Source organism: Nymphaea colorata, chromosome 7, assembly GCF_008831285.2.
Source record: "Nymphaea colorata isolate Beijing-Zhang1983 chromosome 7, ASM883128v2, whole genome shotgun sequence".
Classification (NCBI taxonomy): domain Eukaryota; kingdom Viridiplantae; phylum Streptophyta; class Magnoliopsida; order Nymphaeales; family Nymphaeaceae; genus Nymphaea; species Nymphaea colorata.
Window position 1 is genome coordinate 22897676 of NC_045144.1, and position 72089 is coordinate 22969764.

At 36.8% G+C, this 72089-nt stretch overlaps 2 protein-coding genes, 2 long non-coding RNA genes and 1 pseudogene across 4 annotated transcripts in view; 1 reads left to right on the forward strand and 4 right to left on the reverse strand.

Moving 5' to 3' along the window:
- The window catches only part of LOC116257844 (TMV resistance protein N-like), a 4397-nt gene extending 2939 nt beyond the window's left edge, over window positions 1–1458 (reverse strand). Inside the window, exon 1 of the mRNA XM_031634840.2 lies at window positions 674–1458. Coding sequence (XP_031490700.1) covers window positions 674–1179 — 506 coding nt within the window. The 5' untranslated portion in view covers window positions 1180–1458. The remainder of the gene's footprint in view (window positions 1–673) is intronic.
- Window positions 1459–20518: 19060 nt separating this feature from the next.
- LOC116257071 (uncharacterized) lies at window positions 20519–25511 on the reverse strand. Its single transcript, XR_004173316.1, has 3 exons — window positions 25422–25511; window positions 25111–25145; window positions 20519–20635 (listed from the first exon to the last, which is right to left on the reverse strand). It is a non-coding gene; the product is annotated as an uncharacterized LOC116257071 (long non-coding RNA).
- Window positions 25512–32453: 6942 nt separating this feature from the next.
- LOC116257226 (L-type lectin-domain containing receptor kinase SIT2-like) lies at window positions 32454–42261 on the reverse strand (annotated as a pseudogene).
- A 2975-nt stretch (window positions 42262–45236) lies between these two features.
- On the forward strand, window positions 45237–46457 carry LOC126410271 (uncharacterized). Its single transcript, XR_007573969.1, has 3 exons — window positions 45237–45396; window positions 45528–45658; window positions 46191–46457. It is a non-coding gene; the product is annotated as an uncharacterized LOC126410271 (long non-coding RNA).
- Window positions 46458–53769: 7312 nt separating this feature from the next.
- LOC116257317 (L-type lectin-domain containing receptor kinase SIT2-like) lies at window positions 53770–56189 on the reverse strand. The gene has a single exon (XM_031633934.2). The coding sequence runs from the start codon at window positions 56180–56182 to the stop codon at window positions 54122–54124; it is 2061 nt and encodes a 686-aa protein (XP_031489794.1). The 5' UTR covers window positions 56183–56189; the 3' UTR covers window positions 53770–54121.
- Window positions 56190–72089: the final 15900 nt, after the last annotated feature.

Genomic DNA, 72089 nt, shown 5'->3' on the forward strand with positions numbered 1-72089 from the left:
TCATGATTTTGCATATTTCAGATGTGAAAAGAAAATAAAAAATACGATTTTCAAAACTTATTTTTTTACAAGAACGATCTTTTTGTCTAAAAGAAAATCAATTTGATGCAATACCCTAAATATTTTCATTTATAAAACATGCATGTTTGAAGTACATTATAAATTCAAGCAGTTATTTGAAAATCTGAAATGTCAAATAGTAATCTAAAAATAGGTAATTTTTTTTTTACAAGAACGATGCAATACCCTAAATATTTTCATTTGTAAAACCTTTTTTGGCGAAGTACATTATAAATTCAAGCAGTTATTTGAAAATCTGAAATGTCAAATGGTAATCTAAAAATAGGTAAAAAAAATTTCTACAAGAACGATGCAATACCCTAAATGTTTTCATTTATAAAACCTTTTTTGGTGAAGTACATTATAAATTCAAGCAGTTATTAGAAAATCTGAAATGTCAAATGGTAATCTAAAAATAGGTAGCCGCTATTTATAAGTTTCCATTCCTATTTATTCAGGATGCATTTGGTAAGTTACAATTGTGATTGGAGAAGTTAGAATGTTGATGTAAACCCTAGTTTGATCATGAAAACATAACTTTCCTTCGAGGAGACACGATTTTGTGTGGATGTTATATATACATATATATATATATAGAGAGAGAGAGAGGTACCCCTGGGTCTCTGTCTTCAGATCGTATCCAGAAACCTCCCCTGCTCTCCTCAGGGCTTGCCTCCATTCCTTCGTCTTCGCCTTCAACTCTTCATCCTCATCGTGCTTCCTGAACGCAGCTTCGAATGGACCCTTGACATTCCTCACCTCCCGAGGCTCCACGTCGTAGAAGATGGGGAGCACCAACCTCCCGCACTCCACGATCTTGGCGATCTCCATCAGACACCATTTTGATTCAGCGTTGCCCTTGGAGAAGATGGGTATGAAGATCTCAGAGCCTTGAATGAATCTGAACAGCTCCTCCACCTTTTTGCCCTTCTCCAAGCCCTGACTGTCTATGAAGACATTTACGCCTCGCTGCTTCAGTGCTTCGTAGAGGTGGCCGGAGAAGCCCTTCCGAGTGTCCTCCCCCCTGAAGCTCATGAACACGTCGAAATCGAACCGGGGACGCTTTGAAGACGACGGATTCAGAGGCTGTGGTTCGTCGGCAGTCTTCCTCTTCGTCATTCTCTCCCCTCGACCGAATTGCTTCTTTTCAGAAGATTGGTTTTCCTGATATCCAGTGACCAAGCAATTGCCGTCGACTTTCGACTTTCTTGCTCGTCAACACCTTGAAAGATGAAAAACCATTAGTTTCTCTTCTCTTCTCCAAATTTATTAGCGGTATCAAAATTCACTGCGGGCTTCGGGCCCTTGATTTTTTGTTATAATTGCACTGACGAATGAGCAGGCACGATCTAATTGGGAGATGTGAAGCTGTAAGGTAGTTGGTGAGAGATTATTTAAATGAAGAACAATCTTGTTGACCTTTTCACATGCATGAACAGGCAACACATCTGAATTTGATTACCTATTGCATTTAGGAAACTATTCTTTACGCTGTCGGAAAAGTTTTAATAATGCTCTTTGACCTGATCACCTTGATCCAAAGTCCACTGTTCTGTCTTTGTAGAACTTGAAAATGATGCCTACATTAAGATTTTCTTTTACATGTTAGCTTTATCAGTTCTATAAGTGAATCATTTTGTTTAATTGTGCAAAGGTATCAGGTTACTATAACCATATATTTGTAAATTTGAAATTCTTTAATTAATCTGCAAATAATTAAATAATTCAGAACTCATTAAGAATATGGGTTGGTACTGTTAAAATGCAAATATATTCTACCACTAGTAAAAAAATAACATTCTGCCAATTGATATCACTAACTGAAATTTGGGTTAATGCTCATCATAAGAGGACTAAGAACACCTAACCTTAGGCAAGTTTGAAGTTTATTAGTCGAACCTCTTCAATTTCTGCATATATATGAATATTTGTCCATAATAGTTAGTTTTTCTGAGATCTAAATTACCTAGGCGAACTATTTCTGTTTGTTAGTGCGAGAAAAGTTATCCAACTGGAGTCCAGAAGCATCGTCGTAGTTGGTTATGGTTTTGTTCATTTATTAGGGGCAAAACTATCATTTTTCTGATTCAATAATTAATTCAACAAAAATAGTCTTATGGATGTTTTGGATTAACTCTGAAAACTGCAGTAGGTTGCTACGATATTGGAAAATTCATGCATGTTTAATGTCTATCACCAAATCTTTCGGCCCAATTTAAAAATTCCCTTGAAAACAAAAGCTTGTATAGATTTGCCCAAGCTTGACCAGCCTATGTCACAACACATATCCGTACTGGAGCAAACACAATAGGTGTTGGCAGATTCAATTAGAAGTTATGCAAATTAATTTTAACGCCCAATTCAAACAAAAATTCTACCCACTGCACTAGTTACGTTATGACTTATGAGAAATAAGCTTAAATAACGCTACTGCATTTCATCCACTGATCTGGATTGAAGCTGACAAAGGTGATCTCATGATCAATAAGTAGATGATAAATTGACAATTAAATGGATTTAGATTATCTTTCAAATATTTGAAACCAAAAGATCATTTTACTTTTAATTTAAAGGGGCGTTCAGATGGCACCTTTTCAGTACTTGGTTATGAGGAAATCAGGTAATGTGAGACCCTAGTTTAATTTTTGACCAGTTTTTAGAAGCCAGTTTGTGCGTATGGACGAAAAGAAATGGGTTTTTGAAGTGCCTCTAGGAATCAGTGTCAGCTCAATATTGCATGGTTGCAATCACATTGACAAATTACACTACATCATAAATCCGTAATTGGTAACGGAAAAGGTTGCACTACAAAAAAAGCGGATTCATGGACGCGTGGAAAGCCTCCACTTCAGATAACTTGTTTCTTCTTGCTCTTTCTTAGGGAAACCTGAGTCTTAAACTATAGGAAAATAGAACAAATGAGTAAATTTGAATAAAAGATTTATGATAATGAAAGAAAGTCCCACTCCCCAACAATGTATAAAACTTTATTGGAGATAAACACATTCCAGAATCGATATAAATCAAAACAAGGTTAACCTTGCCAGCAAATTACAATAAACAATCACATAGGCACAAAGAAACTGGATATATATGCTCTTATCAGCCATCAAGACAAACATTGTCATTTATTTGCTATGGTTTGCTCCGCTAACTGGCTAAAATGGTTGGCAACAACCAGTGCTATATGTGAATGGCATGGTGTATGAACCATAGAAACCTTAATAGGGCAATGACTTGATCGATCACAGTTTGTGAGTTGAAATTGCAGACAGTTGACCCAGTACTGCCCGATGAATTCATATCCAACATCCATTCATGCCATGCATATCGAGATCAGCGCCTACCCAGTAGCCACAGGAGAAGAGGTAACAAAAGCATAGGTTCGATTGAAAGGAGACCGTAATCAGTTCCACAGTGTGTGGCAACAAACTCTTTCAATTCCACGAGCAGACACTTCTCGAAAGAGTCTTCCTTTCTATCGGCGTGCTTGCTCTTTTGAAAGTGTTGTGAAACATTGGATGGGAAACGAAACAGGATGTATCAGACTTTTTGCACGTACAACCATCAAACCTACGCTAAGCATGCATCTAGGAGCTTGGGGATTTCTAGGTCGATGTTGTAGTACCAAAAATTCTTTATAATTTTTAAAATTTGTGAAATTTTAGGTTAATACTCATATTTTAGTTCATTCAGGTTCTCTTTTTAGCGTGCCTATGGATCGCACAACTATTTTACTATTTATTCTGTTCCTTTAGCATGTAGGTGGGAATTTTCTTTTATTATAATTTGATTTTGTGGACAAAATAAGTGATTTTGTTGTTAAATGAAATTGAGATTCCTACTATATATATATATATATATATATATATATATATATATATATATATATATATATATATATATATATATATATATTTCTCCTTCCATTATGATGTCGTCAAATGTCACTCGTTAAAACGATCCAAATCCATCCGTGATAAGATGCTGTGGAAACGGTGGAACCTATGTCACCTAGGTGTGGGTACAGGTGCTGGTACGGGCATGGGAAAACGGGTATGGGTACGGCTTTTTTGCAAATCTTGATATGGCGGTACGGTGATAATATTATTTTTTAATGAAAAAACTGAAAATTTTGAGAAAAACAACTGATATGATTACATCATTAAGATAATGTTCCTTTCATAGTTTCTACTATAATCTCATAAAGAAAACATAAAATGTTCCTCTCATAGTTCCTACATATAATCTCATGAAAAAAAAACATGAATAAACTGAGATCATTCTTTCGATTCTTCTTCCTCTTCCATGTCCACCTCCGCAACGTCCTCCTTATCCACCTCTACCTCTTGTAGTGTACATGGTTCATTTAACCCCAAATTAAGATGGTCTACATCCTTGTCTCCTTTGAAGTTAAATTCCTCACCATTCACATCCCAATTTTTACTGCTTCCTTCCTTATAAAAAGATAAGAATTAAGAATATAATTATCAAGTAATCAACAACATAGATACAAAAAATTTACAAGACAATAACTGTTGATTTACTCTTATTCGTTACTGTTTCGTAAAAGTAACCAAAGGTTAGAATGCACATAAACTAAATTTTTTGCATGCTTGCTTGTAAGTTTGTTTCTCTTAATGTTGTGAATATGTGAATAGGTGCTCTAATTCCTTTCAAAGCATGAAGATGTAGCCGGCTGAACTAACAACCTCAAAGGAAGGTATTGAAGTGTGGGATAAGCATGTCCATGTTTGACCACCAAGGAATAGGTAGATATGTGTCTCTATCTACCATTGCAGCCATAATTTCATTTCCTATAGAAAAGCTTGTAAACTCATTATGAGCTCGTTCATTTTGATATGAATCTATAAAAATTTTATTAAGACATGTCAACCTATATATTTATAATTTAGGATCCATATGTTGTTCACATGATAAAAAAAAATCTGAATCTTCAAGTGCAAAGTCCTCCTTCTCATGATTGAAAATGACACCCGTAATTTGCAAATCATATTGTCCCATATCTCATAAACTCAATGAAGCATTGGCTTATCACAATCAAGAGTCCTTAACATCTCCCAAATAGGCTCTGTGAATGCAAGAAAATAAGAGATTTTATCTCAAAATGCATCACCAACAAGCAATCGTTTGATGGTTTGAGCTTTGTCATCATCAAGAGCACGATAGAAGTTCCAATCATCATCTGCCACCATATTGATTAATGCACTTTTAACCTTCTTGATTCTCTTCATCATAACAATGATATAAGCAAAACGTGTGTCTGCAACTCTTAACAACTTCAAATCAGTATATCTATTATAAATGGAAAGTGCATGCTGATGATTAATTATGAAGTTTCTAATGTTTTTAACGTCTCTCTCGAAGTCTTCAGTCCACAAACACAATTTATAAGCATGAAGATCTTGTTCTTTACTTGGTGGATTGCATATACTTTTCAATGCCAAATTTAAACTACGGACTGCACAAGGTGTCCAAAAAATGTGAGGATATTCATGTTCCACTAGAAGACGACAGCTCTACATGCAGGTGCATTATAATTATCTGGACAACCTTATTATTTCCAACTTCTTCAATCAACTCTACAAATAACCCTTTCAAACACTCAGCATTTTTAAATTCACCGAATGCATCTATTGCTTTTAGAAAGATTGGCCATTACCTGAAGTTGTAATAAAGTTAATAAGTGGGTGTCTTTTAATATCTGTCCAGCCATCAGATACAATTGAAACTCCATGTCGTTCCCATGTCAACTTTTGATATTATAGCAATTTATCTATTCAACTCTTCTTTTGTTGTAGGATGATTCTTTGAAGCTTTTCAGAGCCTGGTGTAACATATCCAGACAAGTTGCTATTTGCCAAAGATGAAACTAGATCCTTCCAATATAAATTTGTAGCTGCATTAAATGGCATGCAACTAGAAAAGAAGAATGTTCCAACTTTTCTATTTAATTCCTACCTTTTTTGTAAAGCAAATGTTGTTTAATTTTTTTTTGAGATGTGCCCACCTTTCTTTTTTTCTACCCTTTGGACACATCATTGTATAATAGTATTGATGGAATGTTAATAAAACCAGATGATTTAGCAGTTTTCTTCATAACATAGTGTTCTTGCTCCTTATTAAACTCATTCACAGTATCAAGTTTGATCTTTTTACACAATTGAATACCATTTGTGTTGATGTGTAGTAGATGTGCTTTAACTCTTGTATATGTCCCATAGAACTCCTTTCTACAAAAGGAACATTCAAAGATAACTCTTGTATATGTCCCACAGAACTCCTTTCTACAAAAGGAACATTCAAAGATTACATTCCCACCACCTCCAAGAGTTGTTCCTTTCTTTTCCACATAACCCCATAATGGTTGGTCCTCTTGTGACTGTGATGAAGCTCCCAATGCACAACTTGAACTTGTAGGCATAGAAGTAGTTCCCTTCCCTTTTCTTGAGGCAGCCATACTATAATAACAAAGATAATGAAACAAGCAAGTAACTTGAATATACTCGAAAAACATAAAATAACATATAACAAGTTAACTACAATTGTAAGCTGCATTGTGCATAACTTATATCCCACAGCATGGACTGACATAGGAAATCGGTCTTGGCGTTGGTGCTTTCTAATCAGTGCCAAGCTATAATTATATATCAAAAAGAAACCGCAAGAAGATACCCACTACATTGTTAATCCAAGGAAAAACAACAACACTTGACGCAATATAACCAATTTCAATGTAATGAGAAATCACAAATCAGAAATGTATAAAGACATGACTTCAAATCATCTTTATATTCACTTTATGATGGATAAATGAGATGGAAAGGAAGACTGAACACTAATAACAGATATTCCCTTGTTCACCGTGGAGAAATGTAACACAAGTTTCTCTGTGTGAATATAATAGAGAGGAAAGAAACTAACATTAAAATAGTATCATAAACCTTTGATGAGAAGCATGAAGAGCGAGCAGGAATAGAAAATCAGACCCCATTACACATGCACAAGCCATCAAACCCCAAAAAAATTGGGGCAACCCTAAAAACAGCCAAAATAGTACAGAAATTTTGCATATTAGGCAGCCATTAGATGTACCAAACCTATCGTCGATGACTCACCAGCCGTCGCCAATCACTAGCCGCTGCCCAAGCTCCCGCCGGACGTCTGTCGGCAGCTGCCCAAACTGTCAAACCCCCAACAGTAGTAGCAACCTTAAAAACTACCTAATAAAGAAACCATCCGTCACTAGTCACCGCCCATCGCTGGTCACCATCCATCGCCAGCCGCCATCTGCCACCACTGCCCAACTTTGCTACAAACACTCGTTGCTGAAGGAACAAACAAAATTGAGATGGAGAAGGAAGGCGTCGGGTTTTTTTTAGGTTGTGATATGGTTTGGATCTGGTTCCGACCCGAAACCAAAACCAAACATACTGGCGTACTGACGTGTACCAGTATGGGTATGCTGGCCAATTGGGTGTACCATGGTGGCATAGGGTGGAACCTGCTTAGCTTCCACATTTAGACACAAGGTGGAGCATAAGATCTATGCTGCGAAGGTTATGATCACTACTCCTTATTGGATGTCAACATGGTAGCTAGCCAGAAATTCATAGTAAAAGTGGATCAATCGAAGGGATGATAAATGTGGAGAAAATAGCTAGTCACTTCTTTGATCAACATCTGAGTGGCTGCATGCATGCATGCGTGTTTAGATAAGGTTTGCAGTTTGAGAGGCCTGGGGGGAGTGGGAGTTATGCTAGACATAGATCCTAGATGTAGGGAGAAGGTGCTCGTGCCATTGAATTTGATGGCTATTATCTCTCCTTTTTGAACTTCCATTTGATGGAAGGACATTTACACATTAGTGGCTCCCTTAGGAGTAACTTTTAGAATTCTCTGTTGTAAATGTGGTCATGATCAGGTTTTATGGTTATAAAGTTGTCATATGTTCTAATTTCATGTCCTTTTTTTTTCCTTTTCCTTCATAGTCTGTTTTGCTTTTCAGATTTTGAAGTTCATATTGAAATTCTTCCTGCAGTTAGTATGATGCATCAAGAGGTGTTATCGTATAGAAGGTACTAATATAGATAGATGACCTTATTTTTCAGATTTCTGTCTTACAAACTGATTTAGACACAGATGAGGTATACTTACATCTGCCACTGATCCTAAAGCTAAGGTAAGAATATCCTTTTCTGAAAGTTAGATGAGAAATAACTAAGTTCACTGGGTGCTTCTATTTTATTTACTACTATTTCTTGGTCCTCTATTTTCTTATTTGTAGAATAACTCAACTATCTCAAAGTGGTGCTTACTATATGTTTCTTGGCTTTGATGCATCACAAAACCTGTCATAGTTTTATTTCCTCATTGTCATGAAGAACTGTTGTTGATATCGAATGCCCGATGAACTATTCTGGACATCTAATGTCAGTTTTTAGCTCTCAAATAGAGGAATCCTTCTATCGGTCTGAGGTCTGACTGTTCCTACCACCTTTAATAGGGTAATCGGTTAAGATTTCTCAAGTTTGACTAGTCATTTCTACTATATACTTGTGCATGGAATGGATTTAATTTTGAAGTTTGTTTTGAACTTGGTTTGAAAATTGAAAATTGGAGTTTGTTTGGTCTTCATCAGAAATTCTCTTTGAATTTCATTAATTTTGGAAATTTAACATTTGCTTTTGAATTGGGACCATTAATTCCGAGATTTGAGATGGGATTATGGCTGAAATTGGAGATAGAATTTTGAAAGTTGATCCCAAGATTGGAACTTTAAAATTGGAAATATACCTTGGAGATTGAGAATTTGGGCTAGGAATGGCTGAAGTTTAGGAGTTGAAATTTAGTCAATTTTAGAATTTACTTGATTCTGGAAATTTGAAAATAGCTTGGGATTTGAGACTTGACATGATTTTGAAAATCTTGGCAACTTGAAAATTCAAGGAAGTTGATTTTGCTCGATTCGGTTTTGAGAGTTTGGATTTGAAAATAGTCAAAATTCAGTTTTGGGCATAGGTGCTTTTTTCATTTTGAGGACATAGTTAATCTTGGAAAATTGAAATGTGCTCTAACGCATCGTGAATCTTTTCAAGCCATTCTTGGTCAGATTCTTGGAGAAGCTAAAATTCGTTAAACTGTTTGACCAATGCTTTTGTCATCTCTTGATATGACATGGGTTTGGATTTTTTATTTTCCATTCTTCATTGACTTGATTTACTGTACAAGGGAGTCTTCGTACATGTGAACTCTTTTGACATTAAATTTTAGTAGTTTCTTGAGGCCTTCAATAAGGACTTCATATTCTGTCATGTTATTTGTGTAGACAAAATTCAGCTTGAGAAAATATGGTATCATTTCCTTTTCGGGCAAGAGTAGGAGAATTCTTATTCCTATTCCTGCCATATTCTTGGACCCATCGAAAAACATGGTGCATGCTGGTGTGGACTCTACATGCAAGATAAGTTCATCCGAAAAATTTTCCTTTGCCTTGAGTTCTTCTGTCAGTGAAAAATCTGTTAGATTGTAGACTATTGCATGCCCTTTTGTAGACTTTTGAGCAATTTATTCTAGATCATATTGCATGATGAGTATTGGCTATTTAGCGATTCGACCACTAAGAAATGGTTGTTCCAAAATATATTTGAGTGGATTTAATCAACAGATTACTTTGATTTGCATGAAATAAGCTAGTGGGTGAGTTCCTGACACATCCAAACCAATGCTAGACAAGTTTTCTTGACTGACGAATATCGTCGTTTCATATTGTATGAAGGTCATGCTTAGATAATATTTTGCATGTTCAATTTTACACCCTTCTTCATATTAGGCTAAAAATCTACCACAAATTGACTCATTCATAGAAAAATATAATAGAAGTGGTTTCCCAAATATTGGGAGTTGAAGGACCAACAAATTCAACATGTACTATTTTATGTGCTTCAAAGTTTATTGGAAAGTGTGCCCCACACCTGTGAGCCAAGTTTGAAATGAATCTTTGAATTGCTTTAATTCTGTTTTGTAAGCTTCTTAGTTCTTTGAGAATCATTTGGGTGGGCACGTCAACTATTGCTTTAGGTTTTGTCCGATCTGTTTCAATCCTTTTTTTACTAACAATATATCTAAGAAGCTTTCGTGATTCAACATCAAATATACATTTTTGCAGGTTTAATTTAAATTGGTATTGAATCAATTTGTCAAATACTTGCTTGAGAACATCAAGATGGTTTGTTCAAGTCTTGGATTTAACTAGGATGTCATCAATATATACATCCATGAATTTATGCATTTGATCATGAAAGATTGTTGCCATTCCTTGCTGAAATATAGCCCATGCATTTTTGAGTTCGAATGGCATCATTGTGTAACAGAAGGTTCCTCAGGGAGTTGTGAATGATGTTTTTGGTTGATTTTGTTGGCCAGCTTGATCTAGTTATAGCCTCAATAACCATCCATGAAGAAGAACATCTCGTGCCCCACAGTATTGTCCATCAACAGATCGATATTTGGCAATGGATAGTCATCTTTTAGAGCAGCTTTGTTGAGATCATGGAAGTCGATGCATGTTTTGACTTTTCCATTTTTCTTTGGTGCTACCACAATCTTTGCCAACCATTATGGATAGTCAATGGTTCTGATGAATCTTGCTTTCAATAGATCTAACCATGGCTTTGATCTTGCCAATCTTCTAATCCTTCTTTGACCTTGTCATTGAATCTAGGGTCTAGCTTTCTGAGTTTTTGTTTCGTGGGCCTACTTCCAGGTTTCTAAGTTAGCTTATGTTCCGCCAACCTTGGATCTAACCATGGCATTTCTATGTAGGTCCAAGAAGTGGCAACTTATAATTCCTTAAGTAATTTGACTCTTCAAAACGAGGATAGCTCCTATTTGAATCACCTTATGATCTACCTTCATCCCAATGTTTATTTTTTTGGTGGGCTCATTGAGCATAGTCGGTGGCTAATCTTCTTTTTGTAGTTGTACCAATTCAGCTGGTTCTAATTTTGGTTTTACTGCCTCTATTGATTCATAAATTTTATGTTCTTGAATCTCATGAGCTTTTGCTGGTTTTTGTTGCTTTTGCAATTTTGTGGGATTCATTATCAACTGGCGAGATTTGCATGCCACATTGGCCCTACAAAAACACTACCTGTTTAGAAAAACAGTAGTAATGTGGCGATTCAAGTGAATGCATAAGTGAAAGAGCACAACTTTCATAGCAAAACAATCTCTATTGATTTCTAAAAAAAGACCAAGGACCTCGAGTGTCCCAACAATGCTATAGGAAAAACAATGACAACATTAAATGAATTATACTAGATAGAGCCTTTTCCATAGTCATTTCTTCTTTTCAACAGATAGAAGTATCAACTCATGGCATATATCATAGCCTCTGAGACATGGAGCCTTCATCATTATTTCTTTAATTTTGGTTTTATAGGAGCTTTCATCACCAACGATGACAAAGAACCTCATCAAGAGTGGTAATTGTTTCAATAGAAAAGAATTTTCCATGATGGATGGGAAAAAACTTGTATAAAATGAAGAAAATCTCAAAGTTAAGTCTTGAGAAGTGTTGAACAGATTTAGTAGCCTTTTGAAAACATTGTTATTCCAATAAAGCTTGTTGATCATTATAGTCACCTGAGGCGATGTTGAGGGCCTCGCACTTCGATGCTCACTACTTTCCTATGAATTTGAACTCTTGCAAGTTCTTGATCTAAAGTTGGTGCTTTTGCAAGATTAACCTTCCATAGTTTATGATCATTAGCTTTTTCACGTTTGGATTCTCGACGAGAACTATTTTTGACTTGGCTGAAGTGTTTTATATTGTATACAATTTCTTTAGCTTTAGAGACTCATGATATTGCAGTGACACTTTTATGGCCTCAATAAAGACTTCATCAACATCATTGATAACCACCTTCTTCATAATGACAAAATTGTTGAAGTTAATGACCTGATGCTTGAGTGTTCTGCCTCACAAGATGAGATTGTGTAGGGAAAACATATAATTGAAGAATGTCACCTCTCAGCTACAAAGATGTGGCGGTCCATACCATCTGGGGGCTCTGAGATCCAACTCCAACTCTTTCATATTTCTTCTTAGTCAAAATTATAACTATCTGTTGATGTAAGATTTGAAATCCTTGTCAATGATGACCTGAAGTCAAAACCTCTATATGTCATCTTCATGGAAAACCATGTACCATCTATTCAATTATCCTTTGTTTTCTAAGACATATGAGTCTTTATTTTCCTTCACAAAATAGGATAGCATCATGCAGATAGTTTGAGTAATAGCATTGCTATCTTGCTGATCCAGCTACACCCGAGTAGAAGTCTGCTCGAGATTCACAATTGATGACAAGGTCCACAAAGATGTTCGATTCCTCAACCAATGTGACTCTGTGACTTGTTTAGTAGGAATTGATAAGACAATCTTCACAACAACATCTCTTGGCAAATCAAATGAGTGGGCTTGGTGAACTTGGGCTATTACTGGTATTGTTAGTATTATCTCCTTTTTATTCAACATTCTGAATTTGAATATGACCGCAGTTCTGTGAACAGATATGAGGCCATAGTGATTCATGTTTTATTAGAGAATGATGAACGAAGGCATGCATATACAAAGGATGAAGGTCAAAATGAAGGGATGCGACAAATGCGTAGATTATTGATGTTTGAAAAGAAAGACAGGACAATGGCAAAAGAAGCACACGACACATAATAAATAAGAACAAAAGAATATAATTTTGTTGATTCAAAATGTTTGGAGTACAAAAACAAATGTTTGGAGTACAAGAACAGACTCAACAACAATAAGGAATACGAGTGACACTCCTCCACCATGATATATACAATCCAAACCTACTAAGTCGATCATGGACAAGATTTCTCATTTGAATGATAGACCAATTTGCTACTCCCAAGGTGCTAACGTGGTTCCAACCTTCAAACCCCAAATGTTGATTGATGACAGTAAGATCTCCTTTTGGGATATCAAAAGAAGTGAAACTGTATTCTGGAGTACTGAGCTATGCACCTCTTTGGGTGACAGGACACGACAAAGAATGGTCCCAGTAGCAAAATGTCTATATACTGCTCATGGAAAGTATACCAAGCAAGCCATGTACTCCATGATAGAAGTCTCACACGAGTTGCTTCTCAGTCATGTCATCCAACAACTAATGATATGCATGCAAAGAGAGAGTGTTATCACTATATGGCCCGAAATGTCACCCATCCTGGACTATGTGCCAATAGAACCATTCCTGTAAGAACCAAGTGCACCCTTCTATTGTTGACGACTGTGTCACTGCATATCTGGTGAGTCCCATGTATAAAAAGGCAAGTCTTGCCATGGCTACTGAAGTCCTGGACCGGTAGGCCCCCCACATTCTGAATAATTGAAGTGTTTGAAGGTCTATTATGCCCTGCCCATTGGTGAAAATGAGTAATCTGATAGTTCAGAAAAGGCCTTCTAGGTCCTCTTCTGAGTGGTTTTCAGCCAAGTCAACATCTACTCCGTGGTGCCTCCTAGGTGAGCATGGATGTCCATGAGTTGGATATGAAGACTTCGGTTCTCTTACTTCAAATTCCAGGTCCTGAATCTAGTCAGCCTTTGGAGTAGTTCTTTGTAGTTGACCACCCTTTTGTAGATTAAGATCTAAATTTCCACTATGTCTCTAGTGTCACTGTCGGATTGAGGAGGCCAAAGATGTTATTGAATTCATCTATGAGTGGTGTCATCTCTTCTTACAGAAACCAGAATGTGTATGTGTAGGGGTTTCATCTCTCTACTAGTGCATGAATCAATGGTCCATTCTCCTCCTTCTTATGAGGAAGGGTGACCAGTTCTAATCCACAAATATCAAGTTATCTAGGATAAGCTGTCAGAAAATGCTCCAATCACTTTGAATACCATAATGTGGGAGGGACATTTATGGGGATGATCATTGTGTCTGGGTCTCCTCGTAGGATGGAGTGTACGATATAACAGTGGAGATGTGTCTGAAAAATGCTGACTGGAAGACGAAAGACAATTTTGTTGGGGGGGAGGGGGGGCTCAAGTTAGACAATTGATTAGGATCTTGAGATGGCCAGACTGGACTGAAAGTCACCATGTCTACCTCAGCTGACCCAATAGAGAGATTCATAACAAATGATGGGCATGTTTGGCTCGTAATAGGTCAAGATAAATCCTAAGTGGTAAAATAATTGAATTTTAAAAATCTAGACATTTTTGACATAGTAAACTATAGGGTGTTTTGTTAACTACATCTAGTTTTTAATAAATTCCATGAAGTATGCATTCATTAAACAAACATGAAACATGGTTAAACACATATATGAATACAACACTCTCGAGAGACACAGTTCTAACATGATCGTTTTCAAAATGGGCTTGGATATCTACACTGGATTTCCTAAAATTTTTCATAATCATCAAAAACTTTATAACATAGTATGCCAACATACTTGGATAAAATCCAACCTATGTGGCATAAATTTCTCCTTGAGTTCTAAAAGTTGGGGTTTCTCATTCAGCTTGGGTCGTTACTATACACAACGCTACTTGCCGCAAGTACACAGTAAGGAAATTGTCAATACCTACCTCTAGTTGGCTAGTCTGGCCGTGGAACCCTCCCAAAGCTGTTGCTTAACAAGAAAGTAGTACGGCATGTAGACCGGGACTTTGTATAGGCCAAGGGATGTTTGAAATATGCATGCATGCTAAAAACAAAGGGCTCTAATACAATGGGGATAAGATGGAGGTTAAAATCATGATAGGGCAAACATTGTTTTCAATCAACTCTTGCATTGAGAAAAGGTATTTGATCTGAATTTATGTGAACATGAAAAATCCTTCTCAATTCTAAGTTCTAAACATGTAAAATGTACAAGCAACATGTGGACTCATAAATGGCTCTAAGGTAAGACAGCAATCACATTTGGACCATTAACACTTAATCAAGTAAAAAATGAGGACGAGTTCCATCATGGTCGCCACTTCTGTTGACCATGCAAAATTTTGCAATCTTGCACGTCATGATAGTTTATATGGGATGAACATAAAATGATCAAAATATTTACTCACCTTCGTATTCTCATTGCGAGAATGTACGAGAGATAGGACTCACCTTGTCGATATGATATCTTACTGTTCCTGTTGCCTTTATCCGGGGTAATTAGACTAAGGACTATATTAAGTGTTTAATGTCCCAAAGTGTGATTGTTGTCAAACATAAATGCAAAAGAGGTCCTGAATTTTAAAATAGAAAGATTTTAGAAATCTAAGTGGATAATCAGATATTGGAGAACATGAACTGAAAATTCTTGAATCAAGTAACATAGTTCATGGTTCGTATCATCATAGACCCATGCAAGAGTTAAATCTTAGGTAGGTCTAATATGAATGCATGAAAAACTAGATTTGTTACATAATTGAGATCTGATTTATTAAGTTTGGGATGTGAACCTAACAATATTTTGATTCAAAATTCAAATCTGAATATTTTACTAAGAATGATCCAAACATTTACTATTTGATGCAGACATAGGGGTTAGATTTAGGGTTATTCTAATAGGATATGAAGTTCAGATCCTAACTGAGGGTTGATCCAATTCATAAATGGGTCTTTAATCCAAAATTCATGATCTAAATCCAAAATGTGTTATAATGATCCAATTTTCAAGGTTTAGATTCTAAAATCTAGAATAAGGATTTCAACTTGATCTAAATAGTCATGAGATCCAAATCCAAAAGTTTGATATGGAATCCAAATCTAGAATCTAATTATTATAACATTTAAGTTCAATAATATAATTCATTTGATCCAAGTTATATCCAATTTGAATCTCCTGCCTGATCTCAGATTCGATATTGAAATCCAATTCATTAAGATCTAGATCCAATTCATCCAATATTCACAAGTCTAGCCTTATTAGCTTTTGGGTCAAATTTGGCTAGGTTTTGAGTCTACCCTGACTATGGTTTGGCTTTAACCTAACTAGTCTATAGATTCATCTTGACTAAGGTTCAAGGTTAGGTACATCATTGTGGACTCAATATTAGGTCTTGGTTAATATATTGAGAGAAGAATATGGTTTTATATTGGTTTAATACTAAGGATTAGATCTAACTGTTCCTATAAAATTGCTATTTATTCCTTGTAGCTAATTTGGTTGGTCCTTAAAGATAGGCAAATGGAATCCAATCATCATGAAATTTTGAATGAAAGATCTCCACATAATAGATAATTCTGTCCAGGTGATATATCAGAAAATTTTATTTTATACAAAAAGTTTGGTCAAGAAATCTGGTGCAAAAAACAGATTTTCTATAGAAAACGGAGCAGAAAACAATTTTACTGCTATAACTTTTGCATGACTCAAAACATACCTAAACTAAGATTGACTTGAAATTTGGTCTGTAGCATCTCAATATAATAATAAATCAGTAGAACTTTGTAATTTCAAAAAGTAATCAGAGATCAAAAAATTATTGATTTGCCAATTTGCGACAGAAATATAATTTGCTCATGGTGTTTAACAATTCATGTTGCACGATTATAGTAATACAATTTGCTGAAGGAGTCAGCAATTTGTCTAATTACCTGAAAATATCAAAACAGTTTAACAATTCATGTTGCACGAATGCAAAAGTTAATGTAATGATGTCTAATGATCATGAAACTTGATATAATTACTCTCTATATACTAATCTTCCAACCACATTTGAAATTGCCAAAAGAGATTATGAGGACAAAAAGATAAAGGCTTAAAAAATGGGCTATTAGACAGTTCTCCACAGAAAATCGGAAAACAAGAAAATAGTTTGAATCACAAATTTAAAAGATATGTAAAGTAGGGTTAAAAAATTCATCTGGATGTGAAAATTGTTCTGTAGATTTTCTACATACCAGAGAATCTACAACAACTTACAGATCTGAAAAAAACTTCAAACATTAAAGTGAGGAAGTGGCTAAATTACTAAAAATCATCTTTTCTATAATGTACTGATCAAGCACACGACTTTGTGATCCTATTTGGAATAGACAGAAAAGTTTATTTTGGCTGAAAATTTGAAGATGGACTCATGATATGACAGAGAAACTAAAGAATTTTGAACCACTTACACAAAAAGTAATCCATGTGCAAAGTTGAGCAAAAATAATGTTTTCCGCAAAGTTTCTGCAAAATGTTGTATAAAACAAATCTGACCAAAACATTGAATTAAAAGAAACATAAATATGAAAGCATATAAAATTTTAGGTGGAATACTATGAACTCTTGGCTCTTATAGAATTTAATTGGATCTCTGGTTTGAGAGAACTAAGTTGATTAATCTAAGAAAAGTTCAAGACTTAGTTTGTCAGAAATTTGAGACAGAAAAACTAGTTTGCAAAATCGACATGATTGAGAAGACAAATCTTAATAAAAATGTATAAAAGATGGTAAGCACTCACTGGACTCATACATAAACCAGGTATTTTTATGGATTGCAAAAATGATTTTTGGTTTTTGAGATATAGTTGGTTGAAGATAGGCAAAAATTAGGCTCACGACAACAAGTTTGATTTTCACCAAACTCAAAATTTAACATCTCTTAAATTATAATTTTATTGGAAATCCCTAAATGTGATGAAATTATCCATATGAATCAATAAACTAATCATATTAGAAGTAATAGCAAAGAAATAAAATAACATCTAAACACATAAATCTTATTAAACACAAATTCAATCAAGCAAAACAAGTACATATGCATGGAAATCAAGAACTACCTGCATGTGTACGTGCATTGTGATTTATGTATAAAGAAAAAATCTAATGAAGAACAAAGGGATGTGGAAGAGAGGGATGATGTCCACTTGAGATCCATAGACGAAAATAGAATGAAGAGAGAGAGGAAGAGAGAGAGAAAGAGAACAAGAGAGAAAAAAGAAGGAAGGAGAGAGAAATCGTGCCTTCTTCTTCTTCTTCTTCTTCTTCTTCTTCTTCTTCTTCCTTTTCTATTGCTGGTACATGTCCAAACCTTTGGAAAGCTCTTATAAAACTTAAGAAAATATGCCAAAAGAGAGGAATCTTATATTAGCAAAAGAAGGAAAAGAAACTAAATATAATGAGAGAGAAAAGGGAGAACTCACCTTGGAAAATATGCAAAAAGAGGGGAATGAAGGCTTGGACAACTCTCACCCCTATTTATAATGCTCTTGGCTTATTTTCATCCAATTCTAACCAATTAAAATTTTAGAAAATGGAAACAAGGATTGTTGAGATCCATTTAGAATCTAATCAAAGGCCCACATTTTATGAGATAATATTGATTTTTGAAATAATTAGCAAGAAAATAGGAGTGGGGGTGGCGCTCTTAGGGTTCTTTAAAGATGATGAATAACCCTAGCCATCCCTAACATTGATGGCCATGATCGATCTGGATCAAGGTGGATCACTTCAGAGCTCTAGATTGAAGATCTGATGTTTGATCTGGATTTTGATCGAAATTCTAAGAATTGATTTGGATTTTGGATTTAGATTAGAGGTTTAGATCTAGCTTTGGATCAAAAAAATTGATTTTGGATATCAGATATGAGATTTAGATCTGAAACCATGCATATTATAGATCTAGATTGCAGATTGGGAGTTTAAATTCAGGATCTAATATGAGATTTAGATGTGAAACCATTCATATTATAGATCTAGATTGCAGATTTGGAGTTTAAATTCAGGATCTCAGATTCATGTGGAGGACCTGGGCTCAGCTTGGGCTCAAATGGGTCAAGTTCAATGTTAGGAGGTTGACCTAGGCCTGTTTAGGTCCAGGATAAGTTGGACCCAGTCCAACAAGCTTAGGTCAACTGGGTTTAGTTTTTGGTCAAACTATGTTGATTTACTCTAGGTTGGGCTCAAAGGTGGGTTTAGGTTTTGCATAAACCTTATTGAGCTCAGTCTTGAAGCATGAATTATTTAAGTTAGGTTTATGTGGTTCCTAACTTACAAAAACGTGAAAATAATGCACATTTTGCCAAATGATGATTTTACACCTGGCGCAGAAACCAGACTTTGCAAGTTAGGTTGGGCATTAAACTATGTAGGATCATAGACAATGTGAAAATATGTGTTCACGTAAAATTTTATGGAATAATGACTTGATTCTCATTTGAAATTTTCAAAATTTACCAAGCTATAAATCTAAAATACGGAGGGTAAAATGGAAAAAAGTGATTTTAGCCTTGTTTGTGGGATATAGACACACTAATACTCTCTTTAAATGATGTTGAATCTGCTGGAGTGCTCATAATGAAAGTCAGAATCCTGGATTAATCATAATTAGTTCTGAAGCCACAAATGATGACGTTTGAGTTTGGACAAGATGGTGTGCTCGATGGCAGTGATGAATTGTATAATCCAACACTGCTCTATTCGAGCCAAAGCTGATAATACTTTATTGAGATGTTTCTGATCACATTGATGCGAAGAAATCAGCAATTCGAATTGTGGATTGTGAGAATTTCAGCTCAGAAGTTTGACCTGTCACTAAGATCTCTAGATATGTTGGAGAAAAGAGTGGAAGTGAATAATAAACTAGATTGTTGATGAATTAACCTGAATTGAGCTAAAGATAGATTCTGACATGGATGAATATGTCATTTGCTCAGCATAAGTTAACTAACCTCAAATTGAGAAAATTTCAGCTGAGACACTCAAAATGCTGGAGAGAGATTAACTTTGGTGTTAGGACAACTCTTTAGAGCTCAAATTAAAAAAAATTAATGGAAAAAAGCATTGAAAATACTCTCCTGACCCTAAGAAAACTTTAACATGAGCTTCATGGGTACAGACAATGTGTCAGTAGTGAGAATTATGTGAATCACTCATCTGCTAAGCTCCTTTCAGTTGAAATATATGGAAATGAGAAGTTTACAATATAAATTTGGCAATAGAATTGCGGGTTTCACTGAAAATAGTTTTTTGACATTGAAAAAGGGTTTGAATGTAAAGTTTTTGAGATCAACAAATGATCTAGTGTGAAGAAATTGCTAAAAAGCAATAGAAATCGGCCATTTTGAGCGAATTTCAACTAAGTATGAATTGAAAACTGGGTTGGGGAAGATCTTCGTGGTTCGCAAAAGTGAAAATTTTCATAATTGAAATGGTAAAAGATAATTCTTGGAGATTCTAGTGCCTTTCATGGAAATTTGATCAAATTTGATTAAAATGAGGGCAATTATGGGTAAAATGGTCATTTCTCGACCATTGGCCGGCTGGGTGATCTGGTTGCAACTGCTTAACATTTGGGTGATGAAATTTGTGTCTGTATGATCCTTCGCCTATGCAATTAAAATATTTTTAGAAAATCAACAAAAATTCCTCCATCAAGAGCGGTAAAATGGTTATTTTAACAATAAATAATTTGGGGTGCCTACAATTGTAAATGTCGGGTACATCTATCCCTGGGTCACATTTGCAACTCTGTTCTTCAAGTCACTCCACCATGCTATCCACCGACTGCATAGCTTCCAAAGGAGTCAGATCGTCACCGCTACCGACAACAAGAAAGTCATTCCTTAGGATTGACAAGGTCACTAAAATTTAAATTAATTAAATGTTGACAAAATTAACACACATCCCATCATGCAATCATGTATTAGCAGATCTAGAATATGAAATAAATATGTGATAAGATCATCACAACAAGATAGACATATAATACATGTATTGGTCAAATCTAGATGTTCGGACCGAAATAAATGAATAGATCCTCCAAGTGTTGCAGTCAATGAGAACTCAAGTTTCCAAATAGTAAGCATAAAAAAAAAATTCACTCTCACACAACCATACACCTATTGCTCAAATAAGATTATTAATATATAACCCGTAAACCCACAGTTAATATTACCCATGGATATAAATATACAATGCACTAAATCAATCTGATTAAAAAAATGATCAACATTAATCATCATATATGAATGTATGGACTAAATGAAATAAAAGAGCACGGGGTACAAGGCAGGCCCATGCATGCAGCTGCTCAGGAAACTGGTTTTTTTTTTTCGTTTCTTTTATTTTATGTATATAATGATGGAGAACGTGGTACAAGGCAGTCTCATGCTGCGGTTACTCACAAAAGGGCTCATTCCCTTTTCTTTTATTTAAATGTCATCTCACAAAAGAAATTTTAAACAAACACATGGCAATGCAAGGATAGAAGGTCATCATATTATATGAGAATAAAATAAACTTATTAATATGTTTGATTCACCCTTCACCCAACATGTCGCAGACTGGGACCTACGACCTGCCTTGCTATGATGATAGAAGTAGAGAAAGCAAGCATAGCATTATGATAATCTAAGCAGAGAAAGCAAGCATAGCATTAGGCGAGTAGTGTAACATGCCATGCCATTCTCTGCTCCCTCACGCGAGTGGTGCAAGTGGGCATAGTGGTAAAGTTTGATTTTCTTTTGATGAACAGTGTAAGGCCAGGGCAGAGACAGGCAAAATGGTCCAACTAACACTAATATATTACATATATAATATATTAATATAATATGTATTATATACAATATATATATGTATATATAGACTCACACATTATATAGTATTTGCAAACTACAGTGTAGCAGAAGTGAACATATGTCATATACAATTGCCCATGTCATGAACTTGAAGCGCGACCTGTCCTACGACACATTTTAGTAGTTACTTGTATCATTAGCACAAAATGTGATCTGTCCTAAACAGATAAAGTACTCTATTTTTATTATAGTGACGTAAGTGTGAGCATAAGCTGGACATACAAAAGTCACAACCCAAAATTTAGCATACAATACATCTATAAACTCCAAAACCAAAAAGATAAATGTTACTTACCTAAAACAAATCATTTTGTATTCTTTCTATGTATAGCACAATCAGTTTTTGCCTATGTTTTTATTGAAAATAGTTACATATAATCATTCATTCACCTGTATAATAAAATGTAAATAAAAACTACATCATTTATTATTAAAACTAAATAATGACTCAAATAAACATTAACATAAAAAGGATGCAACAAAATACGTTACTTATTGTAGTTGTATTCTACGACTTTTTATCTTGTAAAAGGCATCAATAATATCATTTGGATCAAACAGTTAAACAATTTTTTTCTCAATATACAAAAACAGATAATCTGCAAAAAATTCATCATTCATTTTGTTACTCAACCTTTTTTTAATAAATTTTATAGCAGAGAATGTCCTTTCTATGGTTGTATTGGAGACAGAAAGTGTTAGAATGAGATTAAGCAACTTTTATACATAAGAAGATCATTCACTTTTTCTACTATATATCAATGTTTGACATACTGATATTGTACTTAAATTTTGAAAACTTGGATGATAACAAAAATCATTATTATAATGTCTCAACTGATATTTTAAACATATAAAATCTGAGTCCATAAAATCTTCAAGATAAAACTTCTGTGCAAGAGTATATGCATCTCATGTATTAAACAACTCATATTGATTTCTAAGATTGAATGTCGACATCAAACGAAGTATTTTCTTAAAATTTTCATTAAATTTATTATTCAATTCTACCATCTAAGAAACAATGGTAGCAATAAAAATATCGACTTGATAATGATGTCTCTCTGTACTAAAATTATGTTACGACGAGAACGTGATCCTTTGACAAAATATTGAGCATTCATATATGGAATAGTGATATCATGTGTCATACAAAATGCTCCCACAACATCTACAAATGAATCTCAACAGTCATTCTAAGTTATTGTATGAACTCTTTTGAATTATGAACTATAGTCATTGCATTCAAAATGTCATGTCTTTGCCTTTGCAATGCCTAACAAAGAGTATCTCTCTGTCCTAAAATTCTTGTATCAAGTGCAAAATAAATACAAAGTCAAATGATGTGATTATATTGTAAACTTAATACTTTCACCATGTATTTAATATGTTGGTCTATTGTCTATTAAATTTTCTAATATATAACATGATGCATCAAACATTTTTATCAATATCTATAAGGAGACAAGAAATGTGATCCCCATCTAGTATGGGCAGACCGCTGTAGTGATCCAATTTGATTAAGTCATCTTTTTGTTTCAAGTTCATGTATATTAATTCTAAATGCAATTTCATATGTTGAGCTTCGTGTAATCTATCATTACATTTACTGCTTGCACTAACAATATTAATTATGTATGTTAATTGTTTAAAAAAGTTATGAACCCAACAACTTCTTTTTGGAGCTGAAACAAATGCAAGTTACAATCTATGACCAAAACAATAAACATATATGTATAAAGACATTCATTTAAAATTAATGTTTACAATCCATTTCATTCACCTCCCATATTACCAGCACCATCATATCTTTGTCCTTGTATATTTAAAATACTAAGATTATATTGACACAACAAAGTAAAAATTACATTCTTCAAATTAATTGTTGTAGTATCATTTACATGCACAATATCTAAAAATCGCTCTTAAACTTGATCTTGTTTATTAACAAATCTAAGAACAACAACTATTTACTCTCTCTTGGACTCATCTCAAGCTTCATAAATAATAAAACAATATTTAGCATCATCAATTTCTTCTATAATTTTAGTTCACACTTTACTTGCAAAAATATGTAAAATTTCATTCTGAACTATTGGTGATATATATTTAGCATTTGTTGGGGCATTATCTAAAACAAGTTATGCAACTTTGTCATTATAACTAGCTAAAGTTTTAATAAACTCAATAAAGTTACATTGATTCAATAAACTTGAACTTTCATCTTGGTCTTTAAAAGCACAAGCTTGAAATGCTAACCAACGAACTGCGTCGACAGATGTCTTCAATCTCAAGCAGTTGTTGTGAATAAAATCTGAACTTTGTTTTTCAATCATTTTATCTATGGGTTTCTTTGATGAATTCAGTCATTAAATGCTCATACATTCACATTATGGGGGGAATTTTGTCTTCACTCTTCATGATTATGAAATGCACATATTTTCTCCCTACCACCTACCATGTTCCTAGCTTTGAATCCCTTAGCAATAAATGGACTGTCATTTGAAGCTACAATACTGAAAAGATAACATAACAAACAATATGAACTATTTGTCTTGCGAGAATATTCTAACCATGAAAATCTTTGAAACCATGAAACTTGAAATTTAAAATGATGATTTGAAGGACCTAACACTGGTTATCTATAAAGCTTGTGCTTATATGACCCATGATTAAAATATGTTCACCTAACTTCATCTCTCTCATTTGTTGATATCTCTCATATAGGACGTTGCAACCGTGAATCACTCAAGATGTTTTCTGTAGTTTGAATTTTTGAATACTTAAAAGGTGGAGGATCTGAGTCAAAAGACCAACATAAAGAGCTTTCAAACTAGAACAACCAGCATTTTGGTTTTCTTCCTCTTGATCAATAACTTTTTTTTTTCAAATAATCTTGAATATTTTTCATCATCTTCTCAATAAGCTAATACGAAAAATCTGAAATTTAAAATAAAAAATAAGATTTAAACATATTGAACTCAAATCATTTCAGCCGATTATATGTTTAATTCAAAACAAAAAATAGAAATTTGTGAGCGTAATCAGGTTTGGCAACATCTTAGGCAGTAGTACTCTGTGCTCCCTAAATGGCCTAAACAGTAAACGGTAGTGGTTTGTGCTGCCTTAAATGAGTCACTATGGCTCCTTGACATCATTGACTCCTTCCTAACAAAAAAAAACATGGTGAAAAATTGTTAGATAAATGAAAAGGAATGAAGGCAGCAACAAGTTCTGTCAAAGAAACAGGTCCAACAAAGATGGTTTAAATTTTTCACTTGTTGGATCGCATTCAGCCTATGTGAATGAGTCATGAGTCTCTATACCAATCAAAGAACATAAAAGGCACATAAATAGCATAGAGACTAACATGGATTCCATTTCAAAAGCAAACAACAATCAAAGAAAGAAGAAATTGAATCCATTTGACACTTACGATATTGCTGAACTCTTCAGCTGATTCCTTCTGGACTTCATATGGATGAAAAGAAAACACAGTTAGAACATAGAAGATACGAATGTGCTATAGGTAAGAAATCTGGCTGCTTTCTCCCCTTATTTTCAGAAAACAGAAATTGGCACCTCGAAGGCTCAAAAGGCCATTCAAAATCATGCAAAATAAGTAAGCAAACAAAGGAGTTTGCAAATTTACGTGACAAATTCGAGAAATAGTTGATTCTATGAGAAATCAGACAAGAACAATATAAGAGTCAAAACAGAGATGGTTAGCAATGATAGGATGATCACCCTCAACCGATGAACAGTGAACACTGAAGCCAGGCGATAAACAGCAAACACTGAAGCCAAGCGGTGCAGCGGCAGTGACGGACCAACGGTGTCTAGGGTGGCAGCAGCCGGTAGCGCTCCAGCAGCAGTCCAAACACCAGGGAGAGTCAGACAAGAGACATCAGGGGTCGCAGACACAATGGGAACAGAGACAAAAGGGGGTTGCGGGCTGCGTTTTGTTGGTTGAATCTGTGTTCATATCTACAGGGGCCAAATTAAGTCCGGTTAGCAAAGCTATAGAGATAAAATAAAAAATTTCAGTTATTTGAATTTAATTTTTTTATTTCCCCGACGTGGGGCCACGGCCCCTGCAGCCCCTTTGACTCTGCGCAAGGTATGTCCGGAAGACGAAAAATATCTTTTTCTTATTATCGATCCTTTCCCCAGAGAGTGACCAGGCCTCTGCGCTGCTTGCTGAGAAGGGGAAAGGCCCAACGGCCCTTCCTTGTCTCTCCGAGTCTGCTCCCTAAAAAAAAAAAAGAAAAAAGAAAAAACCAACCGAGGGACTTGACGGTCCCTCCCTCTCTTCTTTGCCTCAAGAGGCAGAGGTTGCCTGAGGGGGGCACAGCCAGGTACCTCTCCCTCCGTCTACTACCCAATGGCGACGGCGGCCGCCTCATGACATCGACTGCCACAAGGAGGGTGCTTTCGTCCTTGTTAATCTAGTGGCAGCGTGCTACCGTTGCATCTGTCGCAGGCACCAAAAAAACACAACATACTGGCAATATGATGACAGTTTGTCAATTATAAAGTAAAATTTTTCCAAGAGACAATGAGTTGATATGTAGCCTTCTGCTCTGATACCAATCAAGGATAACAGTAAGATACTGTCTCTATTAAACCACAGGTTAGTTTGGTTACCTCAGAAACTCAGCGGATGAAGAACAATTTCGTAGCCTTGAGTATTCACAGTCTGGGGAACGCCAAAATCCACAATCAGCCAGCCATCAACAACTCCACCCTTTCGTTCTTATCATGGATATATTTCCATATGTATCCATTGTCATTCTGCCGGCACGTTCTTCTGTTTTCTTTTTAAGATTTACGTTTTCAGTCATAATGAAAACGAAAACCGCCAATCTTGCGGGTGAGGTGCATTACCGCACATGGCGCATGGTTTGGATCCTGCCTATCCCAGGCGGACCCAAAACCAAAATCCAACATTTGTAAATTGCATCTTTGTTTTCAAAGCAAGTAATTTTCCAAAGCGACAGATATTTCAACACAAGTTTTTCTAAAAACAACCTCAAGGATCAAAAGGATTGGAACATCTAAATCTTAAGAAACCCAAATCTTAAATCGAATCAAATCTTCAACCTTGACCAAAACTCTTAAGTCCTTCAAAGTCCTTGAACTAGGAGAAACCAATATCAAATTCCCAATCCCTAGACTTAAAACTTAAACAAACTTTCGGTAATTAAAATATACCGAAGGTCTAACTCAAAACTTTTATAAAAATACCATCAATCGTAGATAGCTTAATAAAATCACAAGACCAGACCATAGTATTAAAAACATCAACACCCTAGGACCTAAGACATTAACAAAGAACCAGCACTATTATCCAAAATATAAAACCCAAAACCTAAGTCAACATCTAAAGCTAGATCAAATTTTAATGGAAGCTTATTAAAAATCAGCAATTTTTAAAAGTCCAAAGCCAGGTTAAGGTTTTAGTTTAAACCAGGTTGGTTTGGTAGAGCCCAGCTCAGCTTCTTCAAGGGTGATCACATGAGTGAAGCTTGAGTCAAGGCCTAAACCAAACTAGGTTCAACAAGCGGGGTGCAAGCATCCAAACCAAGTTTGGTCTGGTTCATTTAGGAACAATCCTTGAGTATTATAACCCTTATGTTGCAAGTCTAATTTAGATTACTCCCTAATTCTATATTTAGCATAATTAGGTCCAACTCTTTTGGGATTACAACCCTAAGAGTTCTCAACGTAATCAGTTTGGTCAGAACCTAGGCAGAATAAATCTATCCTTAGTCGTTTCTAGATTTACTTGCTTGAAGTTATAACTTATGGAATTACAAGCTTGATTTGGCTAAGACATTCAGGTCAAACCCTTAATTAGCATCCAAACTAAGCTTTGAACACATCACATTAACCTCTCTAAGATATCGACCTAACTCACTCAAGTCCTAAACCAAGTACATTAATTGGTCAAGTTAGGAATAAATCAACTTAGTATTAAAATATGAACAATAAACCCCTTTTCTCTAGCTAAACTCATCAATTAGAAACCAAATCCTAAGAAATACTCACAAAATGCATGTTAATCTCAACTTTAGAAATAGTGGCAAGTTAAATGATATAAACAATAATCTTAAACATCCACTCTAGGATTTCAAACATCAAGGACCATAATAAGTTTAAATTGAACCTAAACCTTACCCCTTTAGGGCTAGTTTAGAACTTAAGCACTATTAGGGAACCCCCTCTAATAAGATAAATCAGTGAAAATCATGCAAAATATAGAATTAGGGACATCATTGCCTGACCTATGATGATTAGTGATTAACAGTGATCTTTCTTATTATCCAAGTTCCCTTAATTTTGAGGTCACTTTAGGTTTTCAATAGAAAAAATGATTTTAACAAGTATCTGCATATTGATTTTGAAGTCTTAGTGTTGTCATAGATTCATAGGGAAAAGTCACAAAGGGAGAGAGAGAAAATATGACACATATACTGCAAAAGCCAATTGAAACAAGATCAATATCTGCATTAACCCAACCGGAAAGACGTATCATGATGCAAAGAAAAACATCAGTCATCTCAAAAGAAAGGAAATATATGATCTTGTCCGGCAGCAATAAATGAATGAGATTCTAGATACATTACATCTATCAAGTAAGCTTGATATATATCATACAACCATAATAAGCTCGAACAGTGGAAAATACTTGAAATTGTCAACCATAACAATCAATCAAATATTAGAAAATAAGGAAACTTATTCTTCAAGTTAGCTGCAGGAAAGCCTTGTCCAGCAAGTAAAGCATACAAAGCAAACAAATAAAAAAAATAATCTATTTACCACTACAGTGTTTGGATAATTTTTTTTTTGGGAAGGTTCAAACCCAAAGACTAACCGGATTCTTTATACTCTTAAGATTTTGGTGCAACGACAATGAAAAGATAAAAATAATAATAAGAACAATAATAATTCACAAGATCATTGACAATTGCATGTCATATGTGCAATAACAAGCAATTACATGCTATGTACATAACATGTATCTGATTTGCTGTCAAGGAAAACGCACAGCATCTGCTCATATGCACAGAATGTAGAGTAGCAACCATAGCATGCGCCCAATGAAAAAAGGAAAATAGAACAAGAAAAAGCCATAAGTTTCACATTATGCATGAAATAACAATAAGAGATTGTAAATAAATTGTACATTCAGGCAATCATCCATATTGAACACAAGTCAAGACATATTTCAAAGAATAACAGTAACAAGCCAATCATATGATAGAACCCAACCTCTATGTAAAACTTATCATAGAACAATCGGAATGACAAATAAAATGGCGAATATATATATATATATATATATGTGTGTGTGTGCGTGTAGGGTGCTCACCTCATGTCGCTTTATTGAGAACATTAAAGTTGAAGAGATCCAGATGGATGTGGCTCCATATAGTCATGCATAGTGTTGTAAGAGGCATACCCTTCACGCCTTCAAGCGTACACCTCAAAGCATTTTTGCATAAAAACACAGGCGCCCCTTACCCTGAAGCGTGTGCTTTACTCAGGAGAGGCATGCGGTTCATTCACTGAAACGTGACAGCGGCTACCGGATTCTAACCTAGAAAGTGTTAAAAGGTAAAAGCATTCCTGAGACCATGCGGATAATTGCCATAATAATATATTATGGAAAAATCTGTTGGAATTAATTTCGTTCCCCGCGTAACCCAGTTACTACCTTTCTCAAATTTTACAGCAACAAAACAATAATGAAATTACCACCCAAAAGTTACGTCAACCATTTTCCAGCTTTTTTTGTGTAAATCTTATTCCATTGGATTTAAGATAGTTGTTCCGTTATTTAGTGAAATCGACCTTAGTTATGGGCGTGAATTAGAAACGTGGATCGCCCGCAGAGAAGTTCTATTCAGACCGGGACTCTTTTCAGAAGATTTATGATTCCAAATTTAGTCGCACTCGCGGGGACATAAATACTCCATCCTTACACTCTGAATATTCAACAGAACCATAATTAATTTCAAAGTTTTGGTATGAAACGTGAAAGGCAGCCAACCTAATCAGGTCAGCCACTATGTTATAGATCCATACGGTACTTCATATTTTGGAGAAATTGAAAAAGTATAAGGGTCGACACCTTCTTCCCCCTCTTGAACCATCTAATGTTAAAACTTTTCCATTACTCCCACATGCTTTTTTAATTTTTTTTTATCGAAAATATTTATTTGAAGCATAACAAATAAATGTGAAAGGAGTACCCGTGGTCCATGGTGTATTCCAAATTAAATTGGTGGATGTCTTCGCCCAACGGTCTAATTAATTGTCATTTTCTTTTAAAAAGAAGAAAAAGGTCGAACGAGAAGTACATTGGTAAAGGAATTGGGTCATGGCAAATCATACACCACGGGTCAAGTCGTTGCCTTGGAAAGCTGGCAATTGCAAACAGCCATTAGTTGTTGTCTTATCTGGCTCGTCACCATTTAATGACAGCTGATGCTTTTTTTCTCCTCACCTACAGGACCAAGTCCGTCAGTTCTAATTATGCCGTGAAATGTAGGCAAATTGTTTTCATGAAATGGTTTCTTTATTTTGACGTATGATAGGTTTCTTATAAACATTGTAATTTTTTCCGCATTTTATACAATTATTGATGTACTTATTTGCATATCTTAATGATAAAGGTTCCTTTTAAGAACACACACATATATATAAAGTTGGTAAAACCCAGACCACTTGGGTAAGAGACAAAAAAAACAGACCTAGTGAAATTAGTTATTTTTTTTTTTATATCTAAGCTTATAGATATGATCTAAAGAGTGACTTGATGAGAAATATATATTAAGTTAGTAGTTTTCTTACTTAAATAATGTTTCTTAATAGTCCAAAAATGAGCGGCTCTTATAACATCAAAATTCTGGTAGTATAAAGATCAATTTATTTTTACATAAATGGCTTGAACTAAGGCATCATTTATATTAAATTAGTGTTTATAAACATATTAGAAGGTTTATATTTTGTTTAAAATACTTTTTAACATGAATTTAAGAGGTCTGGTTTTAATCCCTCACCAAAGCCTTTTGGTACCAATATATATATATATATATATATATATATATATATATTGATTAATAGATAGCAGACCACTAAGAGACAAAAAACCAGACCACTTAATCAAACAAAATATGAACATCTTATTGTGTTGATAAACATCAATTTAAGTTATTTTTTAAAAAAATATTTGAGTTTTCTACTATCATAGTTTTGATATTATTACAGACGTCCAATTTTTGGATTATTGGAAAAGTGTTATTAAAATAATTGATTAACTTAAAACATGTTTGTTATCAAACCATTCTTAAGATCAATCTAAAGTCAGATTGTCTCTTGTCAAAATGTGAGAGCCACCGTGGACCGTGGACCCAGGGCACTAAGAAGGGGGTGTTTAGGTTTAACATGACGTGCCATCAGAACACGCCTACGACGCCAAAAAAAAAAAAAGAGCAAGAATGAGGGGGATAAATGGTAAACTTTTTCAATTGGATATCCAATAGGTCCAGATCCATCTGTTACTGGCAGTTGTATCAGTTAAACACAATAGCATTTGGATCTGGGTCGGGATTATATTGAAACCCCATGAGATCGTTTAAATTCAGTTTCACAATATGTATTTATACATATACATGATTTCCCATCTAAAATATATTACTAAAGACATCAACTCTTTTCCTCTTCCATGTTTGCATTTTAAAATTGAAGAAGCTCAATGTATTATTTCAATATTAGAAAGGTATGCAGGTGTTGGTGCATTTTTCTAATTAAATAAGTATTTCTTTTGTGTACTGACTACCGATTGTGGCAAATCATGTGAACACTCCATGTAATTTTTAAATCATGGTAATGTTATTTTTTTATTTTTTTAACAAAACTTTTGATGAACTAGGGCGGGCGATGGCGGGGATGACCTTAATCTTATTTTTTATTTTTTTAACAAAATTTTTGATGAACTAGTGCGGGCGATGGCGGACCGCCTTTTTCCTCTTTTAAGAGGCCGAGCCTCCCCATCGCCCAGAGGCCTCCCTGCTCTATTCCGCCTCACCACTTTTTTCCTCTGAAAACCACTCCTTCATGTCGTGTGTATATTTTCAAAACCAAAAGAAGCAAACACAAACAGGAACTTTATATGAAAAGTCGTTTTTGCCTTACAAAAAATGAATTTAGCTAAGACCGGAAAATAGACATCATCTTAAAAAACAATCACAATAAATTTCAATTTGATCATGGCATGCCTTCTGTGTAATTAAAAGAACTGTAGTGGCACTTTCAATATTCCATGCACCGTGAACAAAGCAATATTATAAAATGCGTGTTACATGCCACTCGCTGGACTTTCTGCTGAGTTTTCTGTGCCGCAGCATCCTGCCCACTAAATGGTTTTAAATTTTCAGTGACACTTGATACGTGCTGTTTAAGATAAGCATTCTTGTCGTATCTTCTTTTGTAAAAAATTGGCATTTGGTTTGCGCTTGCGTTTCTTAACACGCAATTTTTTGTTCTAGGAATCCTTAGCCGAAAACACATGTTAAAACTAGTATCATAGGAAGTATCAATAAATTTTAAAACTAACATGAAAATGAGTAAAAATAAGATAGTGGTAAATAAAAAATTGAACTTGTATTCATAACGATACAATTTCACAAATATTATTCAGAACATTTAAAAGTGAGCTGAGAAAAAGTTAAAACAAAAGAGAAAAAGAGAGAACTATAAAACCTGGAACATTTTATTCATACTGAACTCCTCATGACCCAAAAGAAGTAAAACAAAAAGCGAGAAAAGGGTCGAACTTAGGTAAATAGTACAAATCATAGAAACATTTTGGTAGTTGAAGCATATACGGCTTGGAGTAGAGAAAAGGCACAGGGAACAGCAAGGTGACTCGGACTTGGACCTAAGAATAACAGAGGTGAGAGATCTTGTAGCCAATCACCAGTAAAGAAGAATCAAGCAAAGTATCATATTCTGGTAGCTTAACTACTTGCAATAGGATTTACAGAACGACGACTTCTAACTGATGCTTCTGCAAAGGCATGCTGGAATTGTCTTCATATGTTATGAAGTGTCCTGAAAGTTGTTGATACTTTATCTGAGGAAGGATACTGCAAAATTAATTGGTCCATGCCTATATCGTCTTGAATTGCTGAATCCTTGTAATTTAGATATTCTTGTACCGAGGCATCACCAATAAGAAACTGAGTCAATTGCCGCATGCTTGGCCTTGATTCGGGCGCAGTCTGTGACCAGAGAACGCCAAGCTTCAGCACAAGCTCTGCTTCCTCCACCACACAGCAAATTCTCGAGCTTCTTGTCCATAGCGTCCAGTATTCGTCCACCCTTCCACAGAGAGTCGACTAACTCCACCAGAATAATCTCCTCAGAGGGCCTCCCGGGCTCAAAAGGCCTCCTGCCACAGGCCACCTCTAGGACTAAGGCACCGTAAGAATACACATCCGAACTCGTCGTGGACTTGTAGGTGCGGGAGAGCTCCGGCGCCATGTACCCAAAACTCCCAACGATGTGGGTTGTCTTTGGATTGGTCCCATGCTCATAGAGTCTGGCAAGCCCAAAATCACTCAGACTGCCATTTAGATCACCATCCAACAACACATTACTTGCTTTAACATCTCTGTGCACAACCACTTGCTCCCATTCTTCATGAAGATACAGCAGGCCGGAAGCAATTCCCTTCAGAATATTGAACCTCTGTTCCCAACTGAGGCATCCCGCTTTCACATCAAAAAGGAAACCGTCTAGGCTCCCATTGGGCATCAATTCATAAACCAGGAGCAGGTCGTCTCCTCGTCTACACCAACCATGCAATTGGACCAGGTTTCTGTGTCTAATCCTCCCCAAGCTCGATACTTCTGCAACAAACTCCCTCATTCCCTGTCTTGATTCATGTGATACTTTCTTGACCGCAACCTCCATTCCGGTGCCTGGCAGAACACCTTTGTAGACACTGCCGAAACCTCCTTTCCCCAATTCATCCTTAAACCCTTGGTTGCCATGTAGAGTTCCTTGTACGAGAACCTATGTGAGTAGTCTATCTCCCATCCTTCTATCTTTTCGGATGTGAGCTTTCGCTTCCTATAGGCCAAATAAGAAATGCCAACTGTGATCATGAGAAACGATAGAGCCACCGACGCTACAGAAATGTTCAAGAACATGTTAGAAGACTTCCACAGAGGAGCTTCATCACTAATAGAGGGAAGGCGTGAAAGGTCCAGTTCTTGTTGTTATAGTCGTGTCCCCCAACAAGAATGCTTCAACAACAATAAAATAGGGCAAACCACCACAAAACTGCTGAAAAACGGAATTACAGGGCAGCGTGCATAAGATCGAGATTCCAACACCAATGTTGCAGCAATATATATCAAAATATATGCTAGAGATGCAAGAAAAAGGAGACACCAATTTACGTGGAAAAACCCCCAATAATGGGGTAAAAAACCACGGGCAAGAGAGACTTTCTATATATCAAGAAAGGGAGCCAAATACACGAGCAACAATATCCCTACTGTTTTAAGAAAAACAGTGAACTCAAGAGAGCAATAATAATCTCTTATACGAATGAAAGAAAGAGCCCCAAAGATTCAAGAAAGAAATCACCCAATGAAGACTCCCTTCATTTTCTCTTTCTTCTTTGTCTTTCCTCTTTCTTCTTGGCGTGCCAATCGACCCACGCACCTTGCTGCGATTTCTCCTTCTTCTCCTCCTTGCCTTTCTCCTCTCCTTCTCCTCTATGAGCAGCCACAAGGTCCCTTCTCTTTTTCCCCCAAAGAGAGTCAACGAGAGAGAGAAGTGTGAGGCGTCGTAAGAGGGAAGGGCACCATCGGGTGCCCTCTCCTTCACCCGCCCGTCACTTAAGTGACGGGCCGGGTCGGGTCTTCTTTTGAGGCTGGACCCGACCCAACAAACTCCCCCTCCAGCCTCAAGAGAGGGATCATACCTGCAAAATGAACAAAAATTAATACACTGCCTTAAAGGCAGTCATCCCAACTAAGTCTCTACACATGTCATGCTTCTCTCTAGGTAGAGACTTCGTCATCATATCTGCAGGATTCTTCTTTGTCTGTATCTTCTCTAACTGAATCAATTTCTGCTCAAGCACATCACGAATCCAATGATATCTGACATCAATGTGCTTGGTCCTTGAGTGGAACGCTGAATTCTTTGCCAAATGTATAGCGCTTTGACTATCACAATGCAACACATAGGTCTTCTGACTAAGGCCTATGTCATGAAGAAAACTCTTCATCCACAACAACTCTTTACAAGCTTCAGTTGCTGCAATATATTCTGCCTCTGCAGTGGAAAGAGCAACACACTTCTTCTCCTTGCCTTTCTCCTCTCCTTCTCCTCTATGAGCAGCCACAAGGTCCCTTCTCTTTTTCCCCCAAAGAGAGTCAACGAGAGAGAGAAGTGTGAGGCGTCGTAAGAGGGAAGGGCACCATCGGGTGCCCTCTCCTTCACCCGCCCGTCACTTAAGTGACGGGCCGGGTCGGGTCCTCTTTTGAGGCTGGGCCCGACCCAACAAACTCCCCCTCCAGCCTCAAGAGAGGGATCATACCTGCAAAATGAACAAAAATTAATACACTGCCTTAAAGGCAGTCATCCCAACTAAGTCTCTACACATGTCATGCTTCTCTCTAGGTAGAGACTTCGTCATCATATCTGCAGGATTCTTCTTTGTCTGTATCTTCTCTAACTGAATCAATTTCTGCTCAAGCACATCACGAATCCAATGATATCTGACATCAATGTGCTTGGTCCTTGAATGGAACGCTGAATTCTTCGCCAAATGTATAGCGCTTTGACTATCACAATGCAACACATAGGTCTTCTGACTAAGGCCTATGTCATGAAGAAAACTCTTCATCCACAACAACTCTTTACAAGCTTCAGTTGCTGCAATATATTCTGCCTCTGTAGTGGAAAGAGCAACACACTTTTGCAACCTGGACTGCCATGATACAGCTCCCCCTGCAAAAGTAAAAACATAACCAGAAAGAGACTTCCTAGAGTTCAAGTCACCTGCCATGTCTGCATCAACAAATCCTTGTATCTCTGGATTAGATTCACCAAAACATAAACAGTAAGTACAAGTACTTTTCAGATACCTTAGGATCCACTTCACTGCTGCCCAATGCTCTTTGCCTGGATTTGACAAGAACCTGCTAACTACACCAACTGCATAAGCCAAGTCTGGGCGTGTGCAAACCATAGCATACATGAGACTCCCTACTGCAGAGGCATATGGAACATTCTCCATTCTTTCTTTCTCATCTGCTGAAAAAGGACATTGTTCATTTCCCAATTTAAAATGTGCTGCTAAAGGTGTACTTACAGTTTTGACATCTTTCATGTTGAACTTGCTAAGCACCTTCTCAATGTATTTCTCTTGTGATAACCACAACCTCTTGGTCTTCCTATCACGAGCAATCCTCATGCCTAACAATTGTTGTGATGGCCCCAAGTCTTTCATATCAAAGAACTTGCCCATATCGATCTTCAATTGGCTAATCAATTGACAATCCTGTCCAACAATAAGCATGTCATCTACATATAACAATAAGATAATGAAGCTACCTGATGAGAACTCTCTGATGTAGACACAATGATCTACAGCTGACCTGCGATACTTTTGATTTATCATAAATGCATCAAATTTCTTGTACCACTGTCTAGGTGCTTGTTTAAGTCCATACAAGTTTTTCTTCAACTTACAAACCATGTGTTTCTTCCTGGCAATCACAAAACCTTCTGGTTGTGTCATGTAGATTTCTTCCTCTAGATCTCCATGAAGAAAAGCAGTTTTTACATCTAACTGCTCCAACTCCAAGTCTAGACAAGCCACCAAACCAAGTATTACCCTAATAGATGACATTTTAACAAAAGGAGAAAAAATTTCATCAAAATCAATACCTCTTTCCTGCTTAAAACCTTTCACCACTAACCGAGCTTTGTATCTCAACTTGCCTTGACCTTCATTTTTAAGCTTGTAAACCCACTTGTTCTGCAACACTTTCTTACCTTTTGGTAACTCTACCAAATCAAAAGTGTGATTCTTGTATAAAGAATTCATCTCATCCTTCATAGCTTTAATCCATTCATCTTTATGCACATCATCTAGCACCTCTGCATAGCATTGTGGCTCTCCACTATCTGTAAACATAATATATTCATCAGTAGAATATCTAGTAGATGATATACGTGTTCTTTTACCTCTACCCAATTGCTCCTCAATTGGCTCTGAATGCGAAGGAAGCTCCCCCTCCAACTCATGCTCATAATCAGTTTGAGTCTCCATAGGGCTGCCATCTGTATACTGCTCATCTGTCTCTCTTTCTTCTTCCTCTACATCTTCATCAGTCTCACCATGCTCAGATGAAAGTTCTTCAGGTTCTGCATAGGTTGGCTCATGAACACCACTAGCATTCACACCTGACTTCGTGTCTCCCATGACATCTTCAATAGTCTGATCCTCTCTGAAGACAACATCACGACTCCTGTAGATTTTGTCATTCTTTGGATCCCATGACCTGTAACCAAATTCATCATCTGCATAACCAAGAAATATCAGAGGAATAGCTTTATCATCTAGTTTGGTCCTATGTTCTTTAGGTACATGCATAAAAGCTTTGCAACCAAAAACTCTGAGGTGATCGTACTTAACCTCTTCATCTGACCAAACTCTCTGTGGAATGTCTCCATCTAGAGGCACTGAAGGAGACCTGTTTATTAAATAAACTGCAGTACGCATTGCCTCTGCCCAAAAATACTTAGACAACTTAGAGCTAGATAACAAACTTCTAACTCTCTCGATTATTGTTCTATTCATCCTTTCTGCAACTCCATTATGCTGTGGAGTATAAGGAACTGTCTTTTCATGTCTAATACCATGCTTTAAACAATAATCTCGTAAAGAAGATGCTATATACTCACCACCATTGTCTGTACGCAGTCTCTTCATCTTCTTACCAGTCTCGCGCTCAACCGCTGCATGAAAAGTCATGAAGATGCTACTTACTTCACTTTTGCTTTTCATTGTAAAGGCCCACACCTTCCTAGATGCATCATCAATAAATGTAACAAAATAGGATGCTCCACCTTTAGATGTCACATTTATAGGTCCACATACATCTGAATAAACTAAATCTAAAACATGTTTAGTTTTTGAAGAGCGCTTTTTCTGAAAAGAAACTCGATGCAACTTACCAACCAAACAATGATCACATGGAGATATCTGTGCACCATCTGCCTTTGGTAACAAATTCTTCTTGGTGAGCAAGTCGATTCCTCTTTGACTCATGTGACCTAACCTCTTATGCCACAAATCTGACGAAGTACCACCAGTAACTGCATTGACATCCACACTACTGATTCGAGACTTCATCCCATACAAAGAGCCAAATCTGTCACCTCTAGCCAACACTAGTGCCCCCTTGGTAAGTTTCCAACCTGTCTGACTAAACGAAGTACAATATCCATCTTCACTTAGTCTTCCTGCAGAAATCAAATTCATTCTCAAGTCTGGAACATGTCTCACATCTCTCAAAGTCAACTTGCATCCTGTGCTCGTCTGAATGCAAACATCTCCTATCCCAACAATCTTCGAAGTGTCACTGTTGCCCATGTGAACTACTCCAAAATCACCTGCTCTGTAGGATAAGAATAACTCCCTACATGGTGTGGCATGATATGATGCCCCTGTATCTAAAATCCATGTAGAATCACCATTCTGAACTGTAAGACAATCATTTTCCTCAGATAAAAATAACACTACCTCATCATCTGAAGCAACTGCAGTGTACTCTTTTGGCTTCACATTCTCTTGAATCTTCTTTTTCTGCTCTTTTTCTTCTTTCCATTTTCTGCAATCAATCTTCTTGTGCCCTGGAATACCACAGTGAAAGCATTTACCTGTCATCTTTGGTCTTGATTTGGACCTGGATTTTGATCTGTCTTGCCATTTGTTACGGTTCTTCTGTCTGCCCCTGTCTCCCATCACTAACACTTGCGAGCTACCAGTACCAAGAGACTTTCTCCTTGTTTCTTCATTTAAAATGCTGCTGGTTACATGCTTCATCGTAAGCACACCATCTGGAGCGGAGTTGCTCAAAGAAACAACTAAAGTCTCCCAACTGTCGGGAAGAGAACTGAGCAACAAGAGTGCCTGTAACTCATCATCTAATATCATTTTCATGGCTGACAACTGATTGATTATGCTCTGCACTTCATTCAAATGCTCTGACACTGGTTTTCCCTCTCTAAGTTTCAGATTTACCAATTGCCTAATCAAGAAAGCCTTGTTCCCAGCTGTTTTCCTCTCGTAAAGATCATGCAACTTCTGCCATAACGACTTCGCGCTCGTCTCTGCGGATACCAAATGAAAAACACAGTCATCTAACCATTGTTTGATGGTGCCAATGGTTTTCCTGTCCAATAACTTTCATTTTTCATCTGTTATATTCGCTGGCTTTTGGTTCTCAATTGGTGCATACAGGTCTTTACAATACAGCAAATCTTCCATTTTCGCTTTCCATATAGTCCAATTGTTTCCATTTAAAGAGACCATTCTAGTAGGGGTCGACTCCATCCTTTAATAAGAATGCTCACAACCACGCTGGCGCTAACCTGGTGTTAACTTGGTGCTAATCTGGCTCTGATACCACTTTGTTATAGTCGTGTCCCCCAACAAGAATGCTTCAACAACAATAAAATAGGGCAAACCACCACAAAACTGCTGAAAAACGAAATTACAGGGCAGCGTGCATAAGATCGAGATTCCAACACCAATGTTGCAGCAATATATATCAAAATATATGCTAGAGATGCAAGAAAAAGGAGACACCAATTTACGTGGAAAAACCCCAATAATGGGGTAAAAAACCACGGGCAAGAGAGACTTTCTATATATCAAGAAAGGGAGCCAAATACACGAGCAACAATATCCCTACTGTTTTAAGAAAGACAGTGAACTCAAGAGAGCAATAACAATCTCTTATACGAATGAAAGAAAGAGCCCCAAAGATTCAAGAAAGAAATCACCCAATGAAGACTCCCTTCATTTTCTCTTTCTTCTTTGTCTTTCCTCTTTCTTCTTGGCGTGCCAATCGACCCACGCACCTTGCTGCGATTTCTCCTTCTTCTCCTCCTTGCCTTTCTCCTCTCCTTCTCCTCTATGAGCAGCCACAAGGTCCCTTCTCTTTTTCCCCCAAAGAGAGTCAACGAGAGAGAGAAGTGTGAGGCGTCGTAAGAGGGAAGGGCACCATCGGGTGCCCTCTCCTTCACCCGCCCGTCACTTAAGTGACGGGCCGGGTCGGGTCCTCTTTTGAGGCTGGACCCGACCCAACACTTGTTCGCCGATCGTGAAGCTCCAAGCCAAGATATAGTGCTTGCTGAATAGCTTTTGCTTACCAGAAGAGAAGCCAACATACATGTGTTCGAGCAGAATAGAGGACAGGTCAATGGAATATGATATTAGCGAGCGGGTAGGCTTGAGTGGGTGGGGCACTGGAGCTATGGTGACATTCTGCTTCCCCATCCCGTCATATTCAATCCATGCTTGGATGGGCGTCTGGCTGTCCAGAAGCACCCTTTCTTTCTTATCAAGCTCTGTATAATAAGCAGCAGATTCGGAGGTATTGGAGATCACACCATCGACGTCGATGCCCACATGGTTTCCATCTCTGTCATTCAAATCTACTTGTTCAACTGTGTCGAATTCAACTGCAAATATATGATTGTTTGGGTTTCCGTTGTTCGACTGGTTGGCGAAGCCGAGGAAGGGGCCTCCAGAAGCAGAGGAGAAGTTGATGGAGGGTGCCAAGACGAAGGCGAAAACGTGTGCTGAACGATTGAGTTGTCGTAGCTGAAGGACCCTTTTTGAATTGGAGAATGGCCGGGTAGAACGCCTGTCCTATGATGCCTGGAAGATTCGTGGTGTGTTGACCGTTAGTCAGTTGAAGAGCCCCCGTGCTGGTAACAGTTGCAAAGCCATATAAGCTCAAGTCCGATCGCTGGAAGCGTTTGAAGACAAAGATGCTATGAGTGCAGCCTCAGGTGATTTGCAGATATGAGCAAGAATATGAAGAAGGAAGATAAGGAGAAACCCTGACAGCTGAAGCGCCATGATAAAGATAAAGAAGAGGGCTGAGAAACATGCACAAGAACTGCCAGCACTTCCACCGTTTTGCTTTCATATGTATCGATAGAGGAGGGAGAAGTCACGGATGTTTTGGGGAAAAATAATCGGGATTTGACATGTAAGACATTTAAACTTTTTGAAAAAGATTATATTTCATTTTCACTTATTAAGCAAAATTCTTAATTTCATCTGGATTTAATTTTTGGACCTTAGGCTCAAAACAAACTTTTGGATTCGTAGTCCAATTCACCACTATTCAATCCAAAATGAATCTTCTCATGTCAAGTTCGAACGCAAGATTAAAATTCAAAATCTAACTTTAGATGCAAGATTCAAATCCTAATCCAATTCTTGGATTCAAATTAAATCCAAAACCAAATTCTAAATCCAAATCAATAATTTTAAACTTGAAATTCAAAGCTGAGATCAAAACAATAAAATTTGATATTATAAGCACCACACGCAAGTACCTTCCATTTGCGCAAAGATGTGCTTTTGAACTTAAACTACTCACTTGAACACTTCGGTGACTAATCGAACCAAATCCGGATCTAAAATGAGCCTGGAATCTCTAAAATAGAGTCAGCCCTATTTGTAACAAAAACCATTTTCTATACACATAAAAAAATGATTTTTATACTTGTTTTATGAGCAGACCCTTTGGAGGCTAATGAAGCAAAATCCACCCTTTATTGGTTCAAATGAGACAATAAGGATGGCATTCCCCCCCGCCCCCCCCACCTCCCAAAAAAAAAAAATGAACGCAGCATGGCAGGGCCGCTTGTGCTGGCACGCATCACGCACAAATGCGGCGAGCTAGAGCGTGGCAGGGCCGCTTGTGCTGGCACGCATCACGCACAAATGCGGCGAGCTAGGGCCTGCACGCTACACAGGCGCTCTTCTTAACTAAAAGTTGCTCCTTAGGGTGGCGGTTTTGGGCCTGTTGGTTAGCCATTAGCTTTGCCCACACCCCAAATAGGTATTTGGAGGGCTAAGGGTCAATCCCACCTAGTCAAAACCTATTTAAAAAAATTAAAAATCATCCAAAAATACTTGAAATTTGCATAAAAATATTATTAAATTAAAAAAATCAAATTTTGAGTTTTGACTCTAAAACTCTCTAAAAGTATCTCACAATCTTCTCTCTTAAGCATAAACTAACCACTCAAGAACCTCTAGTGCTTTCTCTTTTAAAAATTAGAGTTTTTCTCTAGCTCTTTCTCATTTAAAAATTTGAATTTTTCTCTAACTTTTTCTTTCTATTTCTCTCTTCTTCTCTTTTTCTTTTTCTTTTTCTCTAACATAGGAGCAAGTTTCTCCAAGTTTCAACTCCTCAACTGTGCACCAGAAGATTTTTTGGAGGAATACCTTCGTCATCTTCAAGCTTCACCCAAGGTAACCTAGGATCAGCCGAAGAAGAAAACTCATTTCTTTTGTCTTATTTTTTTTTTGTCTCCCCTTGCCCCCTCCCAACAACCGTGCAAGAGAGCTTTCAAAATTTTTTATCCAGAGTCGAGAGCTACTCTTGAGTGCACCGAGAGTATGAGTAAGACGAAATAAATTCAAATTTTTCTTTTATTTTTAAAATAGACTTGCTTTATTCATCGTTTATGTTTGAGATGATGTTCATGCATGATCAATTAATTTTTTAATTAATAGACAAATAAACGGTAAGAATGAGTGTTTGGGTTGTGATTTCTTCATTATTATGTGGATTTTGAGGTTAAGATTTGTCGAAGCCCAAAACCCTTTCACGAATGTGTACATGTTAAAATGCATATTCATGACATTCTCACGTTCAGTTTCTCTCTTAATCACCCGATTATAACCTCAATGAGTGTTTTCTTACGTTGCTCTCCAATTCATGTGTGTTTAATTTTCTTTCACACCGAATTGTGGGAGAAACAGATTTTCTTGTAATAAATAAAATAATTATGTTTTATGCTCACGTATAAAAATATTTAGAACCATGTTTTCTAAAAAAAATTTGAAAGCAAAACCCTCTTCGTGAGGCCTTGTATGAGCCCAATTTTTATCGGGCTTACATAGAAAAATTGAAGTCAGACATTTTCGAAATTATTTCTTGACCCACAAAAACATATGCGTATATACATATTTTGTACATATACATGCACATAATTGTTTCTCTCTTTGTACTTTAACATATTCCTTTACAAAATTTTTGTTTACGTATACATATAAATGAATATGTCTCTTTCTAAAAGCTTATTTTTCTCTTTCTCTTTAAAGTCTCCCTTTCTCTCTCCAAAATTTCTCTGTCTCTAAAATATATATCTCTCTCCAAAACCTCTCTCTTTTTCTCAAATTTTCTTCTCCCTTTTCATTAGAGTTAATATTTTTCTTTCACCAGCTTTCATATATATATATATATATATATATATATATATTTTTTTTTTTTTTCTCTTCAAAACATTTTACTTTATGATGTTCAAAATCTCTTTCTCTTTCTCGTTCCCTCTATTCCTCTTGGATTAAAGTCTTTTCTCTTTTCTATTATTTCGAATATTTTTCTCCCAAGATCTAAGGTTTTAATTTCTCATTTGTCGACTTCATCAAGATTAAAATTCAAGTAATGACCTAATATTAAAATCGTGCTTGATGGTCTACAACTTCATTCATCTCCTTTCATAAAAATATGTGTCAATTATATAAATAAAAATAGAAAAGCTAAATGTATATGATAGAATGATTGTTTTAGATAAATGTTATGGTAGGAATAAGTGATTTGTTTCTAATTATCTAAACAAATGCATTCATACATTCACATTCACACATGAAAATCACGAATGATCATACGCACCTCTCTAAAAAAATTTAAGAAAGATGACATGGAGCTTTACCTAGGTAATAACCAAATTATAGCATTAAATCGACTTAAAAATAGTGATAATCAAAGGTTTTTAAATGATATTTATGAAGATTCCTCAAATCAAAGTGTTTTATACTCTTAAATGATTCTTCAAAACTTTTTCAAAAATTTGAAACATTAAATCTTCAATAATTTTTCAAACACTACGCCACATGAAAATATGTTTAAGCGAAACGAATTACATCAAGAATAAACATAGCTCTTAGATTGTTTACCCATAGTAAAAGCATCGAAAACGGTCAATCACCACACCGACGTACGAGTCCATTTCTCTTAAAAAAAAATAAAAATTTTCTGAAGCACTCCAAAAACCAAAATAGATTTTGGAGATGCGAACAACAATGTAAGATTTAATATACAAGACAATCCAAGGATATAACATACAAGGTAATGAGGTTGATTGATAATTATTTTATGATTTTATAAATTTAATTTGCTCAACATTTAAAGCTACTGTATAACCATTTTGTTAGATCTAGCCCAACAATTAAACTTCATTCTACGTAGAACTGAAACAAAAGAGGAAGAAGGGACCAAGTCTTGAGGGAAGAGGCAGCAACTTAAGACTTAATTTACACAAGCGCCACCTACATATTTTTCAAACTGTATATCTTACCAAAAAAAGGAAAACCAAAAAAAGAAAAAATGTAACGTACGTAGGTAAGTAGCTTTAGGCATTATAAGGAAATAACTTTCTAATTAAGCCTAGCATCAGACCGCATATCGTAACTACATGTCTATTTCTAAAAACTATTGTACTTAACCTGATTTTTTATTAATAAAAAAAAACAAAGTAAATACTCCATGGTACCTAGCTAGAAAATTCATTGGTTCTTTCCTATACTTAATTCTTTTAAATTTGGGAAAAAATGAATTTTTAAGATTGATAGCATTAAATAATGAAAAAAAATATTCATGTTTTCGATTTTCTTATCATTGTGAAGAACCTAATTTTACTGTAATCCTTAAACTTAATTTATATTTAAAATTGCAATAACGTTATAGTTATATTTAATTTTCTTCAGGACATGTTTTTCATTTTTTTTTTTTCGTAATTTCATGTTCCTCCATTTGCTTTTTTAAAACCACATAAAAACTAACGAAAAATATGGATTATAAATTGCAAAATGATGTTTTATTGTATTGTGATACTTGTTAATTATGAGCAACAGACATGAGGTAACTATAAGGGTGCGTTTGATGCATCGGGTGAATTCCGATTTTTCGGAAAAAACCGTACGGGCGAGTGAAATTTCACTAATTTCACTCGCCCGACCTAAAGATGCATCAAACGGGGTGAATTTCACCCCGTTTAATGCGTAACGTGAGCGGGTGAAATTCCACCCGCTCAAAAGTCCGCGCTCCGAGCTCAGACTTTCGAGGAGGTGGAATTTCACCTGCTCAACGCCCTTCCCCCACGCTCGACACCCTTCCCCCCCGCTCAACCTGTAAACGCCCCCTTTCTCCTCCTCCTCGCATTCTAGCATATCTCCGTCCTCACTGGCAGAGAAAATGGACGCAGTGGAGAGGAAGGGCCAGAGCTCCCACCATCGCCGCTCCGCTAGTTTGCCAATGCCATAGTCGCTGCTCCTCCACTGGTCCATCGTTCGTCATCGCCACATGTAAGGGTTTCCTGTAAACGCCCAAAGTTTTTTTTTGTGTTTCGCTATTGCTCTTGCTGATGTCTTTCTCTTGCTCTCGATTTTTTCCTCTCTCATCCATTTTCTCCTCACGGGCTCCTCCTCCCTCGCAGTCGAGCACTCCTCCTCCCTTGCAGTGGAGCCTTTGTCCATTTCTCACCAGCAGGGAAGAGGGTTGCAGTAGGCGTGCAGGCCAGAGCTCCCACCATCGTCACATTAAACAGCCGGTTCACCATTGCCACAGGTATCTCTCGTGTTGTCGTTGTGTTCCTTTCAAAAACGCCCAAAAATCTCCCACTCACGCCACAAGTTTCTCTCTTGCTCTGCCTGTCAACTATCCTTTCGCTTGTTTCTGTTATGAGGAAAATCTCTGTGTTCTGTCCTCATTTTGCTTCAATCTCATAGGACTTGGCTGATTTGAGATCATTTGTATATTCTGTTCTCCTCGACCACAGATATTTGTCTTTGATTATCTGAACTGGAAGCATATAAGGACAGAGATCTTCTTCCATGCTTGAGCCTTTGTCTGGTTGTCGCCAGTTGCATTTCTCGTGGAACATTTTCATGATCATTTTCAAAAACAGCAGACAACTCAGATACATAGTTAATACATTTAGTGTTGCACTTAGTTTGAGTATCCTTCTACAAGTTTTACAAGCTTCTCAAAAGGAAAAATTGCTATTTTTTTGTTTTGTTTCAATTGAATAGAGGATTAAAATTTGAGCAAACCTTCTGTTGATTTTGTGACTCATCCACTGCTATTGGAACTATGGCAGGGTTTTTTGAAACAAGAAAGGGATGCTGTGGAACAGGAGTTGTGGAGACTGAATCTTGTGCAATCCAAAGTCTATTGGAACATGCTCCAATGCCAGTGAGTATGTATTCTGAGATTCAGTTCACCCAACACAAGCAGCAAACCAGAAGCTAGCTGATGCCCTCTTGCTCCAAGACATTCCCCTCATTGGATGAGAAATCTGCGCAGTCCTGTTTCTCTTCAAACAAAATGAGAAAGAAGAGACCTCCTTGTTGCACCAATAGATTCTGCTATAAGAACCCTCCTTGCAGCTGTTGCTGTTTCATTTTATGAGTGTTATATATGTTTGAGTGCTGAAGAAATAAAACTTTTGGCATATTGGTGTAGAGTTTATAGAGTGTTTCAGTTACCAAATGAAAAATGCAATATTATTTTGGTTTAGATATTCTGGTTTTATATAAATGTAAAGTCTCCTAAATTTTCTATCCTGTGCATCAAACATGGTTAAATTTACTAGGTTAAATTCTTCATTGTGCATCAAACATAGTTAAAATTACCAGGTTAAATTCTTTCTGTGCATCAAACATGACTTCAAATCGGAAGAGGGTTAAATTTCATCTTGAAATTTTTTTTAGAAAAATTTACCATGGTAAATTTACCACGTTAAATTCTTCCTTGTGCATCAAACACACCCTAAGGAACAACTATTGGTCAGGCAGAGACGGTGGTGAAAAAGAAATGAGGGCTTGGGCTGCAAATCAGTGGAGGCTGTGAAGGTTGAAAGGCTGTAGGACTATCTAGAGGCAGCCGTAGTTTACAACACATAGTTGGGTCAGAAGATGCTGATTTTGACCCAGAAGTTTGTCTTGATCAAATTCAAGTGTTTTTTCCTTTTGGCGAAAATAAAGTTTAGGCAATGCACGGCATTGTTTGCCAATTATGTATTGTCGTCCATGCCGCGGTCTACAAAGTCGATTTTTTTCTTTTCATTTTTCATTTTTAATGATGTCTCAACATTAATTATTTTCTCACTTTAAATCATTAAAAAATCAAATGCCAATATTTTAAAATACAGTGTTATAAGAGAAACTGAATATATATATATATATATATATATATAAGTTGTATGATGATACACATATGCAGATCGGCGTTCCAGCTTCATTGGAAATGCATTCAAGACGAAGCCCACCTTCTCTTCCAACAAAGCCCCATTAGAATAGATATACCTGTTTCTGCAAATGCATCTATTACCATGTATACAATTTGGTTTCCACCCGATCTTCACCAACTCGTGTTAGAAGCCACAAGTCTTCTTTCGCACCGTGTCCTATAAAGAAACGCCCCAAATGTCACTAGAAGTTCGAAAACCCAAATAATTCCCTTGAAGCTTCCTGCCTCCACCAAATCCCAAGGAAAACGTAACACATACGGCCTACTGGACCATTCAATCGGGCAAGGAGAGACTGGGGAGAGGAATGCTGACCGTCGGATTCAGAGAAGGGGGAAAGTTTTAGACAGAAGGGGTGGAGAAGAATTTAGTTGCAGCCAATGGCGTCGCCTGATCTTCCTTCTTGTCCCTTGCAAGGAAAATGGAGGCGCTCGTGGCGGACTCATTAGTTTCTCGTTCCCACTCTCAACTTCAACAACCATTGAAAGGTTTGCCCATTTTTCTTTCGACTTGTTTTATCTCTACTTTTCCTAAAGTCTTATTTTCCATTAATAAGCATGTAAATATAATATATTAAATATGACATTGGAACAATTCCATTACGGGGTTTTGACGAGATCAGGAATCTAGAATTCTAGAACTAAAATTCTCATTTTCTATTAAATGAGAATTCTATTATCAAATAAAGAATTTTGATTTTGATATTATAAACTCATTCTTAAAAAATCAAAATTCTAGTAAGAAGCGGATTATCATTTCAGAATTTTAGATTTTTTTTTTTTCACCTCTCCTTGGGGCACATGTCCTGATGATGAATTTAGTTCATCAGTTACAAAATTTCATTTCATGTTTATCAAACACAAAAAACACTAGAAGTGAAATTTTTATTCCAATTCCAGTCTAAGGCGGTATTTTGTTGTAGAATCAAACTTGAAGGCCATCAAATACACACACCCTAATGCAATAAACACTTGTTTGGAAAGCCTTAGCCTGTGTTTGAAAACCCTGGTATTCCAAGGTAAAGGTGGAACTTTGATTCAAATTTCATAAAAATCTCCAGCCAATAAACAAATATGGGACAATTCATGTGCGGGGGAGTCTTTCCGCAGCTCTGGAAATCCAGTATCGTCATTAATGCCAGGAATATTCATGGAAGGCGCATGTATACATTTTTGCTGTTTCATTTTGACGGGGAGTAATATTATTCACGTCCACCGAAGACTTGAGATTGAGAGAGACCCCACACCCACTGAGCCACCCTTCCCCATTTGACCTCATCAACATCCGCGTCTACCAAAATTAGATCCTTTGTCACGGGCCGAGTTTCTCCAGCCCGCGCGGCGCCAAAGGCGTTCCCAAAGCCTTCGGCCAGCCGTCTCTCTCTTAAGATAGCGGAAGCATTCATCTTTTCTTCGAAACTGTGGACTAGACGAGGAGTGCTAAGCACTCGGCACACCATCACTCAGGTTTATCCCATTGTCGATCATCGGCAAGCCGTGGCCATGAGGTCCTGTCAGAACTTCGCCATTCCTCCAAGTGCCTATCTACATCCAAACGAAATCTGGGTGGAGGTAGACTTCCCTTAGGAGGAAGTCCCCCGCCGAAGCCAGTTGACGACTATATGTCATTAAGTAAGGCGGCCATCGCCCTACTCGACGATGAGCATTCACTTGCTCACCCCCACGTGACTCTACGCGGTTGTGGAACGCAGCATATGCGCCCACTGGGGGAATTGCCCTTAACCTATGCGCACCCCTCTTGTGTATCCAAACACTACGCGTGGGGAACCCATTGGATTCCCCAACGACGGACTTGCACTTCCAAAGGGACTGCTGCTCTTGATGCATTTAAACGCCTTGTCACTGCAACACCGCGCTGCACATTCCACGTGCATTGCTTTCTGCTTGACTCGGCGACCGATTGATCCCACATGCCTTCCAACTATGCCTAAGCTGGCCAAGCAGCATCACCTTTTACTGGCTTGGCCGGGCTAGACACAGTCGACCGGCAACATCGTTGAAAGAGGGTATAAATTAATTACTTGCTGCTAAATAAATCTGGTGGTAAGATCCCCAACCCAAGCCTTCCACATCTCTTAAGAGTTCCCCACTTCAGCTTCATAAGATTTGTTGATCTTTGTTTCTCTGATTTTATCATGTATTCATAATGATATTTGGACTGGGTTGCAAAAGTACATATTAAATCCAATAACCAGGTCCACCACTGCAATTGGAATTAGTGGAGAGTACATAACCAGCCCATGTGCTCTACAAGTCCATGATTGTTGCTAAATAAATCCGGAAAAATTCCCCAACCACAAACTCCTACATCACATACACGTCCTCTTTCTCAAATTTGTCGGATTTCTCATTGAATTGTGTAAAAAGTTTGGATGCATGTTTTTTTTTTTTCAAAATCCAAAATTTCATTTAGACAACCCAAGTTTCATTAGTTTTTTTTTTCATTTAGGAATAAGGCTGGGCATCGGGCCGGGCCGGGCCGACCCGTTAAAAATGTAAAAAACAAGGCCTGACATTATAAACGGGCCAGCCCGAGGCCCGGCCCGTTTAGAAACGAGCCGGGCCGGGCCTACCTAATATCGGGCCTCGAGCTTCAACTTATGCCCGAGGCCCGGCCCGGCCGGGCCCGATTATTAACGGGCCGGGCCGGGCTTTTTCGGGTTAAAGGAGTTGAAGAACATGGGGATAGAAACAAGTGAGCTTGGCACTGGCGACCCATATAAACGGAGGCTTAAGTTGTAGCGGTTTTCAGATGACAGGGGTGGAGAGATATAGGGGAATGGTCTTGTTCTGGCAGACCTCGGGCAATGCGCGTCGCTTGGCTACCTCAACATTCAGTTTTTTGAAAAAAAAAAATAATGATGTCGGGCTTCTCGGGCCGCCGACGATCACAACGGCAGGCCCGAGCCCGACCCGTTAAATACCGGGCCGGGCTGAGCCCGTTAACCTCAGCCCGAAAATCATTATTTCAAGGCCCGGGCTCAGGCCCGTAACGGGCTGGGTACCGGATACCCGTCGGTGGCCCAGCCCGTTGCCCAGACTTATTTAGGAAGGGGCTTGAGCCTCTTCAAGGTATTTGAATAAACTAAAGCCAAAAGCACAGTTGTGGAACTAATTTAATCCAAACCAACCAAAAGAACACATAGGCCAAGATCATTGATAGACCAAGAGTATTTATATAAACTAAGTAAAAAAGAGGCAGTTGTGAAGGACTTAGTCTATAGTATCCACCAGTAAAAAAAAAAAAGAGACTAGAACGTCATTTTCTTTACGATACATACAAACTAAAGCAAAAAAAGATAGTTACGGAATGAATTTAATCCTTAGTATATTTGATTTCATTACCTAAAAACAAGTCAGATATATGACATTGAGTCCAAATTTATTTCAATCTTAGGTGGACTTTAGAGTCCACTTTAGACTCGGTTGCAAAAATACATATTGAATCCAATGGCGAGATCCAAACCTTGTCATAATATAAAGATTGGCATAATAAACTCACTCATTTGTGTGTGTGTCTGTGTGTGTATGTGTGCATATATATATATATATACATATATATGTTAGAGACAGGCATAGATGAGTATGCAAATTGATCAAATCAATTTATGAACGATAGGTCCCAAAAAGGTGCAGAAATTTTCAGGTGGAAGGAAGAAAAGAAAAAAAAAAAGAACTAAAAACAAAGATTAGATTTCCGACAATTACAATTGACTTGTAGACTTCATCCCTGCCCTCATAAAAATCAAGTTGAGAGAATGGGTCCCTCTTCACGCGCACTTGTTGGGGGAAGTAATGCAGCCTTCAATTCGGTTACTCATTCTTCACTGGCCCCAGCCGTTGGCTTTCACGCTATTCTTTGGATTCCATGCACCATTCTTCCTCTCAGCTGTACTAGTTAAATTCAGATTCTGCTTCTTTAACTAAATTCCAGATGTTTCTGTCGTTCACATGAATGTTTCCATCAGTAGCAGTGTGATTTATTTTCTCTTCAATCTGGTGAAACATATTTATAATACTGGAGCAGATGATGAACATACTGAATCATACGTTTTTTATCAAGTTGTGCCAAAGAAGAAATTAAATTAGTGAATTTACACACTGCTAAATAAATATGGTGGAAAGATCCCCCAACACAATCCTTCTACATCGCTTAGAGTTCCCCGTTTCAGGTTCATTAGAATTTGTGCTAATCTTTAGTGTATCTGATTTCATGCTGTAAATTCAAGTTCCACATGACATTGAATTTAAATTATTATTGAAACCAATAGCCAGATGCAAATCTTGGTCATAATCTTAAGATTGGCATAAAGTCATGCATGTGTGTGTGTCTATGTATATGGAAGAGAGGGGGAGATGCATATGCAAATTGATCAAATCGATTTATGGATAACATGCCCCAAGAGAGAGAAGTAATTTTCAGGTGGACGGGAAGAAAGGCAAAGCAAGAACTAAAGATAATGACCAGATTGCCCACAATTACAATTGACTTGCAGACTTTGGGCCTAAACAAATCCTTAGATCTAAATCTGGATCCAAATATTGGCTCCATATCCAAAACAGAACCCTAGATAAAAATCAGGATCCAGATCCCTGCTCCATATCTAAAACAGATCCCTAGATCCACATTCAGATCCAAATTCCAGTTCTACATTCAAAACAGATCCTTATATCAATATCCAGATCCAGATCTCAGATTCGAATACAAAACAGATCCCAAAATCTAGATTCAGATCCAAATTGTAGCTCAAGATCAAAAAAATTCTTAGAACCATATTCAGATCTAAATTACAGATCTAGATCCAAAACAGATGCTTAGATCCATATCTAAATATAAATTACATCTCTAGATCCAAGACAGATCCATAAATGCATATCCAGATATAAAATCTCAGCTCCATATCAAAAAATACGTCCCAAATCTAAATCCATATCCAAATTACAGCTCTGTATCCAAAATATATCCTTAGATACATATCCAAATCCAATTTACTATTCTGAAAAAAAAAACGGGTCAATATCCAATTCCTTATTCTAAAAAAGCAGATCCAAAACATAATTTTAGATCCAGACCTATTTTTTGAAACCCAAGCTCGGGCTGGACTGGTTAAAATTAAAACATATATATTTTTAATGTAAACTAATATATAAATATAATTAAACATAGTACAATATTATGATTCTATATTAAAATTAATAAACATAATATTAAAAACATATTATCGAGCTGCTTAGTGGTGCCCACTCGGGCCAGCCCAATGCATTTTTTTCTAGCATGAGACCGAGCCCACGTCAGGCTGGTATTGGGTACCAATCGCGCACCCCCGGCGAGATGCCAGGCGTTTTCTCAATTTAACGACAGCCACCTTCTTCTCACTAGCCAACCAACCAGAAATTTTTTTCTCGTGAGGACCACTCATTCAATAACACTCATATAACAATTAAATATGTCAAAACATTAATATATATATATATATATATATATATAATTAGTTTTGTTATGTGGATATGCCACTCACTTGCGAGTAGGACTGTGCAATGAACAAGGGACAAGATCTTCCACGTCTTCCACGTTTGGGGATGATGCGAACAGCGAACAAGATTGTGAGCAGGTTCACGAACTTGAGTAATTTTTGGAGTCGATCGGACAACCGACAATTCATAATGAGCATGTTGACGAAGTTGGTAGCCTACAAGGATATCCTAAAACCAGGTATTTTTAAGGTGATTGAGAAAGAAGATATTTTTTCACCATCGAAGTTGCGAAATTCACCTTCAAACACTGTCAACGTTCAAAAAGCATGAGCTACCCACACTTTTTGGAACGGCAAATTGTAGTTAGAGATTCCACCAGGGCCAGATGTATTTGGCTGAGAAACATTCACCCTATATTTAAGGGGCATTTTATATGTAAATATATAAAAAATTGGAGTCAACCAATAAGTAAATAAAAAGATTTTATAAGGCTGTGTGGGCAATCGCCCACATGTCTCTGCCTCCGACTAGGTTTCAAATGGGCTGGATTTAGTTTTGAGGGTTTTGTGATTTTCTATTATGCCGGAATTGATTATTACATTTAGCTGTTTTGAATAATGCACTTGCGAACTGAATTTATGCGAAGATAAACGTGCCAATTTTTTCCTGTCTTTAGCAAGTCACTGGCTTGCGTTTCTTAACACGCAGTTTTTTGTTCTAGGAATCATTAGCCGAAAACACATGTTAAAACTAGTATCAAAGGAAGTATCAATAAATTTAAAAACTAACATGAAAATGAGTAGAAGAAAGATAGTGGTTAATGAAAATTTGAACTTATATTCATAACAACACAGTTTCACAAATGTGATTGATAACATCTAAAACGAGCTGAGAAAAAGATAAAACAATGTAAAAGAAAAAGAGAGAATCAACTATGAAACCTTGAACAATTTATTCATACTGAACTCCTCATGACCCAAAAGAAGTAAAACAAAAAGCGAGAAAACGATCGAACTTAGTTAAGTAGTACAAATCATATAAACATTTTGGTAGGCGAAGCCTGTACGGCTTGGAGTAAGAGAAACGGCACAGGGAACAGCAACGTGACTGGGACTGGGACACAAGAATGACAGACGTGAGAGATCTTGTAGCCAATTACCAGTCAAGAAGAATCAAGCGAAGTATCATATTCTGCTAGCTTAACAACTCGCAATAGGATTTACAGAACGATGACTTCTAACTGATGCTTCTGCAAAGGCATGCTGGAGTTGTCTTCATATGTTATGATCAGCCTGAGTGTCTGAAGTTGTTGATGACCTTATCTGAGGAAGGATTTTGGTCCATGCCTATATCGTCTTGAATTACTGAATCCTTGTAATTTAGATATTCTTGTACGGAGGCATCGCCATTAAGAAACTGAGTCAATTGCCGCATGCTTGGCCTTGATTCTGGCGCATTCTGTGAGCAGAGAACGCCAAGCTTCAGCACAAGCTCTGCTTCCTCCACCACATAGCAATTCTCGAGCTTCTTGTCCATAGCGTCCAGTATTCGTCCACCCTTCCACAGAGAGTCGACTAACTCAACCAGAATAATCTCCTCAGAGGGCCTCCCGGGCTCAAAAGGCCTCCTGCCACAGGCCACCTCTAGGAGTAAGGCACCATAAGAATACACATCCGAACTCGTCGTGGACTTGTAGGTGCGGGAGAGCTCCGGCGCCATGTACCCAAAACTCCCAACGATGTGGGTTGTCTTTGGATTTGTCTCATGCTCATAGAGTCTGGCAAGCCCAAAATCACTCAGCCTGCCATTTAGATCACCATCCAACAACACGTTACTTGCTTTAACATCTCTGTGCACAACCACTTGCTCCCATTCTTCATGAAGATACAGCAGGCCGGAAGCAATTCCCTTCAGAATATTGAACCTCTGTTCCCAACTGAGGCATCCCGCTTTCACATCAAAAAGGAAACCGTCTAGGCTCCCATTGGGCATCAATTCATAAACCAGGAGCAGGTCGTCTCCTCGTCTACACCAACCATGCAATTGGACCAGGTTTCTGTGTCTCATCCTCCCCAAGCTCGACACTTCTGCAACAAACTCCCTCATTCCCTGTCTTGATTCATGTGATACTTTCTTGACCGCAACCTCTATTCCGGTGCCTGGCAGAACACCTTTGTAGACACTGCCGAAACCTCCTTTGCCCAATTCATCCTTGAAACCCTTGGTTGCCCTGTAGAGTTCCTTGTACGAGAACCTATGTGGGTAGTCTATCTCCCATCCTTCTATCTTTTCGGATGTGAGCTTTCGCTTCCTATAGGCCAAAAAAAAAATGCCAGCTGTGATAATGAGAAACGATAGAGCCACCGATGCTACGGAAATGTTCAAGAACAACTTAGAAGACTTCCACACAGGAGCTTCATCACTAATAGAGGGAAGGCTTGAAAGGTCCAGTTCTGGTTCGTCCATCTTGAAGCTCCATCCCAAAATATAGTGCTTGCTAACCAGCCTTTGTGTACCAGAAGAGAAGCCAACATACATGTGTTCGAGCAGAATAGAAGACAGGTCAATGGAATATGATATTAGCGAGCGGGTAGGCTTGAGTGGGTGGGACACTGGAGCTATGGTGACATTCAGCTGCTTCATCTGTCCATCATATTCTATCCATGCCTGAATGGGCGTCAGGCTGTCTAGAACCACCACTTCCATCTTGCCATAGTCTGTATAGTACGCAGCCGATTCGGAGACACTGGAGTTCACACCATTGACATCGATGCCCACATGGTTTCCATCTATGTCATCCAAATGTGCTTGTTGAACTGTGTCGAATTCAACAGCAAATATATGATTGGTTGGATTTCCGTTGTTCGACTCGTTGAAGAGGCCAAGGTAAGGCCCTCCAGTGGCATCGGAGAAGTTGGTGGAGGGCGAAACTACGAAGGCGAAGCCATGGCCACCTTGCTCCTGGAACTCCGATTCGATTTCAAACACGAAATGAGTACTGAACGATTGGGTTGTCCTAGCAACGGGAGATTTTTTGAATTGAAGAATTGAAGGGTAGAACGCATGGCCTTTGATGGCTGGATTTGTGCTATGATGACAGTTAGTCAGGCAAAGGGCCCCCGTCTGAGTTATGGTTGCGGAGTCTGATAAGCTCAAGTCCGACTGCTGGAAGCGGTTTAAGACAAAGATGCTACTGAGTGCAGCCACAGGTGATCGGCAGATATGAGCAACAATATGAAGGAAGATCAGGAGAAACCTTGACAGCCGAAGCGCCATGATAAGGAAGAGGGCTGAGAAACATGCACAAAAATTAGCAGCGCATTCGTTTCCACCGTTTTGCTCTTTCATGTATCGATAGAGGAGGGAGAAGACGCCAGGCCTGGGCATGGGGTCAGCCGTGGCCCTTTTACTGAACGCCATTAATGTCCAAAATTTGGACCACATCAGAACACTACCTGGCCCAGCTATTAAGAGGACGGGCCCTGCCAGATATCGGGCATAGTCAACCACGTCCAAGGCCCGAACCGCCCCATTTTTTAACTGCTAAACAGAATGGGCTGGGCCGAGCCGAGCTTGTCACAACCCAATTTTTGACACCAATTTTTTTTTTTTTCATTTCTATAATAGCAGAAACAATATTGGGTCATGACCAAAACATAAAGAAATCAGACACTGTTTTATTTCAATAAGAAAATACTTGGACCCAAACAACTAGAATAAACACAAGTTTCAAAACTGACACAGTGTCGAGATTGCCAATGCCCGTCCATCCCAAAGCCTGAGGTCGTCACTCTAAGAGCTAAAATCTATCATGAACTACCTGTAGAGTAGAAAGAATGGTCAGAATTTCTTTGAGTATGGAAAAATCTAGCCATGAATGAAACATAACCCAAAATAATATTTAATTTTTGTAAAACAAATGTCTTCAAATCTTAACACATATTACAGTTACGATTCATTAACAGAAACAAGGTATTCAAAACCTCCAAAAATTATTCCTAGACTTCCAACCGTGGTTCTCTGACAACGTCATGGTCATCGTGCCGAGCAACAACAGAAATCCCCGTAGGCACTCACGGGCAGAACAGAACATCTCTTCATCACATGATCCAACAGATAGAAGGTACCTACAGTGAAGCCTCCTGATATATCCCAGATCGCCACTGCAGCCAGTGGTAGAGGGAGGGGGGCCACCATGGCCCTACCCCAGGCGGATGAAAAAAAAAAATTAATTATAAAAATTTAAAAATTTTATTACTTATATGTAGTATTTGGATCCGGGTTCAATTTGGCCCTACCCAGATCCAACTCCAACCCCGAGTGTGACAGAGAAAATGAGTGAGAAAGAAAGGGAGCATCGAGCACTGGAGCAGGTCTGCTGCTTCTGCAGGAGTGACCAAGAGCCAACAGGCGCACTGAGCACGAGCACGCTTCAGGAAGAGGTGGGGCCATTTCCTGACTTTCTTCCATTCTTTATTATAATGGTCTTCTTGTTGCTTAGTGAAATATGGTGGGGCGGTTTTTTTCATTCTTTAGTTTTTGTGTTTCTTTTTTCTTAACCTTTTCTGTCATTTTCCTTTTGTCTATGGTGGATGAAATATTGGACCATCTGAATTTGCCTAAAAGATTTTGTAATTTGTATATTTTATAAAATACATTCTACATTTAAGATTTGCATATCAACAGCACCAAACACCTGGAACTAACTGATCTAGTAAATCCCGATTAAGGCCTGCAATTAGTTTTCAATTTCGGCCATGCCATGTGAGATTAATAGATCATTAAAGCCATAAGCTACAGAAGATACAGAGCTAGAGCTGCTGCTATGCTATTTTGTGTGATGATACTTTTACCCCAATTGCTCAAATGACCTCTGTGAGAACCCTTGTTGCCATAGCTTCTATTAAGGGATGACCCATATCAAATGGAGCCCTTGATCCAATTACCCCTGTTAAAGGCAACAAGAACAGTTGGACATCGTACTGGTGGGTGGATCCCTTTCTCTTAAGATCTTCTCAAAACCCAATTTGAAATTTTGCTGCTTTGGGTAACTCCCCACACTCAATCAACACATTAAGGACAGGAGAGGTGCTAACTTACAAGCATTCAACCACAGGTTTGTTGGAGTAATTGTAGCTTAAAGCATTGTCATTTGCAAAACCAGATGCAAGGACTACCAATCTTGGTGTATAAGCATATGAAACAAGATATGTATGAGGAAGTAGATATCGATCTGCACTAGTGGGTAGTCTTAGTAGCGTGATTGGAAAAAAGAAAACCACCATTCTATAGAGCGAGAATCAACATGAATAACATCAAAATTACCTATCTAAATTTAAAAAGCATTCTTTTCAAAGGCCTCAAGATAGTTCAACATGTAGCATGGACAACTATTAGCCAGTGAAACATTGTAGCACATGGAGAATTGTTAAGACAACCCAAAAGGAAAATTGTAACCAGCTATAAATAAACCTGATCATATGCAGACAAAACAGATTGAAACTTTCATATCATGCTAATTGATTTCATATGCTGCTTTATGATTGATAAATTGTCCACAATGCTCTGAGATTCTGAGTCGATGGAAAGGGGAAGAGCATGAGTTCAGGTATGTTTTCTTGAGCAATTAAGATTGTAATCATCTAATTCTACGTTGGGTCATGTTTTAAATTTCAACTATGAAATATGAAATCTACCAAATTTTATGTGGTCTCTACATATTTTCTTAATGAAAAATTTTCGTGCAGCCTTCACTTCTTTTTTTACAGGCTGAATTAGTAAATTTGTTACAAAATCATCAATTTGGAGAGAAGAAAGTTAGCTATTGGTGATGAAGGTTCAAAAAAATTGTTTAGGAAATTGTTATGTACTTTACACATTGCTGATCACTTCTGCTATTGAGGTAGTATAGAAATACATTTATGTTTGCTTTTCACATGCTATTTTTATGGATATCAACTTTGATTCCTTCCGGTTTTTACAGCCTTATGACGTTTGCATTCAAATGGCATGTTGTAGAATTTGAATTGCAGCAACACTATATGTAGGTACTTCACTGTACGGAACAAGGACAAAAATAGGAATTGGTGTGGCCTGCTACAAATATTGATGTAGCGCTATTTTCATTAGATGTATGCAAGATTTAAATCCTTTATAGAATTTTACTATTGAATCAGGTTTTTATTTTTTCATTCATAATGGACATACTAGTGATAAAGTGCACCAAAAAAGGCAAAGAATGGCGGGGTCACCTCGAAACAGTGAAATAAATCACCGCTAAACCCAGAGTCTTGGCAACCTAAGATTTTAGGGTGACTTTTTCACCGGTGGAGCTAACTGTAGCGATGAAATATCGACAACTCTACCGATGACACACATTCACCGCTATAGGCTACCCGAACACGACAAACAACAGTGACAGTACCGACATTACTTTCACCGGTATAGGCTTGTTTTTGTAGTGAATTCTAAGGAAGGAGATCTTTATGCAGATATAGTTATATAGATGAGAAGATTGATACTAGTTAATTGGTATAGCTGCCTTTTCTCATCAGTGTGTTTCGCTTAGTGCCTGATGCGTGAAACATTCTATGGTTTCCTGATCCTTTTTTTTTTTGAGTAAAAATAGGTAAACTAGCTACCACCTGGCATATCCTTAGTTGGAAAATTTTCTTTGTTAAATTGAGCATTAACTCATAATATATGCATCAATTGTTATAGCATAATTGGTTGCATGGGCAGATGTGTAGAAGACATGTTGCTTGTTTGATTCCCAAGGGTTTTACATTCCTGGGCTGTGAGAAGTGTGATCGTGACACTCAAGTTCAAGGGTGTACCACACTCCAGCCCACCCAGATATGATGCAGCCAAAACCACAGAAGAAAGGAGAATTTGGGGTCTTTTCAATCTTTTTAGGTCAATTCATCTTGGCAGAAGTTAAATGGCAAACATACCTATGCTAATTACAAGACACAACATCAATAGAAAGAACTGATCTCAACAAATTGATAGCCTCAAAATTAAGAATTATTGTTTTAAATTAAAGATATTATGAATAATTCAAAGGCACTCTTCCCTTGCGCTGGCCACTTGGATTCCTGGCTCCTTCGGGACCTGGGTAAGACTTTGTCTACTTTACTGCTTATGATCTTTTTTCTTTCGTTTAAATTTATGTCTTTTCAAAAAACAAATAACGAACTAAGGAACACAAGCGTTCAAAGAAAAGAAAACAAGTACACGATTTGTGTGCACAAGGTTTATTAATGTTAGATTTAGTTGCTACTAATCAAAATCTTTTTCAAATATATTTTTAAGACTTTTTAATTTTCTATATCCACTAAAATTTTTATTACATTAAATAATTACAACGTTGAATTTATCCTAGTTGAGACAGAAAAGTGGTTCTTAAATCGGTCTCTTCCTTCTTGTTATAATGTTTTATTTCCTAAAAATCTTATAATTTGTCATCAACTTTTGGAAAACTTATTTTTCTTCCAATGCAGCATCTTTATAACGACAGTAAATCCATGAAAATTTCTCTATTTTGTTTATGTGACAACATGTTTGTTGAAGAATAAAGTTTGTTACTTCGAGCTACATATCAAGGGTACATTTCTTAATCATTTTCATTTCTTCACAATAAAGAGAGAAAATCCATGAAAATTTCTCTATTTTTTTTTTGTGGCAATATTTTGGTTGTAAAATAAAAGCTCTTTTTTGGAGATACATATCAAGGGTACATTTCTTGAACATTTTCATTTCTTCACAGTAATTATAAGCGCATTCCTTCCCAGTGCATATAACCTACATAACATAAATTAGCAATGCTTTGTAAAAGATTTAAAAAAATATGCTATCCCTTTCCTAAATATTCCATGCCAACATTTTGATTTCCACTCATATGATACAACAAATGAATCTCTTACTTGAATTTTTCCTTTTCATTCCATTCCAAACCAAGTCTTTTTATTCATTTCAAATCAATCATTGATGTCATTCTAGCAAAAAATAAGCTGACGCAACCATCCCTCTCTTTGCTTCTTCGCAAAATTCCTTTTATTTTTTTTCCAAAGACGCAAAGGGTTTGCTGTATAGTTGAGTTAGTGAGAAAAAACGGAGGGAAAGGGCAACCAAAAATTGTGATGTATATATATATATATATATATATATAGGAGTGTTTTTTCAAACAAAAAAAAAAGTAGTTGAGATAGTGAGCAAAAACTGAGGGAAAGAACAACAAAAAAATGTGACATATATAAACAAAATTTGGTTCAAGTATTTATTAAGATATTTTGGATAAGAAATTTTGAATTTGTGTAAGTATATATTGAGGACTTTAATTCAAACGGCCCAACATGGGGATATCAATTACTTGATCGCAATCCAGATCCAAAATTGAACTGCCTTTACCTATACAATTGCGTGTTTTGAAATCCAAAACAAGCCAAAATAGATGGATCTGGCCTTTGTATATCCAATGTGCTTTCCCCTTTTTAATAAGAAAAGCACGTTGGAGATACACTATGTACCGATACCAAAAGCCAGGGTTGGTGCCCGCCCGTTCTTCCCCGTCCTCCACGTCTTGCAGTGGAGCACGCAAACCGCCTCCTTGTTAATAGATGTATGAAAATGGGATATATGGAGTATGTACAGGTATGTACTGATGCCGAAAGCTAGGGGTGGGGCCCGCCGGGGTAGGAGGGTGGAAGAAGACACTTCCCCGTTCTCCACTTCTTCCCGTTGAGCACGCAAACTGTCTCCTTGTTAATAGATGTATGAAAACGAGATAAATAGACAGGTATGTACTGAAAGCCAAGGTTGGGGCCCACCGGGGTGAAGAAGACACTGCCCTATCCTCCACGACTTTCCTGTGGAGCACGCAAACGGTCTCTTTGTTAATAGGTAATCGAAAATGATATATATATATATATATATATATATATATATATATATATATATATATATATATATATATATATATATATATTGCGATTTTGTCATTTTTTCTCCCAGCATACCGTTGTTAAACTAATTCCAAATTAAACACTTAACTGCATACTTGAACCAGTTTGCTAAGCTATATATAATTAATTTGCCCACCCCAATGCACAAAATTTATTGATTTTTCATTTTGCTGCATTCAATAATTAGCACATATGTGTATACAATTAGCACCTTCATATAGATTTATCATCTTGAGAATCTAAAATTGTTTGCCTCTGCCACCGACTTCAACCAGCTTATTCCATTAGATAAACAAATAACTTCTACAGTATTATCAGATGTCAAAGACATTAAGTATTTATAAGAAGCCTGACATAAATAATTTTCATACATTTTACAACCATCTATGTCATGAGTTAATAATTAGAAAGGTAGCAGGTAGATTTTCCCACATGAACATTGAATTCACTTAAAAAAAAATGGATAGATTCATGAATCACTCACAGTTCTATTCATGCTGCCAAATAATCCATAAGGAATGAGAAAAAAGAGCTGCCATTCAAGGGAGAATATACGGACAGGACAACAATTAATGGCAGCTTGTGATCACCAGCTTCCTCTGCACGGCCGACCACAATTAAAGAAAGAAAGAAACCAATGTACATTGACATGAATGAGATCCTTATTTTTCATTTCACTGAATTACTGAACGACTATCTTAAACCAAATGGACAATGACATATACAAACAAGCTGGAAAATAATTGGACGTGACTCTTTGGTGGTAACCAATTCCTTTGTCCCTAATTATCTTCCACACTTTCATTATTCTTGCCGTAAATGTTGAGAAAATTGTTAACTGGATTAAGCGGTCAACTAAATTACTTTCAACACATTTTTCCATAGATTATGCAAGAAAAGTAGTTTCCATAGATTATGCACCTGCATTCACTAAAAAACCTTCTCTGTAAACCTGAATTTCATTGAAAAATAGACATAACACAAACAGAAAAATGATGAAGAAAACTAAGATATGGTTTAATAACATGCACGCATACACACCCCAGCAGCCACATCTGTGGTGAAGTTACTAGTGTAGAGCTGACTCTCCTGGTGAAAGTGTCACCAATGTAGGCTTTTTTTTTTTTCAATTTGAGAAAAGAAAAAAAAATGGGGCATGGTTCATGAAGTATATGGTTTAATAGAAGCTCAATAGAAGAGTTACCCTAAGCACTGAAAGTAAACCCGATACTTTATGAAGACAAGAAGTTGGGTGGAAGCTTGGACTCTTATTCAAATGGATGGGAGAACAAAATACTATTCACCCTCACTAAAAAGTTTTGATTGAAATTGAATTTCTTTGTTAAAAAAACTAAAACCGAAACGACTCAATTCAATTCCATGTCCTTTCCTTAGTAAGAAAGCTCTTCATAAAAACAAAGCAATTCGTGAAGGCGAAGAAAAAAAAAGGGGGGAAAACGAGACAGCAATTTTCCAAGGGATACCTGGGAATCAAACGCAGTCTGATAGGAGGTGGGAAAATAGAACGAGCTGTGGGGGAGGGGGAGGGGGAGGGGAGAACGTGGAGGCCCACAGATTCTCCAAACAACAAAAGCCCAACAGTGCGACAGTGAAAGCGGGCCTCACGGGGGGCAGGTGGGCTGCAAAAAAAGGACCACCCAGAGGATCCAAACTGTCATTACCACAAAAACTGGATTACCATAAAAAATAAGTGGGGCCCACGAAGAGGGCAACCCCGCGTTCATCCCCCTTCCTCTCTCCAAATGCGTATGGCTTGCATAAGCGTGGTGGCATGGGCGTAAAATACGTTGATAGTAATCTACTGGTGGCGAAGGCGGGCCCAGAGGGAGGGCGTCTCCCAAGGGGACAACCGGAGGGAGGACGTCTTCCAAGGCGGAGCGAGCGAGAGGGAGGTGGAAGTGCAAGTTTCGGGCAAGAAGCACCTCTCCTCTTCACTTCGAGGCTTTTTTTTGTCAAAAAAACGCCTTTAGCCTACACTTCAAGGTATGAAGGGTACACCTATTACAACACTACTTAAAACTGTCATACTTTAGGCTAACTTTTACACAAATGGAAATTAGACAGAGTGGCAGATGTTGTTGCATGGATGGACAAAAGTTAAAATTACAACCCAATGAGGCTAACCCTTCCACTGACAACTTTAAATTTCAGCCATCATGCAACATTTTGCAGACCACTGATTTCAATTCCCTCAATTCTTAACTTATTTTCAATACATTTAACAATAGTGCCTTTAAATATTCTAGTCGACTCTCTCTCTCTCCCTGCGTCTCTATCCTCTCTTGCTCTTGCCCTCTCATTCAACCCAAACTCCCCTTCGTAGTTGTTCTCTCTGATAGTCTTCATTCATGGTTCATGGTTCATCTTACGTGGTTCTCTGCCAACTATCCTTGGTCACTGGTTTCTATTCCGTCCTGTGGTTGACTCTTCATTATCCTGCTCCGCCCATCTTGGCTCCTGGTGGTTGCAGGTTCCATTCCGGCTGGTTCACACTGGCAGCCTGCATTTCTGGTTTTCCACGTTTCATCCCTAATGTTTTCTGACACATTTTCTTCAACTCTTTGTACTGCTGTATTATGGCCATGTTACTTTGAAGTAGTCACAAATAACATAAGAGTTTTAATGGCGGCCAGGTTTTTCTCGGGTATAATATAGTGAGCTTAAGAAAAAAGAAAAAATAAAAAGATACGGCAAACTTTTAAAAATTTTAATAATTTAAAAATAAAAAATAAATAAATAAGTGAGAAACTAATAACAGAAACATAAAAACTAAGTAGATTTGCAACAAATAGAAAATAAAAAATGAAAAAAAAATGTTTGACATTAAAAATTAAAAAAAACATGAAAAAAAAAGCGTTAAAGACGTGTTAAAAAAGCGTTAAACACGTGTTTTTTCTTTTTTATCACTTTTTTTTAAAAAAATGTGTTTTTTTAATTTTTAAATAGCTAGTTAATTTATCGTACTTCTTTTGTGTTTTTTTTTTAAAAAAAAACATGTTTTCTGTGACTATGCTCTCAACTCCATTCACCTTCTATTGGCTCATCTTGTCTATCCAGCATTGACGTTTTATTACGAAAGTCAGTAAAGGCAGTGCCGTTCATACTTCATACTTTTATTGGCGTTTCCACACTATATTGTAAACAAAAAATTTGTTAATGAAAAAAAAATTAAAGGTCACTCAAAATCGATTTTTGATGTTTTATGTTTATTCCTTTTACTGACACGATTATCTAGCACTAAAGGTGTAACAATTTTATTGATGTGTTGCTTTCATTAGTAAAACATATGGCAGTGAAAATTCCACCGCTATGGTCTCTTGAATTATTAAAAAGAAAAAGAAAAAGAACTTCCTTAACTATTCTTCTCAATAGAGTGAGTTCTGGATCTTTGGCTAGTTGGTCAGCAGCTTAGACAAAAATAAACCAAAAAATAATAAATAATAAATAAAATTAGTAAGAATGCGAACAATGAGAATTAAGAAAAAGGAACTTGCAACAAAGTTTAGCGTCCAAAGTTGAAGTGGCAATTAGCATCCTCTTTTTTGCAATATAATCTAAAACAAAGACGAGTATGAAACAATAGGCATATAAAATACATGGCACATCCATTTTTATTAGCCGGCTAGAGATTTACTAAAGTGAATGTTTTCATGTCACTAAAAGTTTACATATGGGCGGGAAAGGAAGGATGGGGAAATTTTAAAAATTAACCTTTGTTGATCCGAAGTATCACATCACTAATGACTAGATTTTTTTTAAATTCAAAAAAATATGGGAGATCAAAAAATTAAAGCTTTTACTAATCTTTACAGGCAACGTCACTGGAAAACAAAGAAAAATGAGATTTTTGTTTAACATTTTGTGAAAAAACATCATTGCAAACTTCCAATATGAGAATTTCTACATAATTTTACTAACATTTTAAGAGAGACGTTAGTAGTGATTGACCTTTGACATTTACTTCTCATCAGTGAGTTTTTACTCCATAGGCCTATATCCTCACCGCTAAAGGCTTTTTGACATAACACAAAAAAAAAAATAGTGCACTTTCAAGGACGTGGATCCATTCTCGTCAGTACAAATTCACACATTTACTGACATTTTAGGGGAGATGTTAGTAATGGTTGACCATTAGTTAGCAGACGTATACAGGTGAAGAATCTCACCACTATAGGCTTCTTCACATAACACAAAAAGCACAATGAACTTTCAACGTCATGGATCCATGATCATCAGTATAAATTCACACATTTATTGACGTCTAATGAGTATTGCTAGAAATGGTTGACCGTCAATGGCATCCATAACACCTCATTGAAGGCTTTCATCGTAATAACCTGTAACAATTTCTCTACTATAGGTTTTTTCTTATGAACTTTGCAAAGGAAAGAAATTTTAGTGACAGGGATCCATTACATGTCTGTAACGATTCCCCTTTATTGACGTTTAGATGGGAATGCCAGTAAAGATGAACATTTGCCAACACATATTTTTTCATGCTTCAGTAAATATCGATTTTTTATGTAGTGTTCTATGCTAATGGCATGTTGTTTTCCATTTTTTCGGATAGTTTGCTAGAGCCTTGTGGCTTTCCTTGGTATATGGTTGTGCTTTGTTTGGCCTCAATAGTGGCCCTTTTCTTGGCTGTTATCAGGGGCGGAGCCAGAATTTTCTTCTGGGGCGGGCCGGCAGTCTGATCTCTGGATTCGGGTAGGGCAAAACTGAATTCTAATACAAAAAATACATTATGCAATTAAAAAATATTTTTTTTTCAATGTAAAAAAAAAAAATTTCATTGGCTGGGGTGGGGCCATGGCCTAGGTGGGCCCCCCTTCCCTCCGCCCCTGGCTGTTTTGGATCTATTTGGGCCATTCTTTGATTTTGGGACATCACTTTTTATTCTAGTGTCTAGGTTGCTTGTGTCTTATTGACTTGCTATGTATTCTTGTATGGTCATCTGAGTTGTTTGACCCGTTTAATGAAATTTGTTTAGCAAGCCCTTTGTTTGCTACATGTAGTAGTTTATGCCCAACTACACTAAGACTTGGTTATTTCTTTTTTTTTTTTATTTCATTCTACGCCAGAAGCAAGTATCTAACTAAAAAAAGATGCTATAGTAGCTTTACTGTTAAACAAAATTATATTAGTATGGTTGGACTAAGAGCAATCTACGCACCCACAAAAGGAGCATCTTGGTATGGCTGCCAGCACCCTGTCTTGCTTAAAATCCATAATAAACTGAACATCTGGAAAGGGAAACCATTGAGCTATGAAGGCAGACTTTTTTTTTATCAAAGTTGTTTTCTTGGCCACTCCTAATTACTGGCTTTTATTGTTAAATTTACCAACCAATATTTGCAACGCCACGGAAGGATTATTTGCTAAATTGTTGTAGGGTGATTTTGGTTGATGTCATAAATTTCATCTTATTTCTTGTAGTTCTCTGTCTCAAACCATGAACAAAGGGAGCTGTGTGGTTATTTGAAAGGTAACTGAGAAGAATTTGGTATACCTACTCTATTTATGATGTAGAGCTATTTCTTGTCATTTTATGGACAACATCTTGCAACGATAAATATCTTTCCAACAAAAGTCATGGGACAACAGTTGAGGAAACAGGATATTGCCGCTATAGAAGGAATTATGAGGGTTTGAAATAGAATTTACAAAGATATTTAATGAATGGTGAAATCTAGCTCATTAGCAAAATTCTGGTTTGATACCTAATGTGACAGTCCATTGATTAATTTTATCTTAGGGGAGAATTTGTTAAATGTTGTAGATGAGATAATAGAAAATATCATGTACAGTGCTTAATTACTTGATTGATGATCCTCCACAATGTGCAAATCTTCTCAACGCTTGTAGAAGCTTCATACAGCAAAAAGAATATCTGGCCATGTTATGGTTAGCTAGATTAAAGGACCCAGCAAGTAAGGATAACTTGAAGGGTTCTTGACCAACTTGACTTTCATATAAGACAATTTTAGACAACCGTCTATCGAAGTGAACACGGTTGCATTGCTAGCATTCCTTTTTTTTTTATAATGTGATATATATGCTTCCTTTGAGATATATAAGTCCCTTTTTTCTCTGTTCTTGACAACTCAATGTCCTGAAAATATTTCAAGTGGCCAAGGTCTTTCATATGAAATTTGTAGCTAAACTTTCTTTCTGGTTACCTATGACTATGCGATTATCTTTATAAATCAGCAAACTATAAAGTTGTTACCTTTGCTATGTGTGAACAATGAGCAAACACACTTCAATTGAGAATATCCAAATTCAAGTTGGGCAGTTGAGACCAATTTTTGGGTCTGCTTTAGACCTTACAATGACATAATCAACTTGGAAATTCTTGTCTAACTCTTGCTTCCATATCATTATGGAGGTTGCATGTGTACTTCCTCTTTAGTTCACCATGCAAAAGTGCATTGTGAACATCCATTGGAACAAAAACTAATAATGCATTTTAGTTGCAATCATTAGTAGACACATCGTAGTAGTAATTTTAGCAACTGAAGCATACATTTCACTGTAAACCAACCCTCGATTTGTGAATAGCCCTTGGCTACTAGCTAGACTTTTCACCATTTGATTTCTTCATTCACTTTATACTTTAGTCGATAAATCCACTCACAGACGATTGGCTTAATTCCAGGAAGAAGATAAACTAAAATCCAAGTTTGTTTTGCTTCCAATGCATTAAACTCTTCGATCATTGCTTGATGCTAACTTTGATCTTTCAGAACCTAATTGCAGGAAGTTGTAACTTGAGGCACATTCAATAGAAATGAATGATGATCTAGTGGAAATGTGGAGAATGACAACAATACGTATAGCATGTTCATTATTTAGTGGTTCTGAGATCAAATTTTGTTCATGATCAATTTCTACATACCTATCTCTGCAAGAGATTTTTTTTTTCTTTCTAAATCAAATACAATGCACACTTTTTGCCCAAATACATAGCCCAGTAAAAATACATCTTCATTCTAACATCAAATTTCGAAGTCGAGTTCAAGTTGGTGGCAAAACAGGGGCATCCAAAAACCTTCATATGAGTAGAGGATGGTTTTAGATTGAATAAAATCTTAAATGGTGTTTTGCTTTCTAGTTTTTCACTAGAAGTCCTACTGATCAACTGCCATTTCATTCCCCCAATAAACACAAAGGTAAATTTGCTTGATGTTTGAGAGCATGAGTGACGTCAAGTATGTGCAAAGGCTACCCGTCTACAACACCAAATTGTTGTGGTGTGTAGGGGCAGCCATGATAGTGTAATATTCTTTACTTTGTAGAAAATAATTCAAATTATGTGTAAAAAATTGAACACCCTTGTCAGCTTTGAACTTTAATTTGCTGCTTTTAAATTCGTTCTCAACCATAGTCACAAAACTATACATAACATACCTTCTCCTTGATGCATACTTTACATCATTGCTTAGTTAAGTTCACTTTGTGAACTTTGTTGGCTTGGTTGATGAGTTTTTACTAAGTCAACTTTGTCAAGTTTATTATTGAGAATTATTTTGGACGTTGGGACTCTATCGGTTTTTCTCCACATAAATTGTTCCGGTTTGGATCTAAGTTATATCTAAGGCCCACATTTTTGCCTACAATCAGGCCATGCATTTAATGTTCTGTCACGTCAAATGAGATCATAACAGTTGGAAGGTTTCAATTTTCTTTTGCTAAAAAAAAATTTACTAAGAAGTGAAAGAGAGGGATGGCTTTGTTGGGTGATTTTATTTTTGCTGAAATGACTTCAATTGTTGACTTGAAATGAATAAAAAGACTTGCTTTGGAATGGAATGAAAAAGAAAAATTCAAGTAAGAGATTTATTTTTTCTATCATATAGTGGAAACCAAAATATTGGCACGGAATATTTAGGAAAGCAATAACATAATTTTTTAAAGCTTTTACAAATAGACAGACCTCTTACTGAATTTCTTGAATTTTCCACATAAAAGTTAATTACCATGTGTTTGAATGATTTTAAATAATTTTATTTCAAAAATACATTCCCTCGGTTTTTTAATCTTGTTATCCATCAGCCTAACATTACTAATTTATATTATATAGGCTACATGCACTGGGAAGGAGTGCGCCTATATTTACTGTGAAGAAATGAAAAGGATTAAGAAACGTACCCTTGATATGTAGCTCTAACTAAAAACTTTTATTCTTGAACCAACATGTTGCTACAAAAACAAAATAGAGAAATTTTCATGGATATTCTATCTTTATAAAGGTGATGCATTGGAGGAAAAATAAATTTACCAAAAGTTGATGACAAATTATATGATTTTCAGAAAATTAAATATTATAATATGAAGGAAGAGTGATTTTAAAACCTTTTTTTTGTCTCAACTAGAATAAATTCAACTATGTAATTACTTAATGTAACAAAAACTTATGTGGACATATAAAATTAAAAAGTCAAAAAAGTATATTTGAAAAAGACTTTCATTAAAATAGTAGCAACTATATCTAACATTAATAAACCTTGTACAAAAATATCATTTACTTGTTTTCTTTTCTATGAATGTTTACGATCCTGAATTTGTTATTCATTTATTGAAAAAACATAATTTGAAATGTAAGAAACATAATCGTAAACATTAACATAGACGATGTTTTACCCCAAGTCCCAGAGTAGCTGTGAACCCCATTGTCAAGCGAAAGGGGAGAGGGCCTTTGGCCTATTCATAGTATCTTCAATTTAAAACCATATTTCTTTATTTTGAGGCTACCAATTTGTTCAGATTGGTTCTTTCTATTGATTTTGTGTCCTGTGATTAGTGTAGGTATTTTTGCCATTTAATTTTTGCCAAGATGGATTGTCCCAAAAAGACCGAAGACCCCCCATTCTCCTTGCTTCTGGGGTCCTGGGCTACATCAGATCTGGGTGGCCCAAGGTACGGTACACCCTTCAACTTGAGTGTCAGGATCCCACTTTTCACAGTCCAGGAATGTAAAAACCAAGAGAATCAAACAAGCAACATGTATTCTACATGTCTGTCCATGCAACCAATTATGCTATGCCCCTTGATGCATATTGGATGAGTAACTTAATGCTGAATTTAACAAAGAAAATTCCTGCTAAGGATATGCTAGGTGGTAGCTAGGCTAACTACTTTTATTCCAAAAAAAACAAAAAATATAAAGAGAGCAAAATTTTTTTCATGCATCAGGCACTAAGTGAAACACAATGATGAGAAAAGGCAGCTAGACCAATTATATCTGCATAAGACTCTCCTTCTTTAGAATTTACTATCCCCCACCCAAAAAAAAAAAAAAAACTATACCGGTAGTGGCAAAGCTATATTGATGAAAAGTAACCCTGGTTGTTGCAATCCATCATGAATGAAGAAACAAAACCAAATGTAATAGTAAAATTTTATAAAGTAATTAAATCGTGCATACATCTAATGAAAATAAAGCTACATCAATATTTGTAGCAGGCCACACCAATTCTGATGCTCGTCCCTGTTCCATACATTGAAGTAACTACATATAGTGTTGACACAATTCAAATTCTATAAGTTGCCATTTAAATGCAAACCGTCTTAAGGCTGTAAGAACAAGAAATAATCAAAGTTGATATCCATAAAAAGAGCATATGAGAAGCAAACATAAATGTATTTCTGTACTACCTCAATATCAGAAGTGATAAGCAATGTGTAAAGTACACAACAATTTCCTAAACAACATTTTTGAGCCTTCATCACCAATAGCCAACTTTCTTGTCATCAAATTGATGATTTTCTAACAAATTTACTAATGCAGTCTGAAAAAAAAAAAAGTGAAGGCTGCATAAAAAATTTGCATTAAGAAAATTTGTAGCGGCCACCTAAAATTTAGTAGATTACATATTTCATAGATAAAATTTGAAACATAACCCAACGTAGAATTGGATGATTACAATCTTAAATGCTCAATATGATGGCTCTGTAGCCAATAGAATGGTGTTCACTAGATAGGGTGGTAGATGATGCCTTTGATTACAATTTCTCTTGAATGAACTTCAACCCTTTAAAGACATTAATAATGCTCAAGATGAAGACTCTATAGCCAATAGAATGGTGGTAGAAGTTCAGTAGTTACGGTACTGGTGATGCTTCTTGGGTTTGAGAAGCAGAGCAAGAAACCTGCAATAAATGATAAAAAGGCAAACCCTTTAGCACCAATAGGTAGGAATTTGATCAATGTAAGACAACATAATTACTTTAAAAAAATGAAGTTAAATAACACATGATAGCTACCT

Bases quoted from the DNA above. Each gene is read 5' to 3' on its own strand.
- LOC116257317 (XM_031633934.2), bottom strand. From the start codon at position 56,182: ATGAAAGAGCAAAACGGTGGAAACGAATGCGCTGCTAATTTTTGTGCA.